A 59,888-nucleotide genomic window follows, 5' to 3' on the forward strand; every position below is an offset into this window, starting at 1 on the left:
TACAGACGCCATTACTGATGAAATTACAATGAGATTCAAACAGGCAAACTATATAATAACGTATCATTTATACCAACAAAAGTGCCAACAGAGTTATCGTCAGAATAATTTTATCGGTAAATCTATCGGTAATGGTTAATATATGATCTAACGCTTGACTCTCCTCTTTCCCCTCCCCTATTTCTACTTCTTCCTTAAAAAAACCTTTGCAACAAAACAACCCGCCCTCCCAACATCCCCCCTCATCTCAACACAACTCATCATTCCACAACTTTTCTAGTCACAACAACACTCTATTTGATAGCATTCATGTTCTGATTGAAATTATATTGTGGATTTTCCATCTTAAGTAAGCAAATCTATCTTCTTCTTTTTTTTTAATTTGAACACAATCTTAAAATGTTAATTTTTTATTGCACATTTTTGTAGTATATGTATTTTGTTTGAGTGTTTACTTGTTTTATTGTTTTTTTTTCTCAAGCAAACTTATTGTATGAATTTATGATTTTGTACATGTTATGATTTGTTTTAGATTTTATAAAATTATATTTGTTTGTAAATTATTGAAATTTATATCAAATTACTGGCTTAGGTGTGTTGCAATGAAATAAATAATGATTTGTTTAACAGGTCTGTTTTATATTTTGTCAATTTTATTATTGAGTTGTAATTTTTGTAAATGTGTACAAATTTGTATGTACATAAATAATTGATAATGAATTAAAAGAAGTATTAAAGTAGGTTTAATAATCTTAAGCTAAACCAATATTTTTAAAAATTTATTTAGTTAACGTAGTTAATTAATACTTGTTGTCATCATTATTTGATATAGATTTGATAGAAATGATGGACAATCGTTTATAGATGTATCAAGATTCACCCAAGAATTGTGGAGGATGGATTAGTGTAATGGGGTTCAGGGTTTTATTAAATACACAACATTTAATCCGAGATATATTAGTGGATGCGGTATTAAGTGTCCATGCAAGAGGTGTAAAAATAAAAAAGTTTCTCCATCTAGATGTTGTAATGATGCATTTTCTACAAAAAAAAAAAAAAGGTTTATGAAAGAATATATGTACTAGTATGCATACAGAGAATCAATTGTTCCTCACAAGACTATGGTAGAAAGAATGGTTGAGTTAACTTCTAGTGCTAGCAACTTGCATAAAGTTGTAGATGACAACAGTAATCCTTATAGAGCTATTGTTATGGATGCGTTGAGAATAAATCAAAGTAATGTTGGTCAATGTCCAATCATAGATGAAGAAACCTAATGCAAACACAATTAGTATATATATATATATATTGAAAGATTCTAATGAACCATTATATGATGATTGCATAAATCATAGTAAATTATCAGTCGTTGCGCAGGTGTTTATCATTAAATCAAATTATGGGTTAAGTGAAGTTGGTTATAACAGAATTATCAAATGGGCAAAAAACATTTTACCTGAAGGAACAGGTTAAAAGAAAACTTCTATATTGCTAAGTCCATGATGAAACCCTTCAGTTTAGGATACTTTGAAAATACTGAATTGACCGAGTGTAGGACATGTAGGCATTCTCATTATAAACCCGGAGCTAGCAGGGGAAGGATTTCTGTCACACATAAAAAAACTTATATACTTCCCAATCGCTCCTAGACTACAGAGGCTATTCATGTCACCAAAAACTGCTGAACACATGACATGACACCAATCATATGATATAGTGGATGGAGTGATGATGCATCTTTCTACCGGTGAAGCATGGAAACACTTTAACAGTGTGCATTCTCACTTTTCAGTTGAATCAAGGAATGTGTGAAGGGAACTATCCCCCTTCCCTAAACACTGCTCATAGAACATCACACCGATGAAAATATCGATGGTTTGTGTTTGTCGGTGCATTCCAGAGGCGAAGGGAATTTTTTTCCACCCTTAAGCACTGTTCATGAAACATCACACTGATGGTCTATGTCCGTCGATGTATTCCAGAGGTCAAGGAAATTTTTCCCTTCACATGTCAGTGATGGCAATTAAAGCTTACTAACTAAGTGGTAGGTTTTCTGACAAAATCACCGATGGACAGCGAATTCCAACATATTGGCAATTAATGCATCTTTGACTATTTACTATTTACTATTTTACTGATGAAATCATGAATGGACTGAAAAAAATCTAAAGGGGTTTTTGAAATTTTTAATGTGAAACAAAAATTTTAAGGGCACCTTACAAAGGGAATCATTGACGAACAATTTAAAAATAATAATATTTAATAGTATGTTGCTAATTTCATCCATAAAACCTAGTATAAAAACTCCATAAGCGCACCAAACCTTTATTTTCTTCAGTTGGCCTAAAAACATTGATCTTCGTTTTATTCTTTTATTCTTCAATTCTGTCTTTCAAATATTATGGCTACAAATTAAACTTTATTTCACTCAACATAATTGACATGTATTTGTGGTGAATGTTTTGACATAATTTCTTCATTTTTATTAAAAATGTATTTTATTTTTGTTTTTGTTTTTTGTATATAACATGTAGTTCAACTATGAAATTAAGCATACCATTAAGGTAAGATTTTTTCATTCCTAAGGCCTAATTTTTTTTTTTGTATTATTTTTTTTGTCTATGTTTTTGTCTATATTGCAATAATGTTTTATTGGTTTGTTGAATTTTAATTGTTATTGTCAAATTTGTTGTTCAATGTAAATTGAATATATAGGATTACATTTAATTACAAAAAATTCTTGTCAATTTAGGATTAAAAATATTATCACGCAGAAAATGAGAATTTTCTATGAAATTGAATTATTCAAAATTTGGTAGAAATTAAATAAAATCCATATGTTTGTAACATATATGTTGTCTATTTGCAGGATTAAAAATTTTAGGTAGTTTCTAGTATAAAGGAGGTGCTGCCGAATTGTTTTTTTTTAAAAAAAAACTAAAATTTTTTATCCAAATATTCATCAAATTTATGTAGATACATAGGGGAAAATCAAGTGCACGTCGTGAGCACATGATTGCAGCTAGTTCTTCTAGCAGCAATGATGACAATAACATGTCATTAGGTGTTGACCAAGAAGAGACACTTGAAGCATATGGGTTAACTCACGACACTACCTCTTTGAGTGCAGCTCTGCAACGTGGAGGAGGTATCCCTTCACAACAAGATCCATTCAACTGCAAGTATGAGGTACATTGGAAAGACGACCTTTCAATGCAAGTTTGTTTTATTTTGAGTTGATTTATGTTTAACAATTTATGAACAAATAATATTTCATTAAAATTTTTAATTTTCAGGTTCACAAATATTGAGGCTACCCAAATAATAACATCGACATTTAAATTGCTATGTAAGCCATATATCTGGGAAGAACTTTCAAGAAGGGCTTTCGGTTTTGTTTTTTACACCCTGTTTTGGTCCTGCTTGCAGCTATTTAAATAAGAAAGTCTAATGAAAAAAAAAAGAAGAAAAAGGGAGATCGTAGATTGAGCGTTAAATGAAAATTCTATTATTTCAATGAAGCCAGGTTTCTAAACATCCAGATTGGAAGTCACAGGTCAATGCATGGTTTACAAGATTTAATGTTAGTATCAACTTAAAATATTTACTATTTTTTATGTTAATTCCTCTACTTTATTGAAATTATTGAATTATTTTTATAAATTTTTATTGCAAGGCTAAATTTGAGTGGGATAAAGCAAATGATAGTATTATGAGCAAGGTTTGAGAGATTCACGTTGCAACTAAGTAACATCGAAAAAAAATACGATAATTTTTTTTGAATTTTAAATATTAAAATTTTATTTTTCATTAACCCATATATAATATATTTGAATATTATAAGTTGCGTGATTTTTTGTATGAGACACAAAACAAATCTAAAAAATATGTCAGAAAAAATGCTCCACTAAGCTTAAATGACATAACGGTTTACAATGATTTTAGGCTGCCATACATCCCAAAGAATATATAGGCAAAATATATATAGCATGTGATGTCCAAGCATTTCATATGATGCTCACAATATGGTGCGAGGAATCAGAGTTGGTAAATTCACAGTTTGGTTACCATACACACCGGCAACTATATTTTGTTCGTTTTCGCATGCAAAGTGAATGGTAATAGTTATTTTAATCACATTTATTTTTAATTAATTTTTTTATAAATATATTTAACTGGCTATATTTTTTTTCTTACATACTATAGTTCTTGGACGTAAGCCAAACCCAATAGAGTTTTTTTATAAAGGCGCATGTGCGGAGTAAAAACCTTCAAAAAGAGGTGCAACTGTTCATCGACAATTAAGCTCAACACTTTATGGTATGTTTTTTTAACCATTTTCTTTCATAATTTATTATTTTCTTGAATTTGATGATTTTATTTTTTATTTTCAGGAGACATATAACATTTGATTGAAAGAGAGATACGGGGATAATCCTTCGACCAACCCAAATTTCGATTTGGATTTGTGGATGGAAACATAATCTTTTGGTGGACCCAATAGAAATTGAGTGTACAGATTCTTCAATACCATAACCGAGAACTTACAGATGGCTCATAATGTTTCAACCATTAGGAGTTTGTAATCGATATCAAGTACTCAGTCTCCGGAGTTCGCAACTTTGTTATAGCAAGGAGTGCAAGAATATACGGCCCATCTAAATAAAAAATATGAATGAATTTCTATGGATTATGAAGAACTCTGTCGAATGGTTATAGATATTATATCACAAATGGGTTACACACATGCACGTTCTTATTGGCTCTATGGTCTCGGGAATGACCAACCTTCTCCTCCAGCATCACCTTTGTTCTAGTTTCATTATGTTTGAACGTATAAATTTATAATAAATATTTGGCTTTCATATTAAGATAATTTATTTTTGCATACTTGAATTTTATAAAAAAATATTTTTTAAAAAAAATTATTTTCCTTTTCTATTCAATAGATATTTTTTAAATAGATTTTTTAATTATTAAGGACGGGATTGCCGATAGACACATTTTTTCGGTATATTCATTATGTTGGTATATTGTAGAGAGTTGAAAAAAATTACTGCAAATACCACTTTAATTGTTACATCACCAACAAATTATTCTGTCGGTATTTTACAAAGAGTTGGAATAAAAATACTCTAAATGCTACTACCAATCACCAACAGAATAATTTCATCGATATATTCTAGTAGGTAAAATTTTTTTTTTTGGCGTGCATTGTTCATCTATAAAACCATTTTGCTGACGGATGTGCCAACAAACCAAAAATTACCGACAAGGTTTTTTTTTTTAAGATTGTATTATATTCGTGAATTCGTTGATAAAATACGCACCTATAAAATAATAGAGTAAATACCAACATAATATTTCATCGATAAAACTGTTAAATGTAGTGATGGCTTATACTTGTATAAAAAAGAGTTTTCAATAGGAGCCCCATCCTCCACACACTTTCTTGCGGATAAAATCCCATTACTTATAGTAATGGAGATACATTGATACTCAAAATATTGTTGGGTTGAAATGTGGTAATGAGTTTCTTGACAAAAGAATTTATGGCTTGACTGAAATTAAGGGTGTTCACGGTCCGGTTCGGTCCGGTTTTAACATAAAAATTCAACCAAACTGGAAAATACTATTCCTTGTTAATATAACCCGAACTGAACCAAGAACCGGGTCGGTTTTTTAGCCTTGGAAACCAGAAAAACCGAAATCAATTAAATAAAAGAAAACTTGGTTAAATCACAATCACTGGACAAACTTGGCCGATCCACATTAAAAAAAATCCTTGTTGAAAACTTTGAATCCAAGCTCTTCGATTGAGATCTGAAAGATCTCCCTTAATTGAATCACAATCACTGGATCTATCCAGCACAATTACATGTTAACAAAGATTTCAATAGCATCATGTAAAGTAGAGAGTAGAAAGGCAACAATATGAGAGAAAATGAGTTGCTTTAAGCCTTCTTTGTGCACAGAGAAGATGGAGAGAGGGAGGGGTAGGGCCACTGGAAAAGGGGAAGGGGGGAGAGAGAGCGAGGAGGGAGGGATGGGGTTGTTGGAAAGGGAAGGGGGAAGGGTGAAAAGGGAAGGGGAAGGGTGAGCAGCTGGAAAGGTTTTGGGATGGAGAGAGAGCGGGGAAGGAGGTATGGGGTTGCTAGAAAGGGAATGGTGAAGAGGGGAAAAGGGAAGGGGGGGTGAGCGGGCTGGAAAGATTTTGGGGGGGGCGGCGAGCTGGAAAGGTTTTGTAGGGTTAGGGTATTTATTATTTAGGTTTAGGACGTTTCCTTTTATATTTTGTTTATAGATTCAATTAAACCGTCCGGTTTGGTCCGGTTCAATCGGTTTAAGCCTTTTTAAAACCGGAACCAAACCAGACTAGGTGGTTTTTTTTTTATTTTTTAATCAGTTTATTCGGTTTTTTCTATCAGTTCGGTTTTTTCGGTTAATTTTTTTTTTTGATTTTTTCGGTTTAATCGGTTGGTCGGTTTTTTTGAAACACCCCTAACTGAAATAGATCAAGAGATAGGTATTTCATATAGAACAATAGCAAGAGTTATAAATCTTTAGAATTTATTTAAAAGTATTTATATATTAATTCCAAATATTTTTTATACCTCAACTATGAGAACAATATTTTTTTTGTAAGAAAAAAAAAAACATCATATATACTGGTCTCAACAATTCTAATTAATATTTAGTGTTAATAGAGCATCTATCATGAATATTTAAGAACAATGCTTTGATGCAATAAAAATATCATAATTATAACTACTTTATAATTTTATTTGTAAAAATATTTTTATCTCAAGAACTTTATATTTATTCTAAACTCACTAATCAAACATAAATAAATATTAAAATTAAAAAAAATATATATAATAATAAAATATATCTTGCATGAACAAAATAAATATCATATATAACTAACTGATTGACTACATAACAACAAGAATCATGTCTTGTGTTTTAAATTATATAAAAAAAAAAAGAAGTAAAATCTCCAAAGGATATATGGAAGTATGGCCAACTTAGGATATTGGTTGCGTGAACGACTTTTAAAACTCAATTTAATAGTTTTTTTTTAAAACCAATTTTTTTTTTAAAAAATAATAAATAGTTACATGAATGTTTGTTTGTTTTTTTTTTTAATGACTAAAATCTAACATATATGTAAAAATATATTTAAATTTAGACATAACAAGAAGTATTTATGTCTGAATATACACATAATGCTAAATACCAAAATATATATATTAAATCCTTATTTGATTTTACTTTTCAAATTGTTTTTGAAAAAAATTTAAAAAAAAATTATTTGTTTTAAATTAATATTTTTTTAGGTGTTTTTAGATCATTTTTGATGTATTGGTGTCAAAAATATTTTTTTTTAAATAAAAAATATATATTTTAATACATTTTTAAATAAAAAAATATTTTAAAAAATAATTAAAATCTTATTTTCAAACTCGCTATTAATCACTAATTTCTTTCATTTAAATCTCGAACAATTTTACATGCAAACCAGCGACGGCGGGGTCCTCCAACCAATAAACACGAAGTATTTTATTATAGATGCAAAAAGCAAGGCCGTCGACCTGCACTCCTTCTAGTTGACCCCTAACCCATGGCGAGGGCTAGGCGGTGGGAAATGGCCAAATGGGGCTAGTCGGTGGGGCTACCACGAGGACGCCACTGACAAATGAGTGGCCCTTCTAGTCCACGATAGTTGGCTGCCAATCTTGTTTTTGTCCATTTCCTTGTTGATCTTTTTTGAATTAAAATCCAACTACGTGGTTCTTTTCTAATCTCAGGAGAAAAAAAAAAAAAAAGAAAAAGAAGCGTTGAAATCTCTAATAAATATTGGGGTGATGTACGTACCACTTCATCATGTATATCATCGTTGAGCCTACGGCTGCGCCCAGGGTAAGGCTCTGGTAATTAATTTATTATTCTTACTATTATTAACAACAACCAAAGGCAAATCATTCTTCCTTTCCTCAAAAAATATTATTTACTGTATCAATATTTTTTTTTCCTTCTAATTTTATTATTTAATATTAAATTTATTAATAATTAAGCTTGATAATTTATTTCAATCATCTTTTTTATAAAATTATCATAATCTCATAACTCAGAATCAAGAATTTTGCAAGTTAAATCGATGTACTTGAGATTTTTATCCATTTTGTAATTGATTTTTTTTTAATTTTATCATTCACCATTTAAGTTGATTGAGAATAAAACTATATAATTTGTTTCAATTTACTTTCTATGAAGTTATTTCAATCTCATGACCCGAATCAAGGGTTTAATTGGGTTGATTCGAGTATGTTTTTGTTCTTTTTTAATTGATTTTTTTTTTTAATTTCATCATTCATTTCTCATCTTGACAAAGTACTGTTCATTGAAATAATACTTTTTTTTCATCCTTTAATATTAAATTTATTGAAGATTGAACTTCATAATTTATTTCTATTTACTTTCTATAATGTTAGTCTAGTCTAATGACTTGATTCACGAGTTTTGCACATTAACTCGGGTTTCTTTGTACTTTTTTTGTAATTAGATTCTTTTTTCAATTTCATCCTTGACCATTTAGGTTAATTATGAATTAAGTTTCATGATTTCTTTTATTGTTTGATTTTTATGAGGTTATCTCATTCTCATGACCGAGTCAAGAGTTTGGCGGGCTAAATCGGGTTGACTCGGATATATTTTTTTGTCCTTTTTTAATTGATTTATTTTTCTTAATTCTATCATTCAATATTGAATTTATTGAGAATTAAACTTTATAATTTTTTTTTCTATTGGGTTATTCTGGTATCATGATCCAGGTTTAACAGGTTAAATCGGGTTGATTTGGGTGTTTTTTTGTCCTTTTTAATGATTTTGTGTTTCAATTTCATTCTTAACATTGAGTTTATTAAGAATTGGACTTCAATATGTTTTTTTTTTTTTTTTTTGAGTTTATCACGGTCTCATGACTTGAGTTGTAAATTTCAAATACAACTTTGGTTAACCCCAAACAATCTAATATATTTTCGTTTAAATATATTTTTTTAATGATAACATCTTGAAATTTATTTTAGTCAGACTATCTTTTTTCCGGTTGTCCATATTGTCTTTTGAAACGCCTAAAACCTTTTAATGGAATTTGCATATTTTCAATAATTATATTCATGAAAAATAGGGAATTTTTTCTCTTTTTTTATAATATTATTATCACAAGTGTGTCGCGTCGCGACGATCTACCACTTTATTTTAGGTATCGGGAAAATAGAGGAGACAAGGATTCATTGTCTTTTATCAGTGTATAAAGGGAATTGGAGTCGCCACCTAATATTTTGATTACTAGAAACTCTAACTGGTCTCATAGATCAATCATGGAGACTGATGGCGTAAATGGAAGATAGAGAAGAGGATAAGAAAGAATCTTCTATAAACCACCCATCTTGTGTAAAACCACTATGGGTTCGCAACTTCTAGTTTTGGTTTGCTTATAAAAAAAGCAGGTGCTCTTTAGGAGAAAAAAATAGGGGATGATAGAGAGAAAATAAAGAGGAAAATAAAGAAGAATCCTTGAGTAAAAAGAGAGAAAATTTTAAGAAAATCATGTGAAAAGTTGAAGGAAGAAAAGAGAAAAGAACAAGTTCATACAAGCTAAGGATTAAAAGCTTGTTAGAATGTTTATCAAGTTCTTACTAGAATATTTATTGTGCATCTATTATGATTAGTTGTAGTCTAATGGATAATACTTTTGATTTAATATGACGAATCATGTTTTAAACTAATATGCACACTTTAGAATGTATGCTCAAGGTAGTTTTTAAATGCATGGTTTGATGATTTGAGACTGTTAATCTTCCTTAATCTCTATAGGAACTTGGGGTAATAGTTTGAAAGGATACACTTCGGCCTTTCATAGCGAAGAAATATGGAACACATTATGCATTTTGGTCAATTATAGGGGCAAAGCAAACTTATATGCCACTGGTTTAATTCTCTATACATTTTTAAAGGCCTAATGTATCTGAACGCTAGTTTCCCCTTCATACCAAATTTTGACAGATGCTTCCACGATGCCACCTTTAAAAACACTCTATCACCCACTTCAAACTTAAGAGGTCTTATTTGAATATTAGCATATTTCTTTTGTCTATTATGGGCATCTTTTGTTCTATCTTTAATAATCCTCACTTTTTTAGAGGTTATTTCTATCAACTTTGCTCCATATAGCTTTTTGTCTACCACCTCTTCCCAGCACACCAACATTCTACATCTTCTACCATAAAAAGCTTCATAAAGAGTCATTCTTATTGTAGCTAGATAGTTGTTGTTGTATATGAATTCTACAAACGATAATTAATCCTTCCACTTTCCTCCAAACTCCAAAATGCATGCCCTTAATAAATTGTCCAAAATCTGAATGGTTTTCTCAGATTATCCATCGATCTATAGATGAAAAGTTGTACTTAAATCCAATCATGTTCCTAACACATGTTGAATACTCGACCATGATCAAGAAGTAAACCTGGGATCCTTATATGAAATAATGGACACTAGAATTCCATACAGTCTTATCACTTCTCTCACATATAACTAAGCCAATCTATCCACCGAGTTCATCATTTTCATGGGTAGGAATAAAGCAGGCCTATCATAAACTTCATAGTTATGTTATTCCATTTCCATTCAAGAATTAAAAAGGATTATAAGGGTCCCGCAGGTTTTTGGTGTTCTACCTTCACTTGTTGATATATTCCACACTTGGCTATATATTCAGCTATGTCCCTCTTTATTTTTTACCACTAATACTTTTTTAAATCTTAATACATCTTAGTACTCCTAGGACAAATGATAAATTGATTAATGAGCCTTTTTTAGCATCTCATTCTTTATAATCATATCTCATGAAACATACACTTGTTAATCCCTCATTACTGCACCATCATTTGAAATTTTGTAAAGTATCTGAACCCCATGTCCAACTTTCTTCTCACTTTTTCAATATTTGCATCCCTTAATTGAGCTTTATGTATTCTATCTTGAAAGGTAGATCATACCCTCAATTGTGCTACTAATGACCTTTTGGGTCCCAGGTTTAACTGAGTATTTACTCTCCTAATTTTTTTCATCTCCCTTCTATCTCTATTATCAAAGCCCTCTTCTTTAATCCAATTTTTACTACTTGATACATCTATCACCACATTCACCTTCACATGGTGGTAATATATTATGCAATCATAGTATTTAATTAGCTCTACCCATCTACTTTGTCTCATGTTCAATTTGTTATGTGACATGAGATACTTTAAGCTATTATGATCTATAAATATTTAGACTCGAGAACCATACAAGTAGTGTCTCCACACCTTCAATGCAAACAAAACTGTCGTAAGTTCAAGATCAAGAACTGGGTAATTAAGTTCTTGTGGCTTCAATTGCCGAGATGCATACGCTATAACTTTCGCATGTTGCATTAACATACAACCAAGCCCTTTTCTTTATGCATCATTGTATACTATATAGCCTTTCATTGAGCCATATAATTGGTCCAAGTTTGTCTTTACACTTGTAGGATAGGTGGTACCTCATGAGCAATCATGTTCAAGTTAGGTTAAGCTTGTTATGGTATTTGATGTGTGTCATACGATATCTATGATGAACTTGAGAACTTGCAAATGTTTTTATTAGAGTGTTTTTTTCTTCTTCAAAATATCCATGGACATGCCCATCAAATGTCTAGATAAAATAACTATCTGATCAACTCCACATAAACCTTTAAATTAGTGTCATATAGGATTAAGTATGATAATAAAGACACACCTTTAGAAAGAACAATTATTGGTTAATTAGGGTTTAGCCAAACTAATTGTGACCATCTGATCATGTTATCAAGCCCATAGAAAGGATAACCATTAGGTCATGTAGAGGGAAATACATTGAAAAAGGTGCGAGAGTTATGGATTGCATAGGTGTACTATCGCTCTATCCTAGTACAATTTTTTGATGATGTAGGGAATTAAACGATGAAGAGTTAGCATGTGGCATGCCTAATACAAGTTGTTTCATTAGCACCTTTTTTGGTAAGTGGTTGTCAAACTCTTCATGACCAAAAGAATAATTTTTATTAGTTGAGTGGATTAACTAATCATTGATTATTATAAAAATGTTTTTTCTAGTTTGATTTTTAGCATGATTACTAATATGTTATTATTTTAACAAATTAGTCTCACTATAACATGTTAATTTCTTTAATTGTTGAATGCAAATATGATAATTAATTATTGTTAACCTTATGATTGATAGTTAATTCTTTGAACAATATGTTACATGTTCTTCATTTCTTTCGTTCAACATGGAGAAACTAAAATTAGTAAATTAATCCTGATCAAAGATAAGTAATAGCTTCACAAACCAAAAGGAATGTGAATTTCTGAACTTGATTTTAATAGGTTAAAAAAATTAATGTAAAAAAAAAAAACCAAAACAAAGAAAGTAAATAAAGGTATAGAAACCTGTACATAAAAAATGTTACAAATAGTAGAAAGTTGTAAAAAAAAAACCTATATATGTAAGGTTAATCATCTTTTTCACCTACTAGATGACCTATTTATAATATAACAAAGATTGAATTGCACATAAACTTAAAATTCTAGTATAATACAAAATATTTAAGGCAGATAAGGACTTTACAATCTCAATCTTAACACAATTTGTATTCTTTTATTTGTTTATATTCTCTAGGAAATTGCATGTGTTCTTATTATACTGCAACATCCATTAATTTAGCTATTAAAGACTCTTGTTCTCCATAAAACTTGATTGTCGATTGTTATTGTGAATCCTAATCCCTTAATCAATAGTAGATTTCAGCTTCCTTTATTGTCTTACTAAAAGCAAAGTGAGCAATTGTTTTAAAAATAATTTCTCCTGTTCCATAAGATGAATTATTTTTTGTGTAAACACTTTTTGTGTTTTGATATACTAACATTTTTTATTATCTCAATTAAGTACTTCAATCAATTTTTATTTTTCAATGTGGCTTTATATATATAAAAGTACCCGCTAAATTATATTATATAATAAATATAAATAATTTAAACTAAAATAGATATTTTTAAAAAGAAAATCTTTTTAATTATAGTAGTTATCTATGTTCGTTGAAGTTAACACTATTTTATGATTAATCAAAACTAATAAATAAATTATTAATAAAGTTTAAAATATTTATTGTTTTAAAAAGATATAAATCATGTGATTGTAAAATAAATAGAAAATATGAATAGATTTTTATAGAAAGATTGAATTGGAATAATTGAAAGTTGAAAAAAATGAAATCTGACAAATTTCCCTTAGTAAAGGAGAAATAGAAAATAGAGTAATTAATGGAAGTGCTTGATTAGAAGTTTGATAAAATCTGGTGTGCTTAAATGAAAGAAATTTAAAATCATAAACTTGTTCTCCAAAAAAATATTTATTCACACTACACATGGTTTATATGACAATTTATCTCCGTCTAAGTCGTTTATTAGGAATTATTTTTATTGTGTTAAATCATTTGATTTTCTCATAACAAAGTTGCAGTCAACACTTTCTTTCATTCACGACGGAGATAACAACACCTTTTAGTACGCAAGGCTATTCCTCGCTCTTGGTTGATTTTTATTTTTAACGACATTTTGCAAAACAAAAAAATAAGAAAAAATCAGAAACAAAAGGATTATAGCAACTTGAAAATTATAGAAAGAATATCGTCACAGGAATATTAATTTACGGGTAACTTATGTTTATGTATGACCAATATCTACAAAGACTCTGGCCCCCTTTTTTCCAAACAAGCAAACGCAGGCTGCAACTCCGCAAGCCGGAATCGCTAGTAATCACCAGTCAGCCATACGGCGGTGAATACCAGCAATGTATCAACTGCAGCTTAAGTGCCTAACATTTGTTTTCTCCCTCTGCTTTTATCCCCTCCCGGCGTGAATGGTTAGGGGTCCATGTATAATGTTTAACCTCCAGATACATTGTTATATATATCAGATCAGCATTCCATTAATCTCATTATATACCCATTCATTTGGTACACTACTATATATTTTACATGTTAACCTAGAAATTTTGGGGGGGCGTACATTTTTCTGCCCCGATAGGAGTGTTCAAAAACAAGAAGTCCACAGTTATATCACATTCAAAGGGAGCTGAAAAGAGAGGGAGAAAAGCATGTGCTACGGCTGGCCTTTCTGATTAATTATGCTCCCCTAGGAATCTAGGAGGTGGCATCTTACTGCTTGTGATCCGAGCCAGGATTAGCATCTCCTTCTGAACCTCGCCGCTTCTTCTTTCCCTCCCCGTGCCTTGACCGTCTGGGTGCCTCATCCTCACTTTCACTCTCATCGTTTCTATTGCTATTTACAGCACCAAATTGATCTTCATGGGAAGCATTGTATGTTTCCTGCGGGTATCTTGTCTCGTCATTTGATTCCCCAGCTGCACCCCTGACCAGATCTGATTCTATAATATGTCTGTCAATTCGATCACTAGGTGCTGCTCTCTGATCTCTCTTAAAAGACCGGTTATTGTTCTGGGAAGATGATGTGAGAAGTGGTGCAAACATGCCACCTGGCCGAGGGCCTCGAAGAGGATTTGATGCAGTGGGACCCATTCCCCCCATAAACGGAGCACGTCCTGAACCCATCATCATCCCAAATCCACCAGCTGGAAACACAGCTCCTGGCTGGGAAGGCCGCCCAGGAAACATCATGCCAGATGTAGCACCAGTAAAATCACCAGAAAACCTCGGACCATATGGGGCAAATCCACGGGGAGCCACACTGAAGAGATCTGGCATTCCGAAGCTATCAGGTGTAACAGATCCGTATGAAAAACCATCAGCACCCATCATCATGGGGGGGAAAGCTCTCATGCCAGGGATGGGTCTTGCCCCACGGGCAATTGGAATGTGAGGAGGCCACATGATTCCTCTACCTCTCCCTCTGCCTTGAGCTGCTGCTCCAAGAGGATGCCCAAAGGCTTCCACCTCCTCTTCACTTTCTTCCTCCTCCTCTTCTTCATTGTCCTCAAATGGGACAATGTCAGGGTTTTCACCACCACTGTCAGGATTGACTCCTTTTTCTTTTTCCTCTTCTCGTTTTGCTTCAGCTGCAACTGCAATTGCCTGCATCCCAGAAAGGAATATTATTTAAATACATTTGGTTCATTGCATTCCATAATTTGGAGAGCTGCACCTTAGAATCAAATAATAGCTAGTGTAGCATGGCCACCCATTAAGCATATTGGTTTTATCAATATAAAGAATAGTTCAAAAATAGAAATGTTTATGATTCTGAACATAATCCCCACCTCCCTAAAACCTTACCTACAACCACAGAATTCTAGTTTTGTATTTGTTTCTAGTTCTAAAAATTCAATTTATGCTACATTTATTGATGACTCGTTTCATATCATGATTACAAAATCAGTGTGGTTAAGTGTACAGAATCGAAGACAACAAAGAGATGGAAGGAGGTGTTTTCCACGATTGAGATGAGTTGGCACATAAACAAGAAATAAGAAAACTGAAGTTAATTCATTCCTTAGAACATAAACAAGAAAAAATAAAACTGACATTAATTCATTCCTTTATGCTTCTTACGATAATTAAATTGAAGGAATGAACAGAAAAGGAAAGAATATCAGCCTCTATTTTCTTCTTGTCCTTCAATGAACTCTTCCTTCTCTTCTACTAACCAATTCAATCACTTTTGAACCATGACAACTGGTATCATGAAAAGTAATTGAACCTGTCAAATTAGTAGAAGAAAAGAAAGAATTCATTGAGGGAGAAGAAAAAAATAAAGAAACAGGAAGATAAATATTTTCTTTCATTTTCGATTCATGTGTTTAATGTAATTTAGTTACAAAATTTATAGTGAGAAGCATAAATAAGAACCCCTGTTGTTAGCCACACACGTGACTGAAATATGAAGTAACCAACTCTTGCAAGTGAACGACAGAAATTAAAATAAACTACTTTAACAAGCAAGGACATTATCATCTAAAAGACATCGACAACATGCATGAATTCTGTATTTTTTGTACAAGCTTATGTTAATTCTTCTATGCTGTTAAGTCAAACACAAACTGCAGGTAGAAGCAAATAAAATCATTTAATATTCAAGCTACTATAAATTCTACTATGCTGTTAAATCAAATACAAACTGAGGTGGAAACGAATGAAATCAAGTATATTCAAGTAATTTTACAAGACCTCCTTGTTGGAAAACGTGACACTAGTCATTGAATATATAGGATTGATCCGTGGCCACTTGCAGCTAGGATTAGGTTTTGTTGATAGTGCTAATAATGGCACACGAAAAGAAAGCATGTTACAAATAAAATTTGATAATTGCTTCTGACAGGGCACAAATTGCTTAAACTTTGATAGTTGTAGGATGATATTCCTTAATGTTTAGCTTTGGAAATTTAATTGAACATTTCTTCTGGATGGAGGACTACTTTACTAGCATCCCAAAAATTTACCATCACCCAGCAAGCACTGAGTTGGCATGAATACCACGCCTTAATGGATATATAATTTTTATGAGATATTATTACCTATATGGAATTCTGGAAAATAAACCAGAGAGAACAGGTAGGAAAAAGTGAGAAAAAACTGGAAAAATGAAACTTTTGTTTGCTTTTATTAGTTATTTAACATTAGGGATTCTCACTAAAATCTTATGGAAACTAAATGGGAGATAATTAAAAATTTAAAATTATAAATGCAAAAGTGAAATGTCATTAAATTAGCGGGGACTAAAATATAGTTGATCTATCTGGTAACTATTTGTGATAATTGTGAACTAGGTGGAATAGGTATGTATGTTATAAAATAACTGTAAAAATTATAATAACCTGTAGAGTATCGCATTCCTTCAAGAAATAACCATACCTTGTAGATAAAAAAAATTAAAAAATCAATCACGTACATCTGTACCAGAAATACCCTTTTGATCACTAATGAGGAAAATTTTTATAAAACCCTTGAAAAGGGCATTTAAGAAAACTATTTAAGAACTTGATCGTCTTTTAAAATCTACAAGGACTCAAGTAAAAAACTATTTACGAAAACTATACTAGAAATGTTGTTAAAGTGCAAATACTATATGGTGGTCATCTCAATCAATCAAGAAAGCAACATCCTCCATCCCATGTTAAGAACTACTTTGGTTGGTAAGCTTTGGATCTAATATCTTGTCTTTTACATGATCCCTTACCACTTGTGATACAACCCAATATACATATTTACCATTCCTCTCCATAATTACTACAAGACCATAAGAAGGTTAGCACATTCTAAATGCAGGGGAAATGGGCAATAAATTCATTATTTTAAGATTCTCAACAGCAAGATTTTCAAAGTGTATAACTGCATTAATTGCCAGATGAGGAAAGGACAATGACACATCACAACCTTCTTTCTTTCCATCTCTTTCTTCATTCTATAAATAGTTAAAGTGCTTCTTTATCTACCTCACCATGTTTTTAAAATTAAAAAAAAAAAAAAAAATCATGGAACAAGCATACCATGAGTTCACTATCTGGCTCCAGATAAAGTAAGGACGCCAACTGCTCACCAATAGAGGGTTCTAGCTCCTGACAATCTCTACTAATCTGCATTCATGAAAAGTACAAACATAACTAGAAATAAGTAAATAGACACACTATAGCATTAGAGAAGACTTGAAATGGCTAGCTGGACTAATATTAGGACTTCACTACAACACACAGCTCAAATAAGCAATTTTATATTACCAAGAAAACTATCATAACAAAAGAAGTGTGGTAAAACCATATTGATATAAATGATTTTGAAATGTGGAGTTCAGTAATTAATATGTTATGAAAGAGCTACTTAAATTTCTAGATGATTGCACTAATACAAAACTAACAGTGGGAACAATAATAATTAATTACTAGCTACAGAGACCCATGATTCTTTGGATGATTACAATTTTGTTTCAATTGTATGCAGTTTTTTTTGTTTTTAAGTATAACATTATCCAATAATTCACATAAATCAAAAAAAATTATTAAATAAAGATATATTTCAGATCCTTTATCAATTGGACTTTATTTTTATTTTTATTTTTATTTTTACTAATGCCTTATCTCCAAATTTTATTTAATGAATTATTTATTTATTTAACTTAGATAAAGCATCAATGCATATTATCTACTTGAATCACAATAAGAATACAGAACTCCCAAAACATGTGAAGATAGTAAGGAAAAGGAACAGATTAATTAAATTCAACTATATTAATCTTTCAATTATTGAAAATAAAAAAAATTACTGGCATGATAAATTATTACTTGATAATTTCAATAGATGAAATGCAACTGAGGAAACAATTGCATTTTATTAATCATAGAACTAGTCTGTTTTGCTGGATACCGATAGTTAATAATAGAAAATAAAGGAAAGTTATTGCTTAAATTGAAAACAGCATGCACAAATTGTAATTTGATTGGATTATGAAAAAGCAGCGGGGTTGATATGGAAATTTTAAATAAAAATAATTAAGTTATAACTACATTGGAAATATAAGAACTAACTAATAATTTATCATTTCCTTGAAACATTACATTTACTATTGAAAATTTGGTGAAATGTGATTTATGATTTCCATTTACTTTAACCCTAAGCTTGACACAAAAGACTTGTACAATCTTTTCAAATATAGATTTGAAGAGCGGGCATTGGGTATCATCAAATATTCATCAGACCTGAAAGTATCCTACAGGCATTGATAAGAGTGAAGTTCCTTGTATGATTCTCAAAAGGGATAGTGCTAATGCTTTATGTCCTTTATTTACCAAATGAGGTGGCTGTAAGCAACACCCAAATACAGTATGTTTATGAGAGGCAACCAAGGTTGGGTTGTTTATTAATAGTCAACGGGAGAAAAAGTTAATTTTATTCTGATAATTAATATTCAATGTTATCCAAATGCATAGGTAGGGTGCTTATTTATCTTTTTACATGAACCAAAGCATATAAATAAGAAAAACCTATTAAGTAGTCCTAATTCAGTAAGAAACTAAAATAATCTAAATTCCTATTTTAACTATTAATGAATACTAATAGAAGTCATACAGCATTAAAATTCCTAAACAATCAAATATTAATTCCCATAGTTGGGAACTTGAATTTAGTTGGTATGGCAGATTTATTAGAATACAATTTCATATAAACTAATACTAATATTAAAAAATTAAAACTCATTCTTTACGAGCAGATAACCGTGAGTCCTCACACACACAGTACAAACAGTATATCTTTTCATGCAATGAAATAGAAAGAATAAACTAGACAAAGATCAAAGGTACTACCTTCACTGGTAAGTTCTCATTGAACGGGTTTCTCAAGTGACGAGTTTTGTGGAAGGACAGTTCACACAACTGCAAGTGGGAAATTGCAATTAGCTACATCATACATTACTAATATTTAAATCATACACATTTAAAAAAAAAAAAATTAATATGCCCCCATTCATTAATAAATGTCCAATGCACATATCTGTTGTGATAAATATGACTTTGAAAAGCAGCTGCAGTGTGTTTCTGTTAGCCACGCAAAACATTTGAAGGATAGCCGTGAACTCAAAACAAAAATACCCCATATGATATGGAGCCAAAATCTTGAGCAAGGTCACTCAGGACTCTGAAAGACAAGTAATTAATGCATCATGACATTCAGGAGCCTGTATTATTTCTTATTACCCATTGTTACTTCTGTAACTGAAGTAGCCTCCAAGTCAAGTTAAAAATACAATACGTTTATGTTGCAAGATTAATGCCCAAAAACAAACACAACTGCATGCATTTTGAGATGTATATATAGTCTGATTGTCATCAAAGAACCAGTCTAAAAGTAGTTAGTGTTACCAGAGCAATTGAATAAACTTTTGAAGATATTGTCTTTCTCATGAAGAAGATTTGAGCTACTCATTCTATTTCTTATTCAATATAAGAATACTAGTGTTTCTTATTTAGTCCAGGTCTACTTAGCATTATGAATTTTCAGTCCTATATACATATGCTAATGTAATCATTTAATTTAATGGAGAACACAATCCTTTTAAAAAAATTCCAGCAATTTGTTCCTTGTGATCGTGGGGTGCATGAAGCTGACACGTGGGAGTTGAGAACACTTAGTTTGATGCTTTAAGTTGTGCATGCTTGTTTCTAGTTGTCTAGAAAACACGAAACTATAAGAAATGTGTTTAGAAACTAGTATTTACTTGAACATATGTTTTCTATTCTACCAGTTCTCTAGAAAATAAGAGAACTACTAAAAGTTGTTTTTCAAATTCTCCTCTTTAATAAATAAGGGCCCTCTTTGGTTCATCTCTTATTTAATCTTTTAGTCATTCATTATTTTAAAAAACCCAAAAGAAGGCCTTGTTTTCTATTTTATAAAAATACAGTCAGTAAACTCGATTTTGTGGAGAAATGAGGATAGAATAAAGAAGAAAAATGGAGATAAAATTGGAGGCTCACTATCCTCTATCTACAATGATTATAATGTAAATTCCTATTTTAACTATTAATGAAAAATGCTAAAAGTTTAATAGCTCATCTGCAATTTTATAAACCCTATATCACTTTTCTTTAATCTAAACCCTTAAAATCCCCAATTTTCCGGACCAAATCCCACCAAAAAGCATTTGTGATAGAAAGTCAAATCTGTACCACATCATACACTAAACCTTCTTAGTTGCAGCCTGAGGTTTTACATAAATCCTCTTTAATGTGTTACAAGATGTTATGAAAGACAAAAAATACAAAACTTTCACATCCATCAAATTTTAAACTCCAATTAAAATTAAAACAACCTTCTATGGATTTATCTATCATTTTTACTTCGGATCAAGAAACTGATAATCATTTTATAATGAAAGTATCACATGCCATTCAAATCATAAACAAACATAGAAGGAAAAAATACCTTCAACCATTTGACTGAGAAATTCCTCCCATAATGTGCAGTTCCGTGTGCATATTTCCAATTACCTCCACCAACAGAAGCACCAATTTTGGATGTCATCTTTGCACAACCCTATCAACCATATATGATTTAATGCTTAGCATCTCAGACAGAGCAGACAAGAGCAATTTCATGCAACTAGAAACCAAGTAAGCCATGTAGCAGCCCTAATCAAGACAAATCCAGAAAAATATATATTTTTTTGGAAAATCAGGAATCCACTCAACCAAATTAAGCAACTAACCGAGCAATAAATTCCAAACATACCTGGAAATGCCGAGTCCGGTTTACTGAGAAAATCAAGATTACATTTTCAGCAGAGTCAAAAGCTTCATTCAGTTTAGGTTCATTGCTCCTTTGTGTTGCCCATACTCCTTGCTGCACAGATAACTCCAAATTTTCAAGGTTGCAGCTCTTAACAATGAAGTACCTAAAGCCCAAGTCGAAGAAATAAGTTAAGTGCATTCAATTATAGAAAAGAGAAAACTAGGTGCTTCAATTGAAGGAAAGCAAAATAACACCCTAGAAGTTCAATAAACAGAAAACACACAAGAATTAGATTAGAAAAAAACATAGTGAACTCGCATATTCATAGCCATGGAGAAGAGGCTACTAACAACTTGACCCGCAACCAGAAAACCACCACAGACAGCACATGGAACATCAGAAACATAGAAGTGCAGGCTTCACTGTGATGAGGTCAGATGGCATAAAGAAATTCCTACTTAACTTTGCAACTTAAATTATAATGAAACTTTATATTCTTAGTTATTTACGACAAAGGGAACACCCCCCCCCAAAAAAAAAAAAAAAACAAAACAAAAAAAAAAATCAATTAAATCACTTTCAACTCTTCCAGACCCAACTTATTCGCTGAAAGACATGTCGCATTACAAATAGCAATTAATGATGTTTGAAAGGAAAGGTATTTGAAAGGCTTGATACTATCATTAACAACTGTATCTTAAATTTGGTAACAAGTTGTGGGAAAGTTCATACACCTCAAACCTAGCTAACAGCTAACCAGTTATGTGGTAAGTCAGGGCCAAGTTTGTTCCCACTCATGCTCAATAGGTTCTAACAATAGTATTGTATGCAAGCAGAATGGGGAAAACAAGGCCTAGTTTTATGAGCATTTCAATCCATAGCAAATAAAAAATCTCAAACCATAGCACCTTAAAAACCACCAATTGATGCAACTCCCATCACGACTTCATACTCAACAAAGTCAAACAAGTAAGAGAATCACAGTTCGTTGATGCCACTCCCATCATGATTTCATGCTCCATTTCCTCTACTCTTCCTTTCCTGTCTTTCCAGGTAGATTCTGGCGTAGCAAAGGAAAGACAAGTGATATTTGATTCTAGTATTTAAAAACTATAAAGTACAACCATCAACTGAAGGTTGGTTCAACTAGATGATCTAATGTATTGGATAATCCTATAGCTTAGCCATCCCTGCACTTTCAATTATGTCAGATGCTTGGCTCCTTCTATACTTTGAGAGGATTATTCCTGTTTGAGAGATTTCAATAAAATTAATCAAAATAACCTCACTGTAACCATATGAAGACTAAAACAACCAATTATTTAGATCTGCAACTTACCAAACCTCAAAAAGAGTAGAATCCTCTATCTTGTATTTATCTTTATGATATTTAATTTAATTATTATTTCTAAGCTTGAGCCTAGGCCCTGATTACATTGATGAAGGCACCTTTTTGTAAGATAATGAAATATATCATTAATGAAAGGAAGAAATTATACAAAGAGAGTTAGGAGAATAGGCCATCCTCCAAACTAAGAAACAAAGCACAGCAAAACTATGATAATAACACATTCCAATTTCACTTCAGTCAGCTAAAAAAATCCCTGTAAAAGCACCTGAAGCACGATACCATAATGAAGCAAGAGACACTACTCTACCTAAAATCGATTGTATTTATGTAAACTGGGCTTAAAAGCTCTAAAATTCCTCTCGAATCAAACACATCAAATGGAACCCACAGGCTGCATAACACCATTAAATATTATAGTCCTTCCTTCTCCCAAAACCCCATAGGAAATTGACAATAACCATGCAACCACTTGGAAAAACCAAGGCTCTCTACTAACTTAAACAATCAATGCCATATATTCCACTTACTCACCAAATAATGCGAAGGCTTTTATTATGTATATGAGAATTTACTGGAAGGAAAGATCATACTTTCAAAGGAGACTAGGAAGATAAGATACACTCCTTGACAGGTAAAACCAAAGACAAGGGAGCATTCCAGTTCCACTGCGTGTCAGCTAAAGAGATTCCTCTAAAGGACTCTGGAGTTGAGATCCATAGCGATGGGAAAAGAACTATCCTAACCCACAAAAGCAATCTTAAATTAGAACAGTCCTGAAAGTTCTGAAGTTCCTTCACATCCAAAGAGTCCATATAACTGCTAGCATAGCACTTGTCTGTAAAAGCTTGCAACCCTTGCTCTTACTAAAACATAAAAACAGTCTGAACCACATACCCTATGCTATCAGTGGCACAGTAACAGGTGACTCCCATCATGACACACAGCAAAAGTGTCAGGAAAAAGCAACTCATGAAACCTGCAACGACTCACCAGACTTAATCATATCGAGTACCAAATAAAAACAAATGTTTTAACATCAGATACTTCTCTGGCTTTCCAGATATGAATGACCACAGGAAAGCACAAAGAGTCTAAGTTGTAACAAAAGTTTTCACGAAAACTTGCTAGAACTATCTAGTGTCCAATAAGGATGTAGGATGTAAAACTGGTAACAACAAGAGGAAGTCCACTGTTTTCTATCCATTGGTATTTCTAAAGATCCCAACCAATAGACTCACCCCCAGTATGAATACACAAACCATTACCACCTTTATATCTTAGAACAGAAACAAGGAGAAAACTGTGCTATGAACTTCCAAGGACTCAATGCATGATTAGCCATCCTACTGTGGGAATAACAACCATTTCTTTGAAGAAAAAATTTGCTGTCAATGCCTCTTTGCCATAGGAAACGAACTTCAGAAGGAAAGATCCATAGCCATTTTCCCATAAAGAAAATATCCTCACTTAAACTGACCTGCACTAAAAGCCCCTTTAATAGTACAGCAGCAACACCTCCCAGCAGACCAAATGGTCTCTATAACTGACCTTTCGACGGATCATAAGAAATCCCCATTGCAAAAAAATTGGAATCCTAAAAGACCAATTATCAAGGGATGCTACAAAGAAGCTTGAAACAAGCGATCCTACCCACAACATAAAATAAATAAATACGCCTTCCCACCCATCCAAATCCTTTTGATACCTGCTCAACCAAAGCTTCCCAAAAGGCTGGCAAGGGTAGATCATCTCTGAAAGAAACCTAAGCATTTCAAATACCAATCTCGAGTAACCAACCCAGTGAATGAGGCATAGCCTTCAAGCACATTACTAATAGACTTTGACATGGGAATAGCCACCATAATACTCTTTTTCGCATTAATTCTCATAGCTTCTCAAAAATCAACAAGGAGAACACATTGCCAAGCCCCTGGCTATCATTTGATAGAAAGAAAATTTTATCATCAATGAATTGCAAATGTGACTGAAAATATCCTCACAACCAACTAGAAACCCCTATATAAATCAATCTTCTCAGAACATCCATTATCACAGAAACCAAAATATTATACAGGGGATAACCTTTCCAAGGACCTCTTGAATAAAATAAAAAAACTATTTCTCAACTCAACTTGACACCTTCCTCCATGAAAATTCTAAATTACAGCATGCACGTTCTCAAACTCCCCTCCTAGTTGGCATCCTCCATTACCTAATTAGCCACCAAAGCAGCATCTATAATTTAATGGAACATGCATAGACTCTAGGATCAAAAATTGTATCCACTATCCACCAACACCACAAAAAAACCTATTTCATAACACCATTAACAAAACCACATATGAAGCTTTGACAACATTAATAGGGATATAATTCCTCACTCTGGTTGATTGATTTTTCTTAGGAACCAGTATAATAAATGAGGCTAATATCTTGGACTCTTATAGTCTTGATGTACCAAAACAGCGACAAGTTGCTTTAACCTGGGAACATAAGACAAGAGCTATACCCAATTAATCATTAATTTTGTTGATTTCGTAGTTTTGATATTTTTCCAATCTGTGTTATAATATCAGGGTATTGAGGTATTAATTTGAGTGTTGTTAATATTGAAGGTTTCTTACTCTTCTTCCTAGTTATCATGTCATCCCAAATTATTCTCAACCATTAGGATTTCAGTTATGCTTTCTTACCGAAATCATAATTTTTTCCATCACTAAAATCTATATTCACTTGTATCAATTTCATTCTTGATTTTAGCACTCTTTTGTCGTTACTTGTTGCTTCTTATCTTTCTTGCATCATTCACTATCTCAACCCAACTCCTAGTGACATTTTCTCCCATCACAACTCATTACAAGTCACACAATCAGTGTGTTCATCCTAGGATCTTTCAAACTTGTAATAACACAGCTAGTTCATGTTTAAGAGATTGTTTAAGAACACATCCAGATTCTGTTTTCTTAGGTCTAAACAGTGTTGCAGGACCCAATTTCATCAAACAAATTGAAAAATAGGATTACTGTCTTGAGGACGCAATCCGAACTGAGCATTGATCACTCTTAGCTGACTCACAAAGGGAGCTAATCCATTCACAAAATTTGAAACATGAGCGAAAGCTTACTGACTATTCCCCACCTCCTAACCCAAAACAAACTGTAACACATATACATGTATACGCTCATGTGGACACTTGAGAACTTTCACAGACATACATATTAATAAAACAATTTGTACATAGATAGGTGAGTGAATGAATAGTTAAGCATAAAGCAATAAGAATAAAGAGCATGAAAAACAAACTAGCATTCTATTTGGGTTGTTCAGGCAAGCACTTATTACAGCCATGTGAATCAGTTACTTCCATGCATTCATCTAATTCTCTAATGAACCTTTTCTATGTTTTTTGATGCAAAGGAAGAACAGTCACTTTTAGCTTCTTCTTCTGTTAGCTGTCTGAATAAAAAAAACATACTAAAGCACAAGCTACCAATACCCATTACTACAGAAGCAGCCAACTTTCAAAAGAGAAACACAACTAACCAGTTATCAGCCATTAATACAAAATGCATCAACTGAACAAGTTCAGCATACTTGCAAATTCACTTATCACCTTGTGGAAATTAGACTAGAAGACACGTATGAGAAGAAGTAGGAAGTTTTGAGGTCAGTTGATCAAAGGAGTGGAAGGAACAAAGGGATGATTCAATAAGAAAAGTCATGCATTTGGCTTAAGTTCATAAAGCAGACAGCAAAATAAGCAGGATTATTATATTATTGTGTAATTATCAAACACAAGGATATTTCTGTAATTTCCAGATTTGCTGGAAATTATCCAGGTCCAGGTTTCTATTTTATGTTTTAGCTGTAAGATTAGTCCGTAGTATAAAAGAACTCCTTAATTAATTAGGTTTGAATAGGGATAGCAGTATTTTCTTATTTAAGAGTCCAAGGTAAATTAAGATGCTAGTAAAAGGGCTACCAGCTTCACACTAGTAGGTTTTCTATTGAACAACACCTAGAAGACAGAAAGCTTGAGAATCACATATGATGCAGACAACAAAACAAGCAGGATTAGTCTTTTTTTCTGAAATTATTGAATGTAAAGAAGTTTCTGTAATTTCCAGATCCGCTGAAAGTTATCTATTATTTGTCAAGTACATTAAAATAGGATAGTAGTATACTCTTATTTAAGATCTAAGTCTTAGAATTTAACAGCGTAATGCTTTAGGTGTATGTGTAGTCTAAGAATAACTATGCTTGTAAAGCTTTGTTAAGGTAATCAGATTTGTGTTGAGTCTAAGCATTTCCAGAAATATTACGATTTAATATAGTCATGTAGCCAATCTTAGGTGTAAATCCTGAGAAGCCTAGGTGTGAAGCTTGCTTAGTTTTTCTATCTTCTAGGTGTGATTCCCAGAAACCTAGTAATGTGAAAGCCAGTGGCCCTTTTACTTTTGTTCTAATTTAAATTACAATCCTGAATTCCCCTTTTCTTATACTCCAAACCCTTAAATGCCCAATTTCCACACCCTAATCCTTCAAAACCCTAATAGAACAGATACTTCAACGACATCCTGCGTTAGTTCTTTGTTACTTCACACATATTGGTGGGCGTCAATCATTTTGCAACGACAGCCTAAAAACTCATCAAACTAGACTACATTATCTGACAGCAAACAGCCATGCCCCAAGGCATCAAGACATGAAAAGGAACTGTTCCTGTATGTGAAGCATTAACTAATGACTCATCATCATGTTTAAGGGAAAACATAATAAAGCAAGAAGGTTGCAAAACATCATTTAACTAAGAAGTAAGCAATTCATAAGTAAAAGCACAGAAAAAGACTAAACAGCATATACCAACAAAAAATATCTACAACCTTTTACACAAACATAATAGCAACATTTTTCAGACATCCACTTCATAATAAGGAATTTTTTTTTTTTTTTTTTTTGAAAGAAAGAAAGAGAAGGGAAGGGAAGGGTAGTTGATCTTTTGAAACAGTTTCAAGAGCCTTGACTACGAGAGAAGTTGTTAGAAAAACTGGAGTAAATTCAGTAGTAAGAATAGTTACAGCTGCTTCATGCCTCTTCAAGCAATGATGAAACAATCACATTTGTGCCACCCTCTTTAGAAAATAAAGAGAGGATGGATGGCTTCATGCCAAAGGCACACCAAGAGACATTTCAATTTAGCATCAGTAAGATTCAATGCACAGTAAAAATGTTTGTCAATTATGGGTTTGGGGACGTCTAGACCAACATATACACGCAAACAGCTAGGAAAAAATTCAAAAAAAAAAAGGAAAGAAAAGGTTCACTGCCTCTCACATTTGAAGTAACAATGGACTTTATTAGATGATCACAGACTTTTGGTACAGAAAGTCTTCCAAGACCAACGCCCATCTATATGTATAGTTTTAATAACAATAATCAGAATATCCAAGAGAAAGAATATACAATAATTGATTTACATATAACTCGATAAAAGGCCTCAGAACTCTGAACACACCTAGATATTCCTTGAGGTAAAGGCGTTGCAATTCTGTTCAATGTATTAGGCTGTTGCTGGCCATTTGGAAGATTCGGTGTCTGTGTCTGTGTCTGTGTCTGTGTCTGCGTCTGCGTCGTCTGCTGCTGCTGCTGCAAATTAGCAGATTCCGTTCCTGAAGGTTTTATGGTGGTAATGAGAGACTTTTCTATCTGTTGGGGAAAACCAGCAGTCCGTTGTTGAAAAAATTTGTTAGAGTTTCCATAATTGTAAGAATTCAATTGCTGAGTCTTTTGAACAGCTTCTACAACCGGAGGTGGAGGTCCAGGCAACTTTGCATGCCTATACCTGCAGTCTGGACCATTGGGACAAAACCCCAGCTTGTACCTGCAAAAACATAGAAAAAACTCATTTACTGGTTCAAAGGACGTTGTTATCTATTTGTCTATTTAGTAGAATTGAGTCAGAAGGAGGCTTACTCACATATTGCACTCCTTGATATCTTCATTGGTGTGCTTGTAAACGCAATCCTGCTCCCTGCACTCTCCATAAAGTCTAAAAAACCGACATACAGGCATTCTAGACTTGTCGTATTGGTGAAGGAATCCGCAGGCGTCGCCTTTCATACAAAGGCTTCGAAGCCAGTGCCGACATACAGTCTGCCGGAAGCTCCGTCGCCCCGCCTGCATGTCCGCCGCACCAGAGTCGCTGCTGTTGTTGGTGGTGGTGGTGGTGGTGGTGCTGGCGCCGGTGGTTGCGGTATTCGGCGCAGCTGCCATTGCGGATCCCTGATTGTCAGATGGGATCGCTGCCATGGAGGCGCTAGGGTTCGTGGGCCCCGAGTCGAGGCCGCCCTCGAAGTCGAAGTTTAAAACCCCCTCTGGGTCCTCCATGGTATGCCGCCGCCGCCGCAGCTGGTATGTAATTAGGCTTTTTATTTCAAAGCCATCTACACGGTTGTTGAGCAGAAACTGAAATTGGAAGCCGGTTTTTTTTTTTTTTTTTTTTTGCAGATAACCAGTCAGTCTGCAGTTGAATTTTCTGGGGGAAAAAGAACTTCGGAAAACTACATGTAAATTAATTTTAAAAGAAAAACATTAATAAGTCCAATCATACTTTTTTAATCAATAAGTTCACTTCTGAAAATTTTATTGCAGATAAAGTAATATTTTAGAATGGTTAACGCAACCCTCCAATTATCTAAATTCATGTTTAGTATTCGCCTTTTTAAAATAACAGTCTGTATAGGGGGTTGGATTAATATTTTAAAAAAAATATTAAAAATAAGATAAAATTTTAATAATATTATTAAATCTGATTAAGTAAATTAATTTTGATATTTTTTTACTTAACTCTTTATTTAATTCAAGTTTTTTAAATTTTTAATTAAACCATGTGAAAATTAACTTGATTTAAATTAATTAATTTTATTGGTCCAAATACAATATTAATTATAGATAAAATTATAACTTAGTTTTAAATAAAAATTCAAGATAATAATTTTTAAAAAAATATATTAAGATAAAGATAATGATCAACCTCACTCCTCTGCAATTTAACTCATAGATTCTATTGGATTTAATAATTTTTTTATAAATATTTTTTATTTAATTATATGATAAAAATAAATTCTCATGAAATTGAGCATCAACCTAAAAATAAACATTTATTTGAGATAATTATCCCAAGAAAGCAAACAAAAATCAATAATACAATCTATTTCTCAACCAATCATATATTAAATGATGAAATCGAAAATGAATAAATTAAAAATAATTAAAAAAAACAAAAATAGAAAAAGAATATAATATTGGTTGATAAACTCATCAAACATGTGAATCAGGTAAGCCAGGTTAGTACGCCAAACATGTGAATTGGGTTATGGACTTCACTGGGATTATAATTTATTTATTTTTTAAATCTATTTTATTTAACTATATGACAAAAAAATAAATGATTACGAAATCAAACACCAACTCAATACCAAAATGTTTTTATATATTACGATAATCTCATAAAAGACAAAATAAAACTAATTATAAAACTGAATTCTTAATTAATCTAATAACTAAGGATGAATAAAATATATAAAAAATATAAACTTGTCATACCCGCAAACCAAGTTAACAAATCAAACCTATGAATAGGTCTATAGACTTTATAAAGTTTAATAACATACATAATTTTTTTCTGAAACTATTTTTTTTAACTATATGAGAAAAAAAAATGGATGATAAAAAAGTCAACTTCAATTAACAAAAAAAAAAAAAAGACACCCACCAAACTCGTAAACCATGGCAACCCAGATTACTTTGGAAAACTTGCAAATCATGCTAACCTTATAAAAAAGTAAAATAAAACGAAAGAAATTATGTAGTCAAATTCTCAACCATCCCAATATTAAAGATAAAATCTATAAAAGCAAATTTGAAAAAAAAAAGTCATAACAAAAATTAAAAAACATAAAGAAAAAAACAAAAAAAAAAAAAACATTATGGATAGTATTGTCATTCGAAGTGCAATATGTGTAAGTGAACAATGATTTCTTCACCCTTTAATTTCTATTACTTTATAAAGTTTAATAATATGACTTTTCTCTAAAACTATTTTTTTAACTATATGATAAAAAAAAAAACTATAAAAAATTCAATTTTAATTAAAAAAAGAAAAAAAAAAACAACCTATCAAACTCGTAAACTAGGGCAACTTAAGTTATATTGTCAAACTTGTAAACCATCCTAACCCCATATAAAGGCAAAATAAAAGGAAGCAAATTATGAAGTTAAATTCTCAACGATCTCAATTTTAAAAGATGAAATCAACAAAAAAAAAATTGAAAAAATCATAACAAAAATTTAAAAAAAAAAACAAAGAAAAATAAAGCAAAATACTATGCATTACTATTATAATTCATAGTGCAATAAGTGTTAGGTGAATAGTGGTTTCCCTCATATCCTTTAATTTTTGTTACTTCGTAAAGTTTAATATCATGGTTTTTTTCTAAAACTATTTTTTTTTACAATATGAGAGAGAAAAATAGATTATAAAAAAATTCAAGTTCAATTAAAAAAAAAAAAACATATCACATCCATAAATTAGGGCAATTTAGATTATCTCTACAAATCCGCAAACCACGCTAACCTTATAGAAAGACAAAATAAAAAAATAAAATCTAAATTTTCAACCATTTTAATATTAAAAAAATTTAAAAAAAAATAACAAAAAAAAACAACATAAAAAAACACTATAGCAATCTACAATGTTTTGTGACGAAAGCTACAATGCTTTCCCTACATCATTAAAAAAAAAAACACACACCACATCTATAAAACTAGGGCAACTTGGGTTATCTTGATAAATCTGCAAAATGTGCTTAACCTTATAGAAAGATAAAATAAAAGGAAAAAATTACAAAAATAAATTCCCAACCATCTTAATATTAAAAATAAAATTGACAAAAATAATTAAAAAAAACATAACAAAAAAAATCACATGTAAAAAAACATCATATGAAAAAACACTGTAGCAATCAACAATGTTTTGTGAGGAAAGCTATAGCTTTCCCCCACATCATTTAATTTTTCTTATAATTTTGTATATTTTTTCATTTTTTTACAAAAAAATAAACCAAGATATGAAAACTTGTTTGTTTTTTTTTTTAATAACTAACAATAAATTTTGAAAAAAAAAATGGGTTTCAAAAGTTTTCAAAGCTTGTTTTATACCAGTAATTTATAATTTAAGACTTCGGTAATAATCAAATTGGGATTGAGTTCTGGGTACATATATGAAATTCAAAATATAAAAATTGGTTTGGGATAGGGTTCAATACACCTTAGGGTAAAGTAAGGGTCAAGTTCGAGTGCCCTAGGGGTCAAGAACAAGTTTAAGCGTTCCTAGGGTTGAGCTAAGACCAAGTTTAAACATTTGATGCATGGTTATTAGACCCGACAGATGGTTATTAAAAGTTCTTAGATGGTTAGGCCCTCGGTCAACCTAAGAGAATAGAAAAAAGACATTCAACTACAAATCATTCCTAAAATGGAATTTATCACTCTAGAATCCCCTTATATCTAGGTTTAAAAGATAAGCAATGCAAACCCCCTTTCCCCTAATTCACCTTGCTAAAAAGTTTACAAAAAAAAAAAACAATATCTTAGTTTACTTATAAAAGCAATCAAGCAAGCTACAAGTGTAAAGAGTAAAGTAATTAATTGATTACATTATCGATGTCATGTTTTGACAAACACTCTAGCACAAACAACATCCTTATAACCAAGTTTAGAAAAGTTCAAGATCCCACACATTTTAGTTCAAATTTGATGCAAAAGCACTTGGAGAACCAATGCAACACATATAAATACATCATCGTCAACACCTTCACTATAGTACAATGAACATATCGAGTTCATCCTTGTCCATTGACACGACCAAAAGATTGATGTCTTCTCCCAAGTGCAGGAGTGTCGAAGTAATAAATAACCCGGCAAGACCGGGGTCGAACCACAGAGAGGTTAATTGTATAAATTATAAATAACAAGACAACAACAATAACAACAACAACAACAACAACAATAATAATAATACTCAGTACGTGGCGTTGTTATACCTGAGAATGATCTAAAAGATCATGTCACAGGTTTCCAGCCTATATACTGAGTTTATGAAAAGATCAAAGAGATATACTATATAATATAAACAAAATGTAAATAATAATAATACTCAGTACGTGGCGTTGTTATACCTGAGAATGATCTAAAAGATCGGGTCCCAGGTTTCCAGCCTATATACTGAGTTTATGAAAAGATCAAAGAGATATACTATATAATATAAACAAAATATAAATAATAATAATAATAATATTAGTAGTAGTAGTAGTAGTAAAAAGAAAAGGAGGAAGAAATTAATGAGAACTTTGAGATGGAAGATTAATGTAAGGATTAAACAATGATAAAAACAAATGTCAAGGTTAAAGGATCCACCAATGGTATTTCAAACAAGTATAGTATAAACTTTTATTACTCAATTTGAAAACCACACACAGAGGAGGTTCTAATCGGATGATTTGTCGTTAATAGCTCATTATAAATTATTAACATGATCATATTAATTATCTTATTTACATAACACCAAACTTTTAAATATTGTCAAGAATTCATGATGTTAACAACAAATCAAGTTCCTTTCATAGCCCAGGTGTAGGTAATACCATACGGTTGAGCTATGAGAGTGCCAAACATTTGTTGTACCAAGTGTTATACAACACAAATCTAGATTAACCATTTAACAAGCAAGGTGTTAAGAATTAGTAAGATAAAAAGATAAGACATGTTAATATTAAACATTAAGATCCATGTTAAGTTTACACCATACTTATTCTTACACCACTAGTGTAACCTTTTCACCTTGACATAATAAACTTAGCTAAACATAATGAAGAAGAGAAACATAAATAAACAAAACAAGAACATAAAGAAAATACAAGTTAATTAAGTAAAGGAAAGGAAATGAAAAGCATAAACATGATATTAATGAAAGCAAAACTTAAAAATTACAAAAAATATATAAAGAGAGAAATAAAGAGCACGAACAACCAAGCTCCCAAATGCATGGCAAATGCCTCCTTTTATAGGCCAAAATTCAGAATTATTGATTTGATGACTAATTGTTGAGTGGGTGGCCAACTTTTGACTTGGTGAAAATCCTTATCTTTTTGTCTGAATAAAAAAAAAATGCTACCATCCGAACTGGGTCCTCTGAAAAACATAAAAGTTGTAGGAAATTGACTCAGATTTCCAGGAAAAAAAAATAGAGGTCATTTGGACTTCTAGAACTCCAGATATGGGCCAAACACTGAATAGTGTTCGGGCTGCAGGATAGATTCGGACTTCTCCATTGTTGCTATAATTTGGACTTGAAAACGGACTTCTTAGATCTTGATGAAACATGAAAGTTGTAGGCCTATGTCTTACTGAATCTGTGTAAAACGTTGAGGTCATTTGGACATCTAGAACTCGAGATATGACCCAATTATCGAATAGTATTCCAATTTGGACTGCACCAACATCTCTTTTCTAAGTTTCATCCTCTCTTTATCTTCACAAATTTCAATAGTTGAATTCATCAATCAATCCTTTGATTTATGTGATAGGCCTGCATTTAAGATGAACATTTACCATATATTAGGGCATTTTATAGTATTAGACTTGTTATTATAAAACATGCTTTAGTTAGTGAATTATTGATACTTTAAGTGCAAAATGATGATATAAAACCTTGATAAATATGCACTTTTAAGTACTAATCATCCATATGAGTAGAATTTGAAAACATTATTGATGACATTAAGCCAATCTTATCAATGTCTATCAAAATATCATCACGCTTCTTTGTAGCTTCATCATCACAATAATCATCAATCTCATTGAAATTTATCAAATTTAAAATTCAAACATAATTAACATTTAAGTATTACATGTATAACACTTCATTTAAAACCAATCAATATTGATGATGTTCTAAAAATCCAATATACTTAGAAATGATGTTTTTAAGTGTTTGGATAATGGGTAATCACATATTCATTGCAATTTTCCCTTCTCCAGAGTTCATGAAGTTGATGGTTGGTGATAGAAGACTTGACATCTGCAAAAAAATCCATTTTAATAGGATTTAAAGACCCTCCAATGATAGAGTTAATGACTTTTAATAAGAGATTGCAATAAATAAGAGAATAAGCTTTAAATTTTAAGAACAAAAGTGTTTGTTCTTAATTGTGTACGATAAATGCTCTAAAATAAAAGTATAAATACTTTAGAGAATAGGAAAAATGTGAACTATTTACCTGGACAATTCAAATGGTATATACAACATCTAAACTTTGTCATATTGCTTAAATGGTTGAAATAACTTCTCCACTTAGTAGTATTAATAAGGGATAAATATCTTTTACATAATATTAATATTGATAGAAATATGGTAGAACCTTAAAAGACTATTTATGCACTTATAGCTATAAAGAGATGATCATTATTGACTTTTAATATTTAATATTAAAATACATAGGAATAAACAAACAAATCATCGTGACTCATATAGAGCCTAAAAAGATTATCAACTTCATATGTATTTGATTCCAAACCCAATGGTGATGGGTCTAAAACCTTGTCAGACCTATATGCACCTAGGATCTATGCATAGCCAAATCCAAGGTAATTAGGTCTGACAACTTCCCAAATTCATATACATTTGAGCTCAGCGCATAATTGAACCCAAGAAGATAGGGTTTAACATCTCGTTAGTCTCACTTATACATGGACTTAGTGCATAGTTAAACTTAGGGATGTTGGACCTGGAAGTAAGTTAGGCCTATGCAATATAGGTTTATTGTTTTTGTTAAGCATAGATACATTAGGATATTATCATGCCTTTGGCCTTTTTAATCATAGGCTTTTGAGAAAACATATAAAAAATACATTAACTCATCAGTATCCCCTCATGTCTTTGTGTATTAATTACACCAAGATTTTGAAAGGTTATTGACTTTAAAGAAATACTTTTCACCTTCCCTGTGAGATTTGTTTGTCTTCTATAAAACTATCGGGATTCTTCATAGTCAGGTGGATAGTCCTTATTGATTAACAAAAGACATTTTACCTTAAAAGATTTGTTTGTCCCATGCAAAACTAATGGGATTCTTTGCGGCCAAGTGACCTATTTTCATGAAAAGAGATGTCATTTGGGGAATAAAATGGCAGGCCGCATTCAATATAGTAATTGAGTAAATTTCTAGAGACTTGAGATGATATGAAAGGTTATTTATCCAATGATAAAGGTGAAAAGTTGTTTCCCTTATAACCTTAGTCGTTCTTGCTTTTATTTTTTATTTTTTTCTTTCACTATTTGTAATCTCTGTAAAAAAGTAGTTTTGTTAAAGACTCTTCGAGCCAGTTTTGCTCTATTTTGAAAAGAAACCATCATCTTAGGTATCTCTCACCAAAAATTTATTTCTATTTTTTTAATAGAAAAATGGACCAAAAAAGAGTTAAATCTAACCTTAGGAACAATGATATTGCTACCTTCGATGAGGAGTTCAAGTTTCAACCTAAAATTAAAGGAAGTGATAGGGGACAAAAATCTATCAAATTAGACCCTAAAACTAGAAAGGGTAGAGCATTAATGTCCATACCTGTTAGAGAAGTTCTTTCTCTACTATTGCTAGGAAACCTTGGGAGGAGGGACTGCCTCAGGCCCTTAAAGATGATGCCCCTAGCATTTTGAGTGTACATTAGATGGCATTCATTAATGGTCAATAACTAGGAGAGTATATAACTTATTTACCTACTAAAGTTGAGCACATTAGCCACAGACCTTGGGTTCTGCCTAAGGTCTATTTGAAATTATAGCTGACACGACCAAAAAATTAATGTCTTCTCCCAAGTGTAGGAGTGTCGAAGTAATAAATAACCCGGCAAGACCGTGGTCGAACCACAAGGAGTTTAATTATATAAATTATAAATAACAATAATAATAACAACAATAAGTTAAAGAGGACTTTGAGATGTAAGATTAATATGAGGATTAAAGAATGATAAAATAATTGTCAAGGTTAAAGGATCCACTAATAGTATTAGAAATAAGTATAGTATAAACTCTTTTTATTAATCAATTGAAAACCACACACAAAGGAGGTTCCAATCGGATGATTTATCCTTAATAGTTCATTATAAATTTTTAACATGATCATATTAATTATCTTATTTTAGTAACACCATACTTTTAAATATTGTCAAAAATTCATGATACTAACTTATGTTAATAATAAATCAAGTTCCTTTCATAGCACATGTGTAGGTTATACCATATGATTGACTATGAAAGTGCCAAGCATTTGTTGTCCAACACAAATCTAGACTAACCATTTAATAAGCAAGGTATTAAGAATTAGTAAGATAAAAATATAAGACATGTTAATAGCAAACTTTCTTGGATACAAACATTGAAGTCCATGTTGAGTTTATATTATACATATTCTAACACCATTAGTGAAACCTTTTCACCTTGACATAATAAACTTAGCTAAACATAATGAAGAATAGAAACATAAATAAACAACATAAGAACATAAGTATAGTAAAGGAAATGAAAAGCATAAACAAGAGATTAAGGAAAATATAACATGAAATAAAACTTAAACATTACAAAAATATTAAAAAAAAAATAAAGAGCATGATCTTGATCTGAACAACCAAGATGCCTAAATGCATGGCAAATGCCTCCTTTTATAAGCCAACATTTGAAACTATTGATTTGATGACTAGTTGTTGAGTGGGTGACCAACTCTTGACTTTGTGAAAATCCTTATCTTCTTATCTGAACAAAACATCATTACTAACATCAGAATTGAAACCAACTGTACACATGAAACTTTTAGAAAATTGTCTTATCTTTCCATGAAAAAAAATTGAGGTCATTTAGACTTCTATAACTCTAGATATGGGTTAAACACTGAATAGTGTCTAAGCTGTAGGACAGATTCGAACTTTTCCATTGTTGCTATAATTTGGACTTGAAAACGACCTTTTTAAATCTTGGACTCCACATGAAAGTTGTAGGTCTATGTCTTACCTTTCCATCCATACAAAGCAGACCTAAATCTAAGATCTACAACCCCAGATATGACTCAATTACCAAACAATATTCCAGTTTGGACTCCACTAACATCTCTTTTCCAAGTTTGGCCTTCTCTTTATCCTTTCAATTTCAGTGTTTAAACTCATCAATCAATCCTTTCATTTATGTGATAGGCCTGCATTTAATATGAACATTTACCATAAATTAAAGGTATCTTATATTATTAGATGTGTTATTATAAAACATGCTTTAGTTAAAGAGTTATTGATACTTCAAGTGCAAAATGATGATATAAAACCTTGATAAAAATACACTTTTAAGTACTAATCAATAGCCTCCATTTACATGTATGAGTTAGGGTACACCTTCCCTATTCACGAGTTTGTAAGGGAAGTATTAAGGTATTATAGGTTAGGTCTAGGTCAGCTATATCCTAATAGATGGATGATCTTGGGCGCATTTGATAAACTTCTTAGGCTTGTTGGAATCAAACCTATTGTTAGCATTTTTTGGACCTATTACCATTTGGTTGTTGAGATCAATGGTGACAATGATATATGTTGGTTATTTACCTATTACCATAAAAGGGACTTTATAGGGAAAGCCTGCGCATGTCAAGAAATAGAGGATGAGATGGTTGATACTAAGGTATAATGGGCTAGTCATCCCTAGATGAGATGCAATAAGTTTGGGGTTTTTTCTATTATTGGAGGGTACCTTCCCATAAAGTGAACAATAAGCCTCGTCTAATCTTAAATGAGAAAAGAATGTGTGTTCTATTGGTATTGGCTTTAACCGAGTATGGCATCATTAAAATAGCCGAAGAGCATTAACAAGTCATGCTACAAAGTATGCAACCTTTTTATCCTTTATTTTTTATACATCTAAATTCATATCTGACTTTATTTTTGTGTAGGGTTAATAACAAAAGAAGAAAAAGAATAAAAGACTTCAACTAGGTCCTCATCTCTTGATGTTAGTGGAACTGTTACTGAAAAAAAAAAAGTATGACACCATCAACATGGACGAGCTTATCATTCATGAGGACTTTTTTCTTGAGGAAACAATGGTGAGAGCCAAGACTCCCTCACAAATAAAAGCTAGTGGCAGCCATACTCCTCTAGCCAGGGGTCAAACATATTTAACCCTCATTGAAATAATTATGAGTGTTGTTGTTGCTTCAAAAAGAAAGAGGGTTTCCACCTCTGTGGAGACTAATGTTCTAGCCTCATTTGTTAAGGCTTTATTGGTGATGATGATCTTTTTATCTTTACCTCTAACTTTGGTTGTAAAGGCTATAACTATTAAGACCTTTGCCCAGGGTATTCATGTAGAAGTTGAATGAAGATTTAATGATGCTTTTGTTGGACTCATCCTTAATCGAACCCCTTCCCCCCCTACCTTAACTAAGGAGGAAAGGCAGACCATGAAAACTATTTTTAGTGGGAGGTTTGGCCTTGGGGAGGCTAGCCTTGAGGTGGTGAGGCAATTAGAGAGGGTTCTCATAATTCCTTTAGATATCTTTATTAATGCATGATAAGAGTTACAATCACCATTTGGCCTTAACTAGATAAATGGTCTTTAACGTAAACACCTTTTTTGTTTGACCATAATTTATTTTAGTTTATTAGTATTGTTTCTAACCATATTGTCTTTTGCAAAATTTTATGATGTGCACACCTATTTCAAGAGGTGTTGGGTGACTAAGAGGAAACATGTGAGGGATGCCATCATCAAATATAGGGCAGATCGGATTGCCTTTCAACGACTTAGAGAGGAGAAAGCTGTTGTGGAGGCTGAACTGAGGGACCTCAAGGTGGTTTATGCGTCTTTAAAGAATAACATGCTAGGTGTTGTCCTTCAACTGGCAACACTAAAAGGCAACTTCAAGTGACCCAACATGAAATGAATGCCCTAAAATAGGGGATCTTTGAGGTAAATGCCATTTAAAATGATTTGAGGGTTGAGCTCTTTATTACTAGAGAAAAAGTCCAGGGCTATTAGGTGTAGTTAAAGCCTCTAAGGAACTCTCTTATGGAGTTCCAGGATTTGTTTGAAGGGTGTGAACTTTTTTTGAGATGGTTGGGAACAAGATCTTCCTTGCCATGTCTAACTTGTACTTATTTAATCAATTAAGAATAATACAAGTGGTCTTTAATGATGTCTTTCATCCAGTTCTAGTGTCTAATTTTACAATTGTGTTTCCTTTTAGGGTTGCAATTGCCTAACATATGGAATATCTAGCTGAGAAGCCTAGCTTAAATGTCTAAGCCTTAGCCTCTCGCCTCCTTTTAATCATGATCCATGATATGTGTGGCAAAGTAACACTCCTTAATTGTGGATGCCATAATCTTCACATGGTTAGGAAGGAAATCAAATGACATTTCAGGATGGGGCTTCAAAGTGTCAATTGAAATAAAGAAACATGATATTCATTTTTTATCATGCTTTGTATAAAGAACCTAAAGATAGTTTTAATTCTTTGGTTGTGTAGCTTCATGAAAATGAATTAATAAGTGAACTTGTTGCACTCCTTGGAAATAAGCCTAGATTTCCTCATAGTCTCTATTGATGAAAACATTAAAACTTCATAAATGACATCGGTGTATAGGTCCTGATCTGAGTTCATGGTAAAACAGAGGTTTTTTGTTACTAGATTGAAGAAAACCGCAATGATGCTTTTGGATTGGAAGTCAAGCAAATCCTCTTTAACACTGTCAAATGTTGGCAACTTTTAGCTCTTTAAGGGAAAACCAGATTCGTGGGACCTATATTTCAACTTGTCCTTCAAGAGGTGCCTCATGGTTGTTACTTTGGTATGATGAGTAAGAATTTTGATTGTTGCCCAAATTCTACAACGAAAATTCCATAAGTGACAACCATTATGTTACTCATTAGCCTTGAACTCAAGATGTTACATAAAAGGCTTGCCTTGATGCAAATCATATGTAAGGAGCATGCACCTTAAATGTAGGTTCTAATCTTTTTACGTAAAACATGGTAAGTTTACTATTTGGTCTCTAAAAATGGAATATTGTTGTCCCAGTTATCACCCTTATAAAGGTAGTATATGGGCTCAGTAGGTAATGAGATGACATGTATATCAATTATTTCTAATCTACGCATTCGGCAAAGATTCAAATGGTTTCACAAACTTAAACCTTGACTGAAAGTCAAAAGGTAAGTTGTTACTCCCCTACCTAACTTAAGTTTCCATGTATGTGCATTTTGAAACGATCTATCACAAATAAATTAGTGATGCATAAAGACATTCATCCATATCCAATATACATATATGAGTAGGATAAAACATGTTAAGCTATACATAAAATAAAAATAAAAAAACAAGCCAAATACGAAAATACATCAAATCACATAAACTACAAAAACCTTACAAAGCGTAGTCCAATATTGTAAACAAAAACTCCCCAGTAGAGTAGTCATTTTGTCACACATGAGCGCACGATGTTGAGGGTCAAAGAGTCGCCACCAAGTTGTTTGGTTCAGGGTTGCTAGGAAACCCGTGTTTACTGGTCTTTATTAAAATTCCAAAAGTGAAGGGTTGGTTAAGGCTATGAAGGATATTAGCATCCTTAGCGTATCCTACCTGAGGTAACCCTGCATTGTGTAGTCTAGATATAATTCAAAGGTTTTGATGGGTTATTAACCGATGGTCTGTCTATGGCTTAAAAAAAATTTACTCTTAAGAATAAATCAAGCATTTCGAATTTATCATATGCTTGTATGCCCAAATAAATTCTTATGAAAAGGATCTATGTAGGTGCGCTAAAATGGTTCACCCACCCATCCTAGAAGACTAAAGAGTTTTTCATAACTCGTATATTATGGGGGGGGAAACACCCTTAATTAAAATTGATCAATATTCAGAATAATTATGAGAATTTTCCGGTCAATTCCTGTTATTTAAATACCAATCTACTTGCATGTCCAACATTTATACTAGAGTATTGACCATTAATTCTCACGAATTAAACATTTCAGGGGCCATTTAAATATTGGTCAAATACTTAAGGAATTTTACAAATTTGTTGTAACTTTTAAAATAAAAGCAAAAGAAAAAACAATACACGTATTTTTTAAAACAATGCTAAAAAATATCATTATTTTTTATATATAAAAATGCAATTTTTATAAGGATTGGGTTGTATATAACAAACAAAAAATCATTTTTTATTTACTATTTTTGTTATTTTGTTATTTATATTTTTTATAAGGCCATGTTTGGTAAAGACCTATTTTTTCTTTAGAAAAACTTCCACAAACAGGTCTGGGGTGTGTTTGCCAAACACCTTTTTAAGCCAGAAATCATTTTATAAAAAAAGTAGCAAACCAAACAAAGCCTTAAATATTTGATCTTATTTTGACCCAACTAGATTGACCTGAAAACAAACCAAAAACAAAAAGCCAAAACAGATTAAACATAAGAAAAACATAAAAAATCAAAATTTCTTGGATAAAACGGATAAAACACAAAATAAATGAAGAACACAAAGAACATTCAAGCTTAAACCTAACAACATGAAACCTAAATCAAACCAGATTTCAAGAAAACAAGGACATGATTTTATTATTGTGCATGTATAGATCAAGAATCAAACGTAAAAACCATTGATTATTATTGAAAAGCCACGTTTTGATCAAAATATATTTTCGGACAGTCAAAACAAACCTAGATTATTTGCTAATCAAGTTGTGTAAAAATTTTTATGCAAATAAATGGATAAAAAATGGTCCAAATCATAGAGTTAAGGTAATGTTCATAGAGTTAAGGTAATGTTCATTCTAAGAACACAAAGAACACTATCTTAGAAACCTAGAACATGTCCAGAATAAAGCTAGCCATTGTCAAACCTAGGATGGTTATTTTAGGCATCTGAAACATGCTTTTTTTAATTCCAACAAACCACATTATCAATACCAAGCATAGTTGAAAAAAAAATAAACCAACAAAACCAACAAATCATCATAAATATGAATTAAGTTTCATTTTCCAAAATTGCTAAATCAAAACATGCATGCTTAGTCAATCTAAGATTCAGAATTAACATTTTGACATTCCACGGGCTAAACCAAAACTCAGGAGCTTGAAACCATGCATTAACCAGATAGAAAAACATCAACACCTTACTAACACACTTGACATATTTCAAATCAAACTAAAATGCAATCTTAACATACCAGGGTACCAGTATTCATGTCAATATATTTAAAAACATTACATCAAAAAATAAACATAGGGTCTAACAGGCCTCGTGGATTTAACCTTCAAAGTTTGTAAGAGTATACCTTTCAAATTTGAAATCTTCAATAAAGGTAGATTTTTTATGCTGCTGGTTTTTTCCTCATTGTCTTTAAACTAGCAAAACCAAACCCCTAAACCTTTTTTGAACTCTTGAACTCAGTATTGAATCTCTTAGACCTTAACCAAATTTCTTCCTTATTTTTCTCTCCTTTTTGGGTACAATTCCCTCTCTTTTTATAGGTTGATTAAAAGCTTCTAGATGAGTTTGTTAGGGTTCTAATAAACCAAATCTAGGTTGATTTTATCACGAGATAGATGGTTTTGGATCTAGGTGGTTTTGATTAAACTTAGAGGCTAAGGTGAGATGTTTCAACCCTTTGATCTTGAAAAAAGTGTTCTCAAACTTTGATAAGAACCCTCTGGAAATTTTTAAGTGTGAACACACGAAAAAAGTTGGGTGGTTTTGTGCAAATGGCTGTCTTAGTTAAAGCTGACTGGGTTGGCCACTTTCATGGCTTCAATGGAGCAACTTTGACATCAATGTTGCCTAAGACCACTTGAACTTGGTAGAGGGGTTGCATACCTTTATATTGAATCCATTCCTACTCAATTTAAAGGTATATGGTTCCACATTCATTCATTCAAAGATGTCAATCTAATCAATATAAAGTTTGAAAATGTAATGATGTTTGATCGTGGACAAGATGTTGTTGAGATTATTGGAGAAAATATGACGTAAATGTTTAATTTCATTGAAATAAGGTTGTAGAAGGGGTGTTTTTCAGTTGAATAGTGGTGGTTACAACCTTAAAGATGGTTAGAAACGCCACATGCATTTGCTTAAAGGTGTCTACTCGATCAACCAAAACTGTCAAGAGAAGAAGATACATAGTAGCCAAACGACGCGTCTTCTAGGCTACACCCTATAAATTAAGGTTTTTAATTTGAGACTTAACAAATTTTATTTTAATCCTTACTCTTCAAATTTCTTTTAATTTAACCTGCAATAGCCTTTTGAACTCTTAATTTTGTACAATCTCACCCATGCTAAACTCAATTGTTAGCCCCAAAGTTAAGCGCCTTTTATAATCTGGTCCTTGATTTTTTATTTGTTTAATTGAACCCCTAATTGATCATCAAACTTTCATTTTTTTCTTCAATTTGGTTCTTGATTTCATCAATTTCAAGCCCTAAAGTCTCCGGTTTCTCACAAGTTGGTCATTAGTTTTGGATTTCTTCAATTAAATCCTCAATTGCCTATCAAACTTCAATATCTATGCAAAATGAACCCTTGATTGACCAAATTAACCTTTAAAAATTTACAATTAAACCCTCAGATTTTAATTTCTTCCAATTAAAACCTAAATTAACTTCAAGAATTAATTTTCTTGTAATTATGCCCTCAATAATTCAATTAAACCTTGAAAAATTTCAATTGACCCCTTAAACATACAATTAAAAATTTTTCTCCTCAAATTTAATTTTTATTTGCCAATAAGAGCCTTCATTAGTTTGATTAAATGTTGTCAAATTTTTCAATTTTGTATATTTTGAACCCCTCAACAAGTCTTTAAACAATTTCTTTGGCGTTTTGATATATTCTTCTCATATATATATATATATATTATTATATATATATGTTATTTTCCTCCATTTTTTATGTATTTTATTTTTATTTATTTTTGTTTATATAGGGCCCAAAAAAGATAACAACATGCTTCGCGTGATATTAACGATCCTGATTTTATGATCCAAGTTAGTGGTATAAAATGTTTACCCAATTTTCCATTGTTTTTTTTCCTGATCTTTTTTTAAGCTATTTGTTTTTTTTGTTTTTTGTTTTGTTTTTTTTTTTTAATTTTTAACCTTTAACATTATGTTTATTGAAGATAAATCTCTCTCTCTCTCTCTCTCTCTCTCTGTTTTTTTTTTTTTTTTATCTGGTTTGCTTCACGACCCAAGTCATGAATTTTCCATACTAAATTAGATTGACTTGAGGCTTTTACATAATTTTTATTTATATGTCGAACTTTCATCATTATTTTTTTTAATTGTGTTTTTATCCCTTTTTAATTTCATCCTTCAATTTTTTTTTCAATGCAGTGATCTTGGGTCTCATGATCCAGGTCATGGATATTGAAAATGTTAACTCGAGTTGACTTTTTTTTTTTTTTTTTCTTATAACTTGTTTTACACTAATTTTCTTTTTTTCAATTTCAACATTTAACATTGGGTTTTATTAAAATTGATCTTATTTATTTTTTATTTTATTTTCTTTCTATGAGGATAGTCTAACCTCACGACTCAAGTCATGAATTTTTAGGCTAACTTGGATTGGCTTAGGGATTTTGTTTTGTTATTTTTTCAAACTTTATCCTTTACCACTGAGTTATCTTGGAATTTAGCTTCAAGATATTTTTTTTTTTTTTTAGCATTATTTTTCTACAAGTCATCATTATCACCTTTTCTCTTAAAATTTATTACATTTACCATCGTTTTTTTTTTAGCATATAATTAAATTAAACCATCTTATTGGATTAGACCCAATAGGATTTATAACTTGAGTCACACGATTTTTTTATGCTTTAAAAAAAGCTAACAACACTTGATCGTTGTTTTTTAAAGTTCAAAAAATAAAAAAAGGCCCGTGACGAATCCCAAATTACCTATCCAAGTTAAAACGAGTGTTTGGGAGTGAGTTTGAAATAATTTTTTTTATTAAAAATTTTATTTTTTTGTTTCAAATTATTTTTTAAGTGTTTTTAGATTATTTTGATCTGTTGATGTCATAAATAAATTAAAATATTATTTTGATACTTTTCCAAAGCTAAAAATATTTTTAAAAAACAATCATTATTATATTTCTAAACATAAAAAGTACTAAAAAGTTATACCTCATCAATTAAGAAAATGAATGTATCAGAGGAAAAACATAACGTTTAGCTATGGAGACACATCTTCTATAGTGTGTGTGTGTATATATATATATATATGTTATCTGTTTTGCTTACCAACTATGCTAAATTAGGGGCAGGTCTATAACTTGAGATATATTGATGAGAATAACTTGAAAAAAAGTTTATAACATGCTTTCTATATTAGACTTCACAGAAGATAGTTTATTGGTAAGTATTTTGAGAAAAATAATTGTGATTTTAGTTTTTTCTTGAAGAATTTACATCCAAACAATAGTGAAAGAATTATTTGTGATTTTGTATGCAAATTTTAATTTTCAAGAGCATCAAGTGGTATTGATGCGGAGACAGCATTTTTTCTTCCCCTGCGTGGATGGTCATGGTAGCTCTATAATAGTTTTCTTCCCCTTTTGTAAAAGAAATGACACAGCATCTCTGTAAATACTTCACTTCCCACACACTTTTACATTATTGAAATTACCAATTTACCATACTTGTTTTCTTGACATGAATACTAGTATCAAACTAAGGGTAAATTTGATAATATGGTTAAAATTATCTTTTAAAGTATTTTTTATTTAAAAATACATTAGAATAATATATTTTTATTATTAAAACTTAATTTTGATATCGACATAACAAAATGATCTAAAAATACTAAAAAAAATTAATCAAAGTAAAATAAAAAATTAAAATTAGATGAAAAATTAGTTCAACCTCAAAAACGAGTATCAATTAATGTATTACATAGTGAATTTTTACCCTGAATAATTTTTTTTTTTTTTGTTATGGTGCCTGATTTTGGATCTGCACAAGTTTTCTTACTTAAAAACAAGCATGAAAAGAAACAATACAATCATTTGTCTTCAATCATGTGACCAAACTTTTATGTTGTTGCAATCAAGTCCTAAAAACAAGTCAAATTATAAATTAAAGTATATTTTTCTTAATTTGATGGTAATTAATATTTATAAAATTAAATCCCACATTAATCAAAACTAGATTTCCCCTCGAAAGATTCTAAATGTATATCTTTTGTTGATGTAATTGTTTTTTAAAATGATTTTTATTTTAAAAAAATTACTTTTGATACTAACGCATTAAAATGATCTAAATATATTAATTAAAATAAAATATGAAAAAAAAAATTAAAAGTTTTTAAAATACAAAAATAAACAATCATTCAATGGAAGACATTAAATTAAATTAAACGTTGATGCTAAAATTTAGATTAAAAAAGAAAAGAAAGCGGTGGTGGGAAAAAATTAGGACACGAATAGCGTTTCCTCTTGTTTTGTTGACCGCGGCACATGCAGACATGCATGTGACGCCCATATGCGTCTGTAATTTTTTATATTACTAAGCAATTAAATCAATCTTAACATCCAAACTCCTCTGACCTCTCCCTCTCCCTCTCTCCACTTTCCCTATTTCTGTTTAACACGCTCACTCTCAGCTGCTAGCACCACAGCTACTCATCACAAAAACCAAACAAACCCAGCTGCTGGCTATCACCACGGTTACCCCCCTGCCATGCTCAGCTGCTGCTAGCACCACAGCTACTCATCACAACCCCCAACCAACAAACTCAGCAGCTTCTCTCTAATGGCTGGCTATTATTTTGCCAAGCAACTATGAAAAGCACCGGAAAACCACTCTCGACGGCCAAGCTGGACTTATTAGATCTTAAGCCTCGAAGGAAAACCCGAAATCCGAGCCTGATCCGATTGAGGAGACCACCCGAGACGCCTTTGTTGAAATGGAAGATCCAAGAAGATAAACATAAGGATAATAATGATAGGAGTAGGAATGTAGGCGTTGAGGAGGAGGACAGTGGTCGCCATCGCAGTTTCCGTCTGAGAGGTCACGTCTCGGCGAGGAAGCTTGCCGCTGGGTTATGGCGGCTTCAGCTGCCCCATACCGTCCGTGAAGAGAGGTGGAGGGATCAGTTAGGGTTTCAGGTAACGATCTGCTGGGCGCCTTCTTCTTTTTCTTCAGTAGAAAGATCTACAGTCATAAATGTGGTTAATGTGATTAATTATTGAATTTCGAAAATTGGTGTGCTTTAAAGATTCTTGTGGTATAATGATGCTACTATATTAGTATTCGTAATAATAATTATATTTTTTAAGTGAAAAATAATTTGACTAAGGTTTTCTTGTTATCTTTACATTCTTCCCCGTAGCATAGTATCGTAATTTATTTATTAAAGTATGTTTTTGGATGCCTATTTATTACAACTAAAGCCGGTTTAAACATGTTGGTGTGCTTCAAAAAACATTAGCTGTTCAATGCCTTATATAATTTATAGATCTGTTGTGGTTTTGGGCTTATGTAAATCCCAATCTTTCATTTAGATTTTGAATGGCTTACGATTTTGACTTGTTGAGCCTGATATTTATTTCGACCTTGGTGATCAAGGTTAACAAAGCCAGTTTGACGTTGACTTATTAAATTCTTACACCATGAGTTTGTCAATGCTGCTTGTCTGTGCAGCATGGTATGGGCCATCTCGGCATCGCAGGTGTACCTCATCACAACGACAAAGTGTATGTTCCTGATGCAAACAATCTTCTGGAGAACTCTACTGGTGCGAGGAACAGATTCTTGTGCAAGGTACCAAGGCTTCTGAAAGTTTCTTATCTATATTTTCAACTGTTCATGGCCATTAGATACTGACAGTATTGAGTAATGATAATACTTGAAGTTTTAGAAGAGTCTTCTAGTCATTGTTGCTATAACCTAGCCTCTGTTTATAATTATGGACTCTGCGGCTCACTTAGGTAATTTCTTTTCAAAAGATTGACTTCTGAAATTCTCATCATATTCCAAAAGTTGCCTGTTCCATTAAGAATGTGAATATCTTTGTTCCCAGTAGAGCAGGGTGTTAATGCGGTGTTTAGTTTAGCAATTTTCTTCACTTGGAAACAATGTTCCACGTATTTGTATATGAGTAGGAGTACATTCAAACATGCAAGCATTTATATGGACAAGATATGTATTAGTAAAATCTACATAATTTAAAGGATAGGGCACAATTACTCATCAATTAAATTTACATTACAATTAACACGATTGACATAGTCCAGAATTAAAAATTGGATTGTCATCAATAACCTAGTTTTAAAGAGAAAAATAAAAATTTCTTGAGATAGAGGCATTAAAGAAGAATTCCACAATAGCATGTCGAGTTTGTTAAGCTGCAATATTGCTTGGTGCTTGAATTTAATTAAATGATAGGTTGCATGATGTTTTTAACCATGGGAAAATGCATTGTTTCAAATACTGGTCAGTACATTGATGTGGAAATTTATTAGTCATACAGGAGTTTTGTAAAGTAGCTCAGCCTGCTTTTGTATCTAATGTTGAAAAGCTTTGAACTTGTTTTCTAACTTGGGATAAGCTGTCAGCTATGAATAGTTCAGTTTTGAAACCTCGGTAACATAGCGTAGAATTGTATGCCCTCACTTTCACTTCTATTGGTTATCTTTTCATGATGATGGGTCTATATATACCTTTTATGCTTATTTATCCAATTCTGGACGTGCTGTGGCTGTTTAGCCTGGGCCCACGTTTCAGTTTTCCAACTCTGCTATGGAGGGCGCAACTAAGTGGAACCCTGTATGCTTGGAAAGATCAGATGAGCTACAGCAGTCCCGTAGCCAGTTGAAGTGTCTTGATCAACAGGTGAGTGCTGTCTCTGTGGTTTCTGCACTTGAAGCTGAACTAGAGCAGGCTCGAGCACGCATTCAGGAGCTTGAGATTGAGCGTCAATCTTCAAAAAAGAAAGTGGAGCACTTCTTGAAGAAAGTAAGCGAGGAAAGGGCTCAATGGAGGAGCAGAGAGCATGAGAAAGTCCGTGCATCATTTAGTGACATTAAAGCTGACTTGAGCCGTGAAAGGAAAAATCGTCGAAGTTTGGAAATTGTAAATTCCAAGCTGGTTAATGATCTGGCTAATGCAAAAGTATCAGCAAAGCGATATATGCAGGACTATGAAAAGGAAAGGAAGGCGAGAGAATTGATCGAGGAAGTATGCGACGAGCTCGCTAAGGAAATTGGCGAAGACAGGGCTGAAGTTGAAGCATTAAAGAGGGAGTCCTTGAAACTCAGAGAGGAAGTTGATGAGGAAAGGAGGATGTTGCAGATGGCTGAGGTTTGGCGTGAAGAACGTGTTCAAATGAAGCTAGTTGATGCCAAGGTGGCCCTTGAAGAGAAGTATTCCTACATGAACAATCTTGTAGCTGATTTAGAAGTTTTTCTAAGGTCAAGAAGCGCAACCCAAGGTTTAAAGGAAATGAAAGAAGCTGAATCTGTCATACAAGCTGCTGCCTCGGTGCATATTCAGGATATAAAGGAATTCACGTATGAGCCCCCAAACCAAGATGATATCTTTTCTATTTTTGAGGATGTCAACTTTGGTGAAATGAATGATAGAGAAAGTGAACCATGCATTGTTTACAGCCCTGCTAACCACGGAGCAAAAATTTACACTGTGAGCCCTGAAGTTGATGTGGTTAACAAGGACGGCAACCATGGACATTCTGAAGCCTTTGTTCATCAGAATGGTGATATAGAAGAAGATGAGAGTGCGTGGGAAACTGTGAGTCATCTTGAAGATCAGGGCTCAAGTTATTCGCTAGATGGCAGCATCCCATCTGTCAACAAGAATTGCCAGGAAAGTAATGTCTCAGGTAGTGCAACTGAATGGGAAGAAAATGCATGTGATGGAACCCCGATAACTGATATCAGTGAATTGTGCTCTATGCCAAGAAGACAGTTGAAGGCGTCTTCTATCGCTAGGTTTTGGAAATCTTGTCCGAACAATGGGGACAGCTACAAAATAATGTCAGTGGATGGGTTGAATAGTAGGCTTTCAAATGGAAGAAAATCTAATGCTGGAATAACATCTCCAGATAAGGTGTCTGGTGAGAGCGGACTCAGCCCCCCGGATTTGGTGGGGCAGTGGAGTTCGCCTGACTCTGTGAATCCTCACATGACTCGAGGAATGAAGGGCTGCATTGATTGGCCGCGAGGACATAAGAACAGCTTGAAGGCAAAGCTCTTAGAGGCAAGGATGGAGAGTCAGAGAGTCCAGCTGCGCCATGTTCTTAAACAGAAGATTTAGATGCAGGCAATGCAAGCCTTGTTTATGAATATTGCTCATGAAACCAAATGGAAATAAAAAGCACCATTTCTGACTTCGCAAAATGAGAAAATGCATCGGTTTCTTTCATTCATGGACTAAAGGCCCGCCAGGGCAAGTATCAACTAGCGCTTTGCCCCGTGCTTTGCTGCGGGGATGTCTCTGAAATAATAAGAAAGCAATAATCTAACTGCTGCGTGGGCAAGGATATCATGATACTTGTAATAACATATATATTGCTTTATTATTATTATCATTATCATCATTATTTAAGATAGAAATAGTAGGAATATTATTGGATCAACGTCATATCTGGAGGCTAATAAATTCCTTCTTGTAAGCCCTTTCTATTAAGACCTCGGCATATCACATGGAATTGATGCCTCCATAACAGGACAACGTTTTCTTCTCTTGAATTTAAACCCTTGTGCTTACACGTTTTCAATCAGAACTAGTTGTGCAATAAACCAACAAGACTTGATATCATCATAGATTTTGGACCATGCACCAACAACACATTGTTTCTTAGGTTTTTTTTTTTTTTTTGTTACTTTATTCTGTCCTCGAGATATGTTTGGTATGGGATTGAGGGGTGTCAAGAGTTACCTTGTAATTTTTCAACTCATTTACTTGTGTTTAGTACAAGTTCGGGGGAGGAAAGATTTCATGGAGACTAACATTTTACGCAGAAGGAGTCAAAATGTTAACCTCGCGAGGGAACGCTAAGGAAATTTCAAGGATGAGAAAAACTTTGGACTCTATCCCTTCCTCTTCTCCTTTTTTTTTTTTTTTTTTTTTGAATCCTAACATTTTTCTTTTCTTTTACTTTCGTTTTACAATCACAGCTATATATTATTTTTTTTTTAAATTATATTTAATTTAAATTCTGATTTTATCCTTATTGGGATCTCCCATTACCCGTAATTTTTCTAACGCTCAATCTTTTAATTATTTTTATATACCCTTAACATTTTACCCTTAAACTTCGTTCTTTTACCAAAATTTTTGATCTCATACAAGAAACAACCTTAACATTAAGCTCTAGTGCTAACCGTGAAAGAAGCCCCTGTATTACCGTTGGACTTTACTACTACTATAAAACAGTTGCTAAACTTAATTAAACAAACAAAAACATATGCATTTACGCAAGGAAAAAAAACAAAGAAAAGACATATTAGAGATCAGAATGAAGAAAAAATTATGGAAAAAAAATCAAGGACAAAAGGGAAATTAAAAGACAAAAGAAGGGAAGAGAATATGAAAAAAAAATAAGAGAAAAAGAAAAGGAAGGAGATGTCGTTTTTCCAAATAAAAAATAAAAAATAAAAGTTACCCTTAAGATCCCGTAATTTGATCTATTTTTCACTTACTATAATTTGAAAAATTACATTTTACATCCTGAACTATATACATGCACTAACACTTAAAATCTTCATAAAAATATTAACAAAAAATATCTGATTATTTATAAGATTTTTATTATTCTTTATTTTATGACCAAAGAATCTTTATTATTATAACTTTGTCATCAAATTAATAATTATTATTTTGTCATCAAATTAACACTACAATCTTATCTTGAGCTAAAACATTCACAGTTCATTGAACATCTTATTTGCAATTCAAAATATATAAAGCATTATGTGATCTTGCAAAGCATAAAATAGTCATGCAATGTAAACAATCCAACATGTAGCTTTACCAAAGGTTCCATCAAGAAAAAAGTCTCAGAGACATCAACTTGTAAATACCAATAAGATCCCACCATACCACCATAACTCTCTTAATGTTTGATTTCCCCGATAGCATGTTCCTCCTTGAGCTCATCAATCATCCTGTCTAGATCAAATGACTCCAATAATTTCCTAACTCTCCTCATTTCATTTGCTAGAGAATTAGATCCCTATACTTTGGATAGTACATATAAACAAACTCCATCTCCTCCTTAGTTTGATACTAAAATCATCACCAATAGCCAGAGGCTCTCCAAATGAGTCAATAATAAAAACCATTGAATGAGACCTCCAAAAGTCACCATCCTTTACATGGACTCTAACAAGGCAACAATCATAACATTTCAGCAAAAGAAAACAGTGAAAGTCAACCCTTACATCTCCATCTAGATGCACCCTACCATTTGTTTTTGCGCTTGAAATTATGTTTGGATGCATTTTAAAAGCATATTTGGCTTTAACAATCATCAAATTAATGCTTTTTTAATACTTTTTGATGATTTTGATATATTGATGTCAAAAATAAATAAAAGATTTAAAAAAAAAAAAGTCATTTTAATACATTTTCAAATGAAAATTACTTTTAGAAAGCGCCATTCACCACAATATCGAACACACACTTAGACATCCAGGGAGGGAAGGTGTCATGATCAGCTGTTGAAGGATCTGAATTAATCAAAATATCATTGAGCTCAATAAGAGGACTATGAAATCCCCTTGAAGAAGATGGTATGTTGATCCCTCTACCATCGGCGGGGTAGTAGACCTTTTATCAACATGCACACCTACCTGCTCAACAGGAACCATCTCCTTAATTGTCTCCACTTTCTGATGCATAGTTCTAGTTAGTATCTAACCTAAAAGGACACATCATCAATGTTCCAACCTCGAGGGAAATACACCCTCTTAGTAGTCATCTTCTTTTTGGGATGTGTAATTGCAATATCATCTAAGCTACTAAAGTCAACAACATCTACACGATTTATAGTATCACCAATCACAAATATTTAAATCATATATTGCTTCTTCAAAAAGGTTTCTGCATCTGCCTACAACCAAAACGATTGATGACAAACATGAAAAAGCCACATCACAAAATGTGTACCAAGAAAACAATAGTGGACCTGAATAACATAGATCAAAGGAAATAAATTAATGGTTTTCACATATTGGCAAGATTGTGACATTTCATAACACTATGATGATTGATATTTGATAACCCTTGTAAATTTAAAACTACATCACTTTCTTTGAATATTCTTTAGTTAGTGTTAAATTTTTGTTGTTCAAATAAGTACAATATGAGAAAAAGATGTTGACACTTGAATGCCCTTAATTCAAAAATAAATAGATTGTTTCTATAACTTACATGGTTTAAGGAGAAGCAGGATTTCAAAGAGCCACTAAGAAAAATCAAGGCATCTCTAACAAGATAAGTGCAAAGAGATAATTTTTTGGATAGCAAGGGCTGAGTTAAAAATTGATGAGATTAAAAAGCTAAGGTTCTTTCTAATATTTAATTTACGGTATTTTAGGGTTTTTTTTCTTAAAAAAAAAACCTAACTATATATATATATATATATATATATATATATGAGAACAGTTTGATCTTTTTGTTCAATTTAAAATTTTTGGTTGGCTCGAGATGTAGATTGTAATTTTTCAAACTATAGTGGGTAATTAAAAATGGATCAAGCTACATTATGTTAAAGGTTATTTTCCTTTAAAAAAAAATTAAAGGAAAGGACAGATGTTGTTTCAAACTAAAGGAGATAGATATGAATTTTTTTTTTTTTCAAAATAGCAAGTTCTCAAATATATTCTTAGAAACTAGTACAACACTTAAATGTTTTAGGAAAATAGCATAACTCAATGGTTTGTGCTATTAGAATAGCCTAAACCACTCAATTGTTTTAAAATATATAGGTTGCATTATTGGGAACATTGTAGTATATAGGTTGTGCTATTCTTAACAATACAATCAAAGTGGATTGAGGTATTCTAAAATGTGCAATCCATTAAAATAAAAGCATCCTATGTCTTTTTTTTTTTTTTTTCATTTCTCTTTTGCCTCTTATAAGAAAACTCTTACCCTTCCATTTGTAAGGAAATTAGAATGTCATTCGCAAAAAAAAAAAAAAAACTAATTGATGATTGAAAAGCTTTAAATCATCATTGAAAGGATACAAATCAAGAGAGAGAAGTTGTGCGTTGACATGATGTAAAACAAGAAAGATGAGTTTTTATATTCATACAGTGTTGTTGGAGGCAAAAATTAGTTAAAAAAAATAAAAAGCTATAAAGGCTTAAACAAGAGGCTAATAAAATGAGTGCTACTATTGCTCTGTATCTTACCATTGTTCCTATCAGTGATTTGAGGATGAATCCATTTAAAGAAAAAAGAAATGATTTGATCAATGCAAGGGTTGGACAATCAAATTTGATTTTTGGTTTAATATTTTCTAATATACAGTTTTACTTTAACAAGCATAACTCTCAATTTGAATGTTGGATGGGATTGAAGTTTTACTAGAAGTTTTTAAGGATTTTTTTTTATGTTGGGGTAAAATTTCAGGTTAATCAAAGTTCATAAAGGCATTCCAATATGGGCCAGAAGTTGTTGTATAAGTTTAACTATTTGTTTCCTTATAATTTATGGACTTTTTATTTAGTAGGGACTCCTTTTCTACAAGGACAATATAGATGGAAGCAATTAGGATTATTTTGGAAAAGGTTTCTATGTCAACTACTTGTGTTTCCTTTTCTTTTATGAATTTCCTCGTTGGCAAGGTTCCCTTATCATTCAAGAATATTAAAAGCAGTTTTGGGCTTATATTTTCTAATTCATAATTTTACGTTAACAAACATATTTTTTATTCAACCATTGGATCAATTTTATATTTTCTCAAATGATTTTAAAAGCCTTGTTTTATATAGGTTTAAAATTTCATAGTGATTAGACATCGAGAAGACCTGTGATGTGATCCAGAAGCTATTGTGTGAGATTGTATTAGTTTTCTAGTTGATTTAAGAGTCTTTTTGCTATTTTATTTAGAACTCTTTCATTATTTTTTTATCATTGTTTAGGATGTTTTACCTAGTATAAATAGAGTTATTTATCTAGTATTAGGTTTTTAAAAAAATAATAAGAGATGGATTGATTATTCAGAAATAAAACTTGTATGTGAGAGTTTGTCTCTTGCTCTTGATTCCTAATGGAACTACCCTGACTTATCAAAGAATTAACCAAGGTTCATGATATCTTATATACTTATTTTTTGTGTCTCTTCATAGGTGTTGGGTGGGGATTTAGTTTATATAGTTTTGGTACCTTGATATAGGTTATCATTGTATCAAGCTCAATCATAAACTTGAAGTTAGCTTTCTTGGAAATGGTTAATTTGACTATGGGTTTCTTGATCTTTATATCAATGGGGTTTACATCAAATAAGGTTGAGAAAAATAACATTGTGCACTTTAAATTAAATGACAAGTCTCATCTAAAACAACATCATTATAAAGATAGAAGCACAAATGAAATAATAAAATACTCATAAAAGAAAAAATAAGGATATTGTTCATTCTGTTTTGAAGACATTGTTCATTATCTTCTCCCCTTATCTAGTCGAGTCACGTAGAAGAGGCTACGAGGATACCTTTTTTCAAACCATTTTATGCCCTTTCTCTCTTACCAAACCAAGTAAAAGATATGCCCAATCTCTTTTTTAATGTACCATCTGTAGCCCCAACTCCTTTTTTTTAATCTATTTTTACCTTTAAAACTCTCTGTAAACCCGCACCAAAACTCTTACCAAACCAACCAAGATCAGATAAAAATAGTTAGGTGCCCAACTTTTCAAGTCTCCAGTTCATATAAGAATAAACGTACACCATGAAATTTATAGTGGTAATAAGTTCCTAGGGATCAATGGTGTTGATCTCGCCAATATAAAGATTCTCATTCCTTAATTTTTGCTTATGAATGGCCTCTCAAAAACCCCTACCTAAAAAGAGAGAAGAGTAATATAGGAGCAAAAAAAAAAAAAAAACTAGAAAGAAAAAAAAAAGAGTTTAAAGGATAAAGAGAATACAGAGAAAGAAAAGCAAAAGAGTGATGAAAAAAAGTAAGATAACAAAAAAAAAAAAACACTACATTCTTGGTGATAATGGAAGCCATCTTCACCTCTATAGTTGTTATCGGTTTGTCATTTCTATTTTAGTCCAAACACACTTAGAACAACAATAACAAAGTGTTACAATGTTACCAAGCCTTAAAAACAGCTCCAGGAAGTGGTAGCATTGAAAGGTTGTCAAAAAACTAATAATCACTAATAGCAATATTAATCATTTCTTTTAGTGATCACAAGGTACTCTCTAGGAGTAGAGATGTTCCAAGACTTATAATCACAACCCTATGGAGTGATGTCACCTAAATTTTACCACAAGTGCATGTGGGTTTTGACAAATAAAACAGGGTAAAAAATATTATTTCCACAAGGAGGATATTCTAGTATCAATTTATAAAATTTTATATATTATTTAAATAGTCCCTAATCATTGTAACTAACTAAAAAAAATCAAATGTAAAAGATTTCTAGGGATTGGATTTCATCAATTGAATTATTTCAATGAGTTTAAACCTAGTTGCTTGCACTTATGTTATGCTAATTATAATGATTGAATTCTTTTTTTTTTTTTAATATAATATCCTCTTTCATGAAATAAATCCTATACCTATATTAACTTTATGTCTAGTGTTTTCATCATAGAAATTAATATAAATTTATTATGCTCTGTGGAATTTTTGAATGATGTCACAAAGGTGTGTATTTATTTCTAAACTACACTACCAAGGTTAATTATTCCATGAACTAATATTAAACTTTAACTTTTGATACTTCACTCAATAGATAGGTAATTCATGGCCAGTAATTTACAAGAATTAAAATCAAAATCATCAAATTGAAATTAACAAAGGATAATCAATATAACCATATTCTATTCATGTCAAGAATTCAATGACTACATCTTATCCTTAGAATAAAAACAAAACTAGCAAATCATAATTTATAAAACAATCAAAGTATCTCTCAAACATAAATTTAAATTCAACATCCTTAAAAAAAATTCAACAATTAAAAGAATTAAAGAAAGAAGAACTCTGGAACTATAGAAACCCTAAGCTTTGCTCTTCCCTTAGAGTTACACATTTCCCTTCCCTATGGTATGGCTATTAGGATGTTCTTCTTTTTCTTCTTCTAGGGTTTTCTTAAATATATCTCTATGATAAAGCTTATTTCCATTTTCTATATCTAAAAACCCCTTCCCCTAAAACTATTTCTCCTTTTCTTTTTTAAATAGATTTTTGGTGCTAAAAATTTAAAATTTTATGGTTGACATGTTTCTAGCTCAATATAGGGTACCAAAATGACATAGTTTGGACTAAGACTTCATAAAAGTTTTAGATATATTTCTCATATTTCCAAAGCATCTAGTATTGATTTATTCTAACTTCTAAAACTTTAGATATAGGCTGAAAACTAAAATAGGCTCTAGAATATAGTAACTTCTAGAAAGATTCAGGTTTCTCTATCACTTATAATATTTGAGTTTCAAAATGAGAAAATGGGTTTTAGGCTCTTCATAAAAGTTTTAGGCATATATTTTAGATTTCTTGAAAGCCAAATAACACTAAAAACCAAGCTATGTTGCTCCAATTATCAAAAATTGAATAATGTTCTGGTTTGATTAGATCAAACCAATTAGGATTTGCTATCTAAGCTTAGCTAATTTTCTGCCTCTTCACATCATCCCAATTTCAACCAAATTCAATAATTAAATACGTGAAAAATACTAAGAACTATCAAGAATTAAATAAATATAAAAACAATTAAAACTCCATAAACATGCAAAACATTCTAAATCAGAACAAAACAAGATACCACAAAACTTTGTCAGTTCTTTGATAAGTTAGAGTAGATTCATAAGGAACCAAAAGTAAGAGCAAACTATTATACACAAGGTTTATTTTGGAATAATCAATCCATTTCTTATTAAAAAAAATTAAACATGTTACATAACTTTATTTATAATAGGTGAAACATCCTAAATAATTCTGTAAAAATAATAAAAGAGTTCTAAATAAAATAGAGAAAAGAATCCTAAATCAATTAGAAATTAATACAAATCCTACACAATAGATTTTTGACCTTATAGCAAGGCCTTTTTTTTATATCCAATTAACCTAAAATGTCAAACCAACATAAAATAAGACTTTTGAAAACTTTTGGTAAAATTTTACTTGATCCAATGGCCAGATTGAAAATTACACTTGCTAATATACAACTATGTATTACAAAAAATAAACCCATTGACGTGTAAGTAGAAAAATAAGTTGAATCCACAATTCTAGTAGGAAATAAGGTCCAAATACTTTGAATTAACTCATTTAATGCCTTTTTAACCTTTTTAGCTCTTGACCTAGTAATAGGCTCAATTGGTACCTCTAATGGATTCTTTGGTGATGCTCACTGATTCGCATTAAGTTAGGTTTTTTAATGACTATAATATTAGATGGTGATCTTTTTTCTTTTTCTTTTTTAATTTTACCAATTTCACATATAGTTCATTGTGATGTCGAGAACGATAATCTTGTTACAAATCCTATTAATATGATTATTATATGATTGTATGAAGGTCATAGATTGAATGGTATATAGGTGGAAGATGTAAGTATACTTCTTATTATATTCAAGCATGTTAATATTCAATTATGTTCACAATATCACAATCATACTAATATTTATATTATTTGCTTGCTTTTTAAGCCAACGATAGGATCTATTCTCAGTACCATAGATAAATTGATCTACATCCAGGTGTGGTGCCATACATTATATAGGCAAGTTTATATTTCAATATGTCTGCCACATATCAGGATTGGTCATGGATTGATTGGTGTATTGGTTAAGAGATAGAGACGTGAGACCCATATATGTCATCTTTTAGTAGGTGAGATGACGCCTAGACTCC

The 59,888-nt window shown here is 31.8% G+C and overlaps 2 protein-coding genes across 3 annotated transcripts; one reads left to right on the forward strand and one right to left on the reverse strand.

Annotated features, from left to right (window-relative positions):
• Positions 1 to 14,005: 14,005 nt before the first annotated feature.
• On the reverse strand, positions 14,006 to 29,236 carry LOC118035353 (30-kDa cleavage and polyadenylation specificity factor 30). Of its 2 annotated transcripts, none has more exons than XM_035040891.2 (7): positions 28,651 to 29,236; positions 28,189 to 28,554; positions 21,323 to 21,485; positions 21,017 to 21,127; positions 19,399 to 19,467; positions 17,590 to 17,676; positions 14,006 to 15,178 (listed from the first exon to the last, which is right to left on the reverse strand). In XM_035040891.2, exons 1-7 carry the CDS (start codon positions 29,058 to 29,060, stop codon positions 14,285 to 14,287), a joined length of 2,100 nt encoding a protein of 699 aa, XP_034896782.1. In that variant the 5' UTR covers positions 29,061 to 29,236; the 3' UTR covers positions 14,006 to 14,284. The 2 variants fall into 2 exon arrangements, with proteins under 2 accessions (XP_034896782.1, XP_073268676.1); XM_073412575.1 differs by having other exon boundaries at positions 28,647 to 28,857.
• Positions 29,237 to 47,347: 18,111 nt separating this feature from the next.
• LOC118035354 (uncharacterized) lies at positions 47,348 to 51,382 on the forward strand. Its single transcript, XM_035040892.2, has 3 exons — positions 47,348 to 47,939; positions 48,475 to 48,594; positions 49,540 to 51,382. Exons 1-3 carry the CDS (start codon positions 47,613 to 47,615, stop codon positions 51,103 to 51,105), a joined length of 2,013 nt encoding a protein of 670 aa, XP_034896783.1. The 5' UTR covers positions 47,348 to 47,612; the 3' UTR covers positions 51,106 to 51,382.
• Positions 51,383 to 59,888: the final 8,506 nt, after the last annotated feature.

Source organism: Populus alba, chromosome 11, assembly GCF_005239225.2.
Source record: "Populus alba chromosome 11, ASM523922v2, whole genome shotgun sequence".
Taxonomy (NCBI): Eukaryota; Viridiplantae; Streptophyta; class Magnoliopsida; order Malpighiales; family Salicaceae; genus Populus; species Populus alba.

Coding starts and splice junctions, on each gene's coding strand:
- LOC118035353 (XM_035040891.2), bottom strand. CDS start 29,060: ATGGAGGACCCAGAGGGGGTTTTAAACTTCGACTTCGAGGGCGGCCTC. Junction 21,486..28,188: donor TTACCTCAAGGAATATCTAG/GTGTGTTCAGAG, acceptor CTTGGGCTTTAG/GTACTTCATTGTTAAGAGCT. Junction 17,677..19,398: donor ATGAGAACTTACCAGTGAAG/GTAGTACCTTTG, acceptor TCATGAATGCAG/ATTAGTAGAGATTGTCAGGA.
- LOC118035354 (XM_035040892.2), top strand. CDS start 47,613: ATGAAAAGCACCGGAAAACCACTCTCGACGGCCAAGCTGGACTTATTA. Junction 47,940..48,474: donor GGGATCAGTTAGGGTTTCAG/GTAACGATCTGC, acceptor TTGTCTGTGCAG/CATGGTATGGGCCATCTCGG. Junction 48,595..49,539: donor GGAACAGATTCTTGTGCAAG/GTACCAAGGCTT, acceptor GTGGCTGTTTAG/CCTGGGCCCACGTTTCAGTT.